Genomic DNA, 72,089 nt, shown 5'->3' on the forward strand with positions numbered 1-72,089 from the left:
AAGGCAACTGTTTTGATGACGTACGGCGGAGGAAAAGGTTGTTTCCCTTCAATTCATCTGCTCATCCGCTGATGACTCGGGATGTACGCCTACGACGCGTTGCGGCACGTTGCCATGGTGATATGTATTATGTATCCTTTGGTCTTATTTAATTATTCATTGATTTTTTTTTTTTTTTATGCGATTATGCAAAGCGCAATTAGTAATAGCCAAAAAATACCATGCAACACAAACATGGTGAATCAGCATTTATCTGTCATGCTGCAAAATGCCAACAGAAATGCAGTCACGGTTTAATCAAGATTAAAAACAATGTTTTCTTCCATAGCGATGATTAAGCCGTTTGAAAAAGCACCATGTGAAGCACATTGAGTTATCTCCTATACGAAATCTGCCATCTAAATAAAGTCGCCCTTGCGTGCGCCTCACAAGTGAGAGACGCACCTGCTGGTTAATGAAACCTCACCGTGGCGCCACTGACGTATATGGGCCAACCTGAATCCAGCCAAATACTCCTCCACGGTCCTCCAGAAATGCGTCTTCTACATTCCGGAAGGACGGGTAGCACTTGCTACCTTTTGACCCTCTGCCCCCTTCATTTGTGATCGAAGAGTCTGTTGCCATGGTGGCGCTGCGGAGGCCAGATGGCGCTCACTCATACAGCGCGTGGATCACGAGGCGACGTAGGAAATGAATGTTCGGCGGGCTGAAATAGACTTTGGCAAGCGGCCTGCATGTTTAATCCGCAGTGTTTAGAAATGACGCCAGAGGAATAGCCTTTTTAGATATCTACGGAGTTCCTCTGACTTTGCCATTGTTCCTTTTGACGAGACCTGTCAAACAATTTCACTTTTCCACAACCGCAACCGGCCACAGTCAACCCTGATGACACAGTAGGTTGCATAAAAGTTCGTACGTCATGAGGTGCCTTGTAAATGCACTGCAACCATGTAATGGAAATTTTCCACAACATGCGATGAGATAATGTTGGCGTTACCTTCTATTATCCTTGTATGCCAGGGGCGGGCAAACATTTGCGTTCAGTGGCGGCGTTTCAGTTTTAAAATGGGAAAAAAATTCTTTCTAGGGAGGCACGGCCACATTCATACAGAGCAGTCGCCCGCGCGATTGTGTCTGAAGGCCTACTGGTCTTATGAAATCTGCCTGGCAACACGGGCTAGCTGAATTCTGATTGGATAAAAACTCGAACCTAAAAAAATCCATACGAGGATATAATATCACGTAAATATGATCATGATTTCTTGATGATGTTAGGCCAGCAGAGAAGGCCTTGACGGCCTTGACCGCCCGCCACTGGCTCCACTGCAGTACGGATGACCGTATCAAGTGTTGAGAACATCGGATACACAGCAGCGGGGCGTCAAAGCCAAGTGTGCAGCACTGAGCCAACAGGCCTGCGTGCTGCCTTCAGGTACACGCTGATAGAAGAGAAGCTTTTTTTTAGCATCCGGGCCGGCCGGGACAGCGGACATTTCAGCGCACCCCTGGAGTGAGTGAAGCGTAGCGTGACTTTGCGGTGCGACTTTTCGACAAACCACCCAGAATTCTAACAGGGGGAGGAGGAAGGTGGGAGGTAGCGATGGGGAGGTTAGTCTTGAGGCATTGATGGAAAGAACTGCAAGGACAAAAATCAATACTTGCAGCGAGCGGACTGTCTGGAGGAGTTTGGCCGGGTATCTCGCCCCTGTTGTTTTCTACTCGGGGTGCCCTTTATCTGCAACCTATTGGCTGGGCTTATTCCGCCTCTCTTTATCATACAGATTGAAAACAGGGCCGCTCTTGGACGGGAGCGAATCACATGCGATTTGCGTCTGGGCCTCCCACCCTCGCTTCTCTGAGCGTATTTACTGTAGTTGAACTTTCGGCATGCTCCCTCATTAGCACCGGCGTATGCAAGCTTCTATGCGAGCGTGCCTGGAGGTTATCAGTCACGCTGCTGATGAATGGTGGCCGACTTCACCAAGCTCACCTCCGTTCCATTTCTCTCAGGATTACTTGCTGCCTCTGGCTACTTTTGCTGCCGAGTATTGATGCGGGCACCTCGGGAGCGGTGTCGCTGGCGCCCTTTAACCCCACCACCCAATTTGCCTTTCGGTGCGCGTTGGGAGAATGGCGCGGCGGCCCCATGCTACATGGAGGATAACCTTTGCCAGTGCAAAGAGATGAGACGGTTAATCAAACGAGAGAGGAGAGAATCAGCTAAATCCAGGACGAAGCTGCTGCTGCTGCTGCTCTCTTTAGCCAGTCAAAGCGACTCAGCTCTGAAAAATGTGTTTAATTAATACAGTGAGACTTGAGAGCCTGGCCACATTCGACCTCCCTACTTAGCAATTTACTAAGCTCGCTCCAAACCTGAGCTATCTGCCGAACAAAAATAATTTGAGACCATTTGGAGATGAATATCTAATATGTTTGTTGTATAAAGAGCTGGTCAGTCCGTCGCGGGGGCCCATTTTTGGGGCAGAGGGACGTGGGGTGACAAACGGGGTTCAAGGGCTAACAATTTTTATGAATAAGGCCAAGGGTCAAGGCCGAAACCGGTACCTAGATTACGGCCAAAATGAAAATGAAAACGCACTGTCTGTGCGATGCTTGAGCTACGTGCTGATTGCTAACGGCAGAAATTCAAGATCAAAAAACCTCCACCTGTCATATGATTCCAAGATGGCAGCATCCAGCGAAGAGTTCAGCGGCTTCATATTAGAGGATGTTAATACGTTTTTTTTTTTTTTTCAATAGGAAGTGGTTTTCTTAACATATCTAACCTACAAAATTCCAGTGAATATTTTTTGGGTAAACTCAGAACCCACATGAATGCCAACTTAACCGTTTAGCTAACTAACAGCTAGCTGTTTCGCTAACTAGTGAAGCAAAATAACAAAATAACATCCTATCAAACAAGCAAACTCCTTCTGATAAAAAACCTTCTGGCCTCGACCCTCCAGCCTTATTCATAAAGACTTTTACCCTTTTCCCTCCTCCCGCCAAAAAAATATTTGTGCATGACGCCGCCTGCAGGAGAGACGCTAACGGCAGAGGTTTATTTACAGATCATTGGCTGGCTCATTTCCTATTCAAAATATGCAAATATACATTCCAAACATGGGCATCCGGGGGGCGGGACTGTTCCACCCCCCCAGGACGGACTGCCCAGCTCTGACAACTAATAAACTCCTAAACTTACTCGATAATCAACAAGGGTTTTGAATGTATCCACCCCCTCATTGAATATGTCATAGAAGGCTCAATAAAACAAAACGTGGTAAGTTTACATTATATTGTGAGAACGATATTACTGTAAACTTTCCACATCACTGCATGATATTGAGTTGTGTTGTAATTTTGTTGAGTGTGGCGGCAATACGCTTCCATACGTTGCCTCCAAACGACGATTGAAAGAACTTGAATCCCGTTTGTGAAACTGTCAGGTTCGCCAATTTGACATATAGTGTTCGTGAGCTAAAAGGAGAGACAAACAGCTCTTGTGGAGACAGAAAGGTTAAACAAAGTTTATTTGACAACTTTATCTCCCCTCCCGTTCCTCGATGCTTTTCACACATTCCCTTTTATAACATCGGGGAATCAGATTACACTCAAGGGTGGTACAGTTCGTCTTCTCAAAAGCTGGTTCAGTCCGGTTTATCATTGGGGTGTCGCCATGGATCGCAGCTGACTTTGACGTCAACATCCTTTATCAGGACCCAGTTGCTTGCTTCAGACTTCGATGCCAACTTATCAGGGCTCTTCTGGATGTTGTTTACTTCTGAAGAAGTGCCACCGCCCCGCCAATTGCAGACAACTCCCTGTATCACCCCGTCACACTGCAAACACTCAGCATAGTTCACTATATTAAACTGCAACATGTTATATGCACTACATATTAAAATAAGCTGCATCACGGCAAATGTATAATAACCTCTTAATATTATTCTAACAGAAACGTTCCGTGATTCATGGCGGACACCCGCTCCCTTCCGGCCGTCGGGCAGGCAGGCTCGTCGAGGCGGCGGTGCCCCCTCCCTCCAGCTGGTGTCTCCACCACGCGCCAGATGGCCTCGCTCGTCTGAACAACATTTGCCCTCCCTGGTCTCAAAGCGACAGATTCCGTGCCAAAGCGTTTACTCTATGTCCGCAGATGGCAGCGGTAGACTGGCGGTGGAACGTCGGCTCCACCTTTTTCGCTGCAACAAGGTCAGTATTTATTTCCCACTTGTCGCCACCTCTTTAAGAGCAACTTACGTATCCAGCACAACCGATCAAATCGTTTTTAAACCAGCTTTTTCTGCTATGATTTTTCATGTCTTGCATCAGCAAGGTGTTTGCAGTGTTCGTTGGAGAGAAAAGGTGCACCGAAATGCAGAAACGAAACCCTAAATTGGCAAAGCACGAAAAAAAAACAAAACAAGAACCTATTCCAAATGTGCCTCAAATTTAGTGCAGTAAAACCTTTTAGCCAACTTGTGGAAGAGAGCAAGCTCCGTGACTCAACAGATGAGGAATCAAATTACTCTGACCATTGGTAGACCTAAGGTAAGTCCTTGCTTCTGTTTTTCACATTTTTATTCTTCTCAGCCATGAAGGATTGTCCCTCATATTAGGTATGACAAAAATGTCAAAGTTTTTCTTTTCTCTTATATAGCTAGCTAACTAAAAGTTGATTCTTGACCCCATTAGCAAAGTAGCTGGCACAGCTAGCACGTACCCTTGAACAAATACTCAAACATTTGCATTGATTTGCCTTCTGTACTTAGAATAATATGGAAACTAAATTAGTATTTAAATGAAATGGGAATTTATGTGGTTAATTTTCATTTTTGTTATTCATCTGTCAGTAGGCTAGATTTTGATTTGAGGCGTCGGGCCAAAACCTTGTAAGTCGCATTTTTGGTGAATTTAATATTCTTTCAAAAATCTACATGTGTGGGTGTTATTATTATTATTTTTATAATATTTATTATTATTATTTTTTTTTTTTTTACAAATTTTTGACCAATCAGAAGTGTTGAGAACGACTTGGTCTCTTTCATGATCCAAAGGTAGAGTTTGAACAAACATTTTTGGGGGCCTCCTGAAAAGTAACCATTTTGGAGATACAAGGTTTTGGCTCGACGCTAGCGATACGTAACAATCAGTAAAATAATATAACATCTTAAAGTGTACTGTTGAAGGTTGAGCTCAATGAATCAAATCATTTGCTGTTCTTATAAAAATCACACAGCCAGAGGGCATATGTTTTTTTTCTTTTTTTAAAAATATTGCTGCCGAGATGTCCTCCAATTGCGCGATGAGCTATCATTCCAAGAGAGCGTAACAGCTATTAGTCGGTGAGAGAGCCAAACATAGGAGAGCTTTACTTGAACGGAAAGGCTCAAAGCAAAGAAAGTCCATGTTCAATACAACATAATGCGCGCGTACCCCCACACAACATATGGTGTTATCATATAGTCACCTCCAAAGAAGAAAAGAAAAAAAACAACACAATTGCAGAGGCACATTAGAATAGCACGAACATTGCATGTTTCACAGGCAACATCGGATATGAATGCGCAACCCCCACAGCCTCCATCTTCCCAAGCGATGACAAGAAGTCTTCCAGACTGCGGTGGAGCTCTGAATATGTCAGGGGATGGTGAGCACAGCCTCCGAAGAAAGTCAACTGTATAGCACGCCTCATAAAAGACAGTAGTAAAATGTCTCGGCCTCTTTGCAAAAATGGAGGATATATAATTTAATGAGCCTGATAGGGTCGAGCAGAGTGTGTGTACTTGCTGTTAAACGGCCCCATCGTGCAACGCCGTTGCCATTATCTGCTCAACGCTGGTGCTTTGTTTACACTTGGAGATAAACCCAAACATTGGAATTGGAGCACTGTCTTAAATGTGCATTTTTTTGACCCTCAATCTGTTTATTTTTTATTTTTTTTAATTTCTACAATGTCTTCTAGTTCGCACCCATGTCTGTTTAAGGAAAAAAAAAAACATAAGTTGATGCGCATCAAAGCAAGCAGCCGTTTGGCTGATATTGTACAATTCTTCCTAAAAAAGGTTCAAACTGCTCAATAGCAATCATAGCAATTCTGCTGTCAAACTAAATTGTCTAACTTATAACTTTGCCGTGAATTCTGCTACTTACTGGTAACACATAATGGGAAACGCCATAGATAGGCTAACGAATAGCACAACGTTACGGTGTTGGAACTGTTTAAGCAACATTTTTTTTAAACAACAATGGCGCAACACCAATAAATAATACAGCAGTCCTCATAGGCATATTCTTTATCCTCTGCAAAGAATGAGTAACATAACTGTGGTTTACTGAGGAATCGAGATCCTGTATATCCCTATGTATGTATGACACTGCCCCCAGGTGGCCAAGGCTTGCACAGCAGAAGGAGCGGCACCATTTTCCACTAAACTGAAGAAACAATATGAACAAAAAAATTAATTGTGTGCTTTGTAAAGCGAGAGAGGCTTTTTTTTTTTTAATTCTGGATTTTGTGGGCTGGTGACATGTCTGAATTATGCAATAAAAATTGTATTTAGTGTTTTTGCATGAGTACAGCAGTGGTACACGCATTGAAATGAACTGAAATGAGACTGCTCCACAGTCGTCAGTCGAAAAAGATGTTCTGTGAGGGAGATTGAGCGGTGGCCCTAATTTAAATTATATTGAACAGTTAAGTTGATTTAAATCAAGACGGGGATAAATAGACTCATGTACTTTAAAAAAAAAAAAAAAGAATAAGATGACAATTTCTTGCAGATTATTTGAAGTTACTTCTCCCCTGATGGGAAACTAACTGCTTTGCACATGAGAATGTGGAATAAGTCAAGCTGAAGTTGCGATGTTAACAACCTCTCTTCCTGCTTTGGCGTGACTGGCCTGGCGTGCGGCGATAGTGTCGAGGCGATTTAGGATTTTGTTTGTCCACAAAGATCCTCCGAGAAAGCCATTATGGAGCGTCAGGACTGTTTTGCTATCAGTGCCCAGGAGTCGATGGCGCAAACTGAGGCGCCAAAGTTTTTCCCTTTTTAATTTGCCCTCTCGCACCTGATAAGGCACACTAGGGTAAAGGCTATTTGGACTATGCAAACATCCAAGGATGCAGTAACAGCTGCAAAAATTGCAAGATTGAGAAAGAAAATGGTTTGCTTTGCCCCATGAGGCTGTCAATTTGTCAACCAGTCGTGTGCCATGCCAAGATTAGGTATCGATTATAGATTTAAATTCTGTCGATATAATTGTAGATGCCTACGTTATTTTTTGTATTATTTTTTTGTTTGAGAATGTCCTATTAAAAATATATTTTTTCCATTTGTTAAAAATATGACATTCTGTGTTTTAGTTTTTTTAAATACATCTTTTCTGGAAAAAAAAAAAGGTTTTGGGGAACAAGTCATCCTAGCTTTATTATTAGTGAGCGTGAACGCTTTACAAGCGCTATGCACTAAACTTATTTTAATTCAAAGTCTGTGGGTTGTTAAAACTGTAAACTCTATCCTGTTTTATCAAAATGTTTTAAATGATCTTTGTTGAATAAACATGCATAAAATACGCAATTGCCACTCGGGCTGGGTTTAAAAACTCGATAAATCGATTTGAATAGATTTTCCTGATATCGATTCATAAAAACATATATTGATACATTTAATAACGTCTGCACCTGGAGCGCCGCCATCACAATCGTTCTCATCGTTCAGGAAAGTGCACCGAGTGCGCGGGCAACAGCACAAAGGATCTCCCAAGTACTCTCACTTAACATAAAAGCTGGAAGCAGTTCATGTTTTTTTTTTGACGATGCGACGTGACAGTGCTGTGTTCACTTCAGGGCCAACACCATCTTGTTTGGTTTTCATTTTAAATTTCAATTCATTTCAGGTCTTTTTTTTTTTCTTTTGTACCCGTTCGGCTATTATGATGTCCTGCTGTGCATATAACAGGTGCTTGCTTCACTCACAGCCGAAAAATAATTGCGTCAAAAGATAGATTATCGAAACAAGGACTTCAAACTTGAGTTGGAGCTTCTTTCTTCTTAAAGGGGAAGTCAACCCCAAACTTTTCTCAACAAGAATATGTTCTATGCGGCCCCACTAGTCGAAACACGGCATTCTGGTTAATATTGCGTTTGAGGAATTTGGGTTAAGCTGTAAAATCCAACTGTTTTTGTCCATCTCAGCGGGCAGCCATTTTGTCGCTTCTGTCACCTGGAAATGACATCACAGTTGCTCCTGGCTCAGATAGTCTTGCATTATCAAGCTTTATTCTATGTGGCACAATCTTAAGAGGTGGATTGCGAGTAAAGCTTTATGATTCGGAGATGATGTCCCAACGTATGTCGTTCTCATGTGACATCATTTAAAACAAGTTTGCTTCTAAAGGTTTATGACCTGGAGATTATGGCCCATCCAGAGAGATGTGTCCTATAACGGAGTTATCATGTCACTTAGAAAAAAAAATTATTTCAACACAGTAGTGCATTGAGAGATGATTTATTTTGAGACGCGTTTGGACAATTTGCTTTGACTTGAGAGCAAAAATCTGACATACAAGCGCTGTATCATGGCAACGATTGCTGCCCAACACGGCTCACTTCACAACAAGCAATAATTTAGCAGTTTTTCAAAAAAAAAAAAAAAAAAAAGGCTTTGAGATGTTTATTGCCACTCGCAGTTGAAATTGGCTGTCAAACTAAACATAAAACAAAACTTGCACGGATGTACCACTTGCAAGATGTAACTGCTCCCAGGCATATCGTCTTTATCATCCGTGGAAAAAAAAGAAAAACGCACCAATATTATGACGGTTTAGAGACACTTTCAGAAATTGTGAAACTCATTAGTTGTCTTTTAGTGGATTGGTTTGGTTTAACTATGTTTTGAGAAGTTCAAGGGAAATATAGAGTACATTTTTTCTTATTTTCCTTATTTATGGGAGCTCTTTGGGCTTTTATTTGGGTGGCTGTAACATATAAATTTCCATTAATTTCAATGGAGAAAGATGATTTGAGAAAAGAGTGGTCACCGGACAAATTAAACTCGTATCTCAAGGCACCACTGCATTTTAAACCATTTGTAAGCCAATTGTTTTCGAGGGTTATGATGTCACATGATTTTAAAAAAGGGCAGCGAAGCCTTTGGAATCATATTTTGTGCTCCGGTATTGTATTGGTTTAAGTTATGTTGAGTTTAGCGCCCTCGAGTGGTAAAATGTGTAATGTGCATCAAGTGGATTTTTAGATGAAGGCAGATTATACTAAATCCATGTTTAAAACGAGTCGTTTCTGACGTTAGCATTTGTTAGCATCGTATGCTAGCTGACTTTAGTTTGCTAATTAGGCTAATTGTGTTAGCTTACATATGTTGTATTATCTAGCCTAATTCAGAATACATGTTTTATAAGGTGATATTCTAAACAACTTAAATACAGAATTTTTCATCTGTATTTTATTTCCTACATTTTGACATAGATGTATATGCTAGTATAGCCAGAAAACAATGTTAGATATTTGATACGATGCATTAATATACTGTATTTTGTTTCTTGCAGTTTTACAAAAAATATCAAAAGATGAATAAATGCACTCTGAAGGCCATACAAACGTCTCGTCTGTTGGCGGTCTGTTTAACTGGATAGAGCAGTCGTACAGTCATCAAGTGAGGACAGAACAGGTATATTTACAGTTTCAACATTTTTGGGGGTCATCAATGACTTGTGGTTTTGTGCTAGTGGCGGCAGGGTTAGGCCGGCAAATTCCTTTGTAGAAATAAAGGCCTCGTCTTATTTTTCAACTGACTAATTGGACGCCCACAGTCGCTACTTGAAGAATTTCTGCTTACCATAGGACATTAAAAAAAAAAAAAAAGCCACCGTGAACATCAAGTCGCATGTCCAAGTTGCGCGCTAATGCTTATGCTAGTCCCCATGCAGTAACGCCTCGCGCGGCTCATGCTGGCTAACGTCCCTGATGACAATGAGCAGCAAAGCAGACAGGTGGCCAGCGACCTGCAAAAGCAGCAATCACCCCCCACCGCCCCTCCGCCGCCACTTCCGCAGTTGCTGCATGATGACGGCGACAACATGGACCGCCGTCGTATTAATTAAATTCGGTAGCGGTAATGTGGAAAATCCAGCAGCTGTCTGGGCTTTATATAGCACGGCCCGAGGCTGTGGGAACCTGCAGTGATTCAAATGGCACAAAGGTCTGAAATACGGCCCTCTTCTGTGGGCATATGGAAGTCCCAAGCTCCCCTCCGCCTTGCTGCTTCAAGGCATCCCCTTTTTGATCGATTTTAATTCGCCTCCGAGTTGCTCTTCGGAATCTGCTGCTGCTCCTGATATTGTCTTATCTTGGAAGAAAGCTGAGCCTTCATTTCAAACAACACCTAAAATAATTTGGGATGTTTTGTTATATTTGGTGTTGATTAGGTTTTGACTGTCTTTTTTTTTTTGGTTTGTTTAATTTGACATTTTTTTGGAAATGCTTTGTTTTAGTTACATTGTTATTTATTTTAGTATTAGCTTTAGTTTTTTAATGTATTAAATATTTCTCAAATGTAAAAAAAAAAGTAACTATTTAATCTAAAAGCGTCAACTATGCGAACGGACCTTTTCTTTTCGTTAGAATTATTGTTTTAGTTTTGCAAATGTAAGATGCAATTTGAGTTTTTGTTTCAAATAATCTGATTGGACCAACAACCTGATGCAAAAAACCCCCACCACATCCAGTGTAAATAATAACGTCTCTGTGTCCTCATGTAGCTTTGCCGTGCCCTCGCGCTCTCAATCTGGAGTCTGCGGAGGTTGTCGGGAGTGCTGCGAAAAGAACATGAACACAACATGACGTCCTTCTAATGAGAACAAACACGAGAGCGCCATCGAAAACTCTGCCTTCAGCTCTTGCCTTGTCATTAACCGTGTCTTGAAACCCCGACACAGGCTTCAAGCCCTGAATAGAAAGTCATCCATGATACCGTTCAAAATCCTCCAACGCTTCCAACCTTGAAACTGCTTTGGAAAATTAATTTGACATCCTAATATTGACTTGACATCAACATAACCTTGGCTTCAAACCCTGATTTGAAACTGTGGTGGGTCGTGCATTTCACACCTAGGCCTTCAGTGAAGTCCTACTTTGTCCGACTTGAATAAATCCCCTTCATAATAGCATCAATTATGACACCACGGCTGGAAAAATAATTTGCAGAAAGACACTTACACAGTACTGAGTGAGTGTTGGACAACCTAGCTTCACTTGAAAATGGCGTCGCAAGCGTATCTGCAATTAAATTCCCTCCTTCGGCCATTGTGGTTTAAAAAAAGCAAGAATATTGTTTAGATTTTCAAAGGGTTGCTAGTTACGACTTCAGGGTGTGTTGATTCCGTCTAGCGCTGCCATCACGATGATAATATGGCAAAAATAAGGTCTACTGAGATGCGCTGATTATGGTTATTCAATGTCAAAAATTTTGACTGTGATTCTTAAAAAAAAAAAAAAAAAATCCCAATTTCTTTTTAGCTTTTATCAAAGATGCTTCTGCATGTGATCTTTATGAAAATCCACTGAATGGTCAAACTTGCAGCAAAGAAATTCAAGCAGCTTTTATGCAAGATTGCATTGATGCTGTTTTTCATTCTTCCGTTCACCAAATACGCGGCGGCCTCGTCGCCGTCCCCTCGGCGACGAGCTGCGGGTCAAAGAAATGCCTGTGATAAAATGTCATGATGAGGAGGGAAAAATGTCACTCTTGTTAGCGCTGAAACGTGACTTGAAGTTCAAGTCGGATTTGTGCTGCACTCACACGTGCACGCACGCGGACGCACGAATACACGCTAACAAACGGACGGAAATCCTTCTTCGGCAAACATGCAGTGTACATAAACTCGTGTCACGTTCTTCTAATTGGACTTTTTAATTGATACCACACAATTTAAATGGTTTTGAATTGTGCCTCTGTGTGCAATGGGAGATTAATTTCACTTTTTTTTTTTTTTTTTTACAGTGAGTGCTAATAGTCCAGCATGCAAATGTCAAAGCGAACCATCACTTTGGTGGGAATCAATTACATTTAAAATGGGGCCGATTTATAATTACACATCAGCATGCTTCATCTATCGTGATTTTTATTTTTTTTTGTCTTGAGTGCTTCTCATGCAATTTTTTGACAAAGTTGCAAATATAGACCACCATTTTAGAATATACTACAAGCATGAATGGTCACAGGAAACATTTGATCATACAATAGACTTAAAAAAAAAAATTCATTTGATTCCATTTTGTACTGTACAGATGTCAAATTATGCCGTGAAAATGTATTCCAAGGATTAAAATTGGCAGCGTGCAAATGGCCCTCTGGTCCATTTCCGGTCGGCCAGCGTTTGGTTTGATATGATTTCCAATCCATATTAATGTTTTAATTTTTTTTTCTTTGCATAATTTTAAGTTGAACAGCAAAAAAAAAAAAAAAAAGGAAAAGAAAAATGATTACAGAAGAAATGTTTCAACGTATTGGTAGAATGTAGGCCAAATGCTGAAAAAAAAAATGCGCAAGTCAATGGCCCGTGAAATTATCGGAAAAAAATCTGCATTTGTAGAATGTTGCACGCAAGTATGTTCAAACGTATTTGTGAGTGTGTTCAAATTATGTCCAAGTAGAATCGTATTTCACAATATTTAAAAGTGCTGTCGTTTCTTATAATCAGAAATAATTATTTTGTTGACGTCTAGCTATCTTCAAGTTGTATTCTCCCCATAAATGTTTTTGTTTGACTTCTGGCGTGGTCACTTTTAGTCATGAACTGTATTTTACTGTGTGCCGAGAATTACCGCATTTCGGCATCCCAAGTTTGTCTCACGGGAGCCGATGGAAACCGTTTGACGAAATGGTCATCAGCAATGGAATGGTGTTGATTTGAATGGAAATTGGAGCCAGGAAAATGTCACAACTTCCATCCACGGGTCAGGCTCGCTCGCCGTGGCAAAGCTGTGCAAGCTGTTTGCATATGCCGAGGTTCATTATTTGGGAGTCGGCGCATCCGCTGCCCAAATCTTTTTGGCTGGCAAAGACGCGTCTGTCACTTATGCGCTTACAAGTTTGGCTTTTCATTGAGTGGCGCGCGCACGCTAACTCACATTTGTTTTAAGATGCCGGTTCTCGGGGAAAACAAGTCATTTGCATTCCCTCGGTGCTTTTTCATTTTTAATTTGAATTGGTAAATAAGTGCGAGAGGAAATATAATGAAGTTTGTCTGTATTAAAAAGAAAAAAAAATGCAATAAACAAGTTCTCAAATGGTTGAAATAAAGCGGAAAATATACCCGGCTGAAAGTGGATTGTGGCTTTTATTGTTTTACTGGGTACACATAGAGTTGAGTGAGTGAGCCATTCTGGATAAATCATTGATTGCACACCCACTAATGACGTCATAATTCACCGGAAATGGTTGGCAGGCGGGTGTTGAAAGCGCTGTGTGTCGTTTCATGTTCGAGGAATGGCTAGGTGTTACTTTGATGGTCTTGTCATGAACGAGTTCTGATATACCGTATTTTCTGGACAATAAAGCCGCTACTTTTTTCCTCGATTTTGAACCGTGCGGCTAATACAACGGTGCGGTGTGGATTTTTCTTTCACCACTAGGGGTGCTCTATCATTCAGAAAATACACTAAATAAATCTCTATTTTTTTTTTTTTTAATTAATTTATTTTTATTATTTTTTCTCTTGGGTCATTTCTGTTTCAATTAAAATTTACCACATGCATGCTCAAAATCTGGTTCATCGTACTTGGGGGGGGGTTCTCGTTCAAGCTCGTTCGAAACGGTGCATGATAGGCTGCTTGCTTCTTGGCGTCACAAAATTTGAGAAGAACTAAAATAGACCCGCTGCAATATGTGAATAATTACACAGTGAGCCCTCAAGATTCACCGTGAATAGCAAAAGTTTATCCGACACACTCGAAAAGCTTGCCCATTGCCAAACGATGTCACAAGATGGCGCCAAAGCACTTTTTCGAGCAGACCGTCATGATGTTCCTCTTTTCAACTCTACTTTTCAGCTTTTCGCCAAGATGTCAGCGGATGGCGCTCAAGCAATATTTTTGACACGCGGCTTTAGACTGATCATCAAAACGGCGAAGACGTGAGTTTTTGAGCGACGAGATGATCCCCCCAAAAATCTGGAAATGGGCTATTTGCTAATTCCGCTCTGCTTTCATATCACATTCGTGCAAATCGTTAGTCGAGACAGAGCATAAGGCCACAAATACGCACAAATCAGATCGCTAGCTAGCTAGTTAGCCATAAAGATGCATATTTAAGCATCCACAGAATACACGTCAGCGCACAAAATGATTCATTGCCGTCGCTAAGAACGTTGTCGGCTGGCAGTGTTGACCAACGCTGATCTAAAAAGCTGCAAGGCGAAACAAAGCGCCTTCAGCATCTCTCAGCAAGCAATTAGCAAACAATAACAACTCCATGTGGCGTGTAATTAGTAACGGGGATCAACCACGCATTACGCTGTCCTGACCTCAACAAGTACCAAGAAAGTCAATTTGGAGATGGGGTTTGGGGGGGGGTTTGACAATGATTCCCGAAAAAAAGCCCACAGACCTCACGAGGCACCAACCAGCATCAGCGCTAATAGTCTAAAAAAAAAAAAAAAGATAAAATGAGCCCAAATGGCTGCGGTTTTCCCCGGATGGTCATGTTTACATCGAGACGTCTTTGTCTAATGAAGGGCGTTAAAGTGTGCTATTGTTTGCTCGCCCCTTAAATCCACTTTGACTAATCTGAGAAAAACTTCGGCTTTGGTTATTTCCCCTGGCAAAACATTACACACACTCTCAAACACAATTTCAAATTAACCTCTAAGGCACAAGTCCTTGTTAACGACCAAATGTGGTTGTGTGAGCCAACGTAATCGCGTCTGCTGGTATCAAGAGTATACATGCGTCGAAATATAATTGTGAACCAGTTGCTTGTCCTAATCGGAATAAATTCTTTGAATACGTTAAACACTCTAGAATGAACTATATTATTAGCTTTTGGATCATTTCGAACACATTTTGCATGAATTACCCTTGAAGTAAATGATTTCCAGATGAATTACGCTTAAAATAAATCACCATAATAACATCTATAACAAAACTCGCGGTAATTTCCGCTAACAACCCAGGCTCAACTGGGCTTCTCACTTCAACATACTTCCTTGACACCAATTTCTACTTTCTTGTTCGTCAGGACTCTTATGAAGCATTCGAGAAGACATGAAAAAAAAAAAAAAATCACTTGGCACTTTTTATGCAAACTAGAATAGAAGATAATTGAGATGAGAGATGGCCATGTTCAACAAACTTTTTTCCATCCATTATATTAACAGTCAGCAATCAATAAAAGGCTAATTTGTCATTTTTAATGCGATGGTGGAGCTTGGTTCAACGTTCTGAACTCATTTTGAGCTGCTTAATTGATATGCTCATCCGAATTCGGCACTTGAACAATCATCACGCAAGAAAATTGGTTATTTTCTCCCCTTAATTTGGTAATTGTTCACATGACAGGAATACCTTGATTTGTTTTTTTCTTTATTTTTTTTTCTTCCTCCCTTCAACTCTGCGACCAAGCTGCCCAAACCTTTTTTTTCCACACTTATTCATTCAGGTGTCAGTCTATTTTTCAAAGTGATAAAGTAAATATGATGAAACAAATTGTTTGCTTCATAGCAAACGGTATTTTTTAAATGCGACAATATAAATATTGCTAACTTGGATTTTTTTATTTTTATTTTTGTAAATGTTGGCCTATAGGCAACTTTGCGACAAGGCTATCAAAATGTGTAAAGAACATATGGCAGTCTTATCTTGACACACAAGCAGAAACAAAGTGTTAGGTTATTCTACCAAGTGTAGAAGGTCTTACAGGCGGATTAAAGGCAACCTTAAAGCCAAATTAACATGACTTTCTTTGAACAGACGTCTGGCGGCCTGGAAAGGCGCTCAGCACACGTCCATCAGACTGGCTCTTTAATTGAAAATCCGCTCGCAACACCACACACACCTTTTTTTTTCTCTCTTTTCTTCCCCCCACCCCCGCCCCCCCCCCACGCACACACCCACCACCTCAACCATATCAGTCATAATTAAACTGCCTCCCTGACAGGGTGGCCGAGATTAAAAAGTCTGCCGGACAGACCTTCAGCAAAAGGGCAGCTTTTGAGAAGCAAAAGTCAGATCTTTGCGAGTGGCAAATTCATCAGACGGTGTCATTTCAGTGAGGGAGTCGCGCGGAGATGCCGGCACTCTGTGAACTTGGAAAGCTGCAAACAGAATGGGCATTTTTTTATGAATAAGGCCGGTGAGGCAAAGCTGGAGGGTGGAGGCCGGAAGGCTACCCAGATTGCCCCCAGAGGGCAAGGGACTGACTGGCAAAAAAGGGTCAAGTGCCCAGCTCTGGAAACTTGAATACCATACAAGAATGCATGACGTTCTTTTCGGTTGGATTCCTTGAGATATGATAATCTGATATATCTGTTTCGATGCGTTTCTGCACTTTTGATGATCCTCTTAAAAAAAATAAATTAAAAAAAAAAAGCACTTCAGGGCTTATGCAATATAGTGCTTCTGTTCTCCACAAGATTCAAACGGGCTCAGCAATCAACTGTGCTTCTCGGAACTAGTTGTGCTATTTTTTTTTTTGTCTGACAGGAAAATGTGATTCACCTTTTTTGTGGCTAATATAAGCATTTCTAATCAGACACCGCTGTCAATTTTTTTATTTTTTTTTTGCCAAAACAACTCATCACCTAATTGTCGATTTGAGTGGCAAAATGTTAAAGGAAGTCCTTTCCAAAGTTTTCTTGCTGCGTCTTCTTCTTTTTTGAAAAGCCCAACCTTGTCCTTGTTGTTTTGTGGAGCTTTGTTGCTCCGACCTTCGCGCAGGCGTGAACTCCTCACCTGCTGTAAAAGCCTCACGGGAAATCAAAGTGCTCGTACCTGATTGGGGATTGTCGAGTTCATGTAAACAAGCGCGGCGGCTCGCCGCGGGAGGTCAGAGCCATAACTTAGCGGCTTCTTTGCCTGTTTGCCGACATCCTCAATTCGAATAAAAAGCCCGCAAGGTTTTCCACGCCGAGCGGAGACACCATGGGGAGCGAGCGAGAGCGTGACAAAATGCGGCTGTCCGTCACAGCGTGTCTTATTTCAATCAGGCAATTAATGCAGGCATCCTGGCCTTCTGGAAGCACACGAAAATATGGCATGAAGCTTTTCCCGCAGAGACTCTTTAGCACGATCGTCGCAGTCTGGTCTCAGTGGAGAAATAGCCCCAAAAAAATTCCAATTAATTTGCGAGTGAAGTGGCTCATAAGAAATGTTTCATTACTTGGGGGATGGAAGTACAGTCAGAAAAGGATTCCTGTCAAGTAAAAAAATAAACGTCTTGCCCGTAATGCGTCGCGTTCCAACAGTGGCGGGCTGTGCCTTTCACACCTGGGCCTTGAGTCAAGTTCAACTTAATCCTACTTGATGGAATCCCCCTCATATTACCATCATTTATTACACCATGGCTGGCTAAATAATATTCGAAAAGGCCTTCCTGTCATCAACTCGTGATCTGATTGGCTATCGCGACTGTGAAAGCCCCCTTGAGACACAGGACAGATGCCCGCACGATTGTATCCGAAGACCTCCGCCGATTAGTGCATGCTACTGGTATCATGAAATCTGCCTGGCAACACAAAGTGTCTTAATTCTGATTGGATAAAAACTCACCTAAAAATACAACACCAGGATACATTATCACATCAATGTGAAGAATATGATCATGATTTCTTCATTACGTTAGGCCAGCAGAGAAGGCCTTGACCGCCCGCCACTGCCGCGTTCCAACTAAACTTTGCAATTGCGGACATGCCAACCCCCGATTGTGTCACCAGTTTTAGCCAAGACCCCAAAATTCAGGAAGCCGGAAGATTTTAACGCTCTCTAACACTTGAATATGACTTGATCACAGCCTTTGCACGTCTTTACCCATCATCTTTATGAAGTATTTATAAACGCATCTCTGAATGCACTGTAGTGGTTCTTTAATGCCAACAGCTGTTTCTAATATTTTGGTTTTCTCATTCAGCTTTTGTGTCGGTGAACGCCGAACATGAAACAATGCGGTCGTCTAAAACTTAAAACGACGGCGGTTGACGGGAATTACACCACGGCAGCTTTTCCTGAGTGGCCATCGTAGTTATTTTTGTTTGATTTGTTGGTCCGAGATGGTTGTTGTATGAGAGGCGGAATTGTCACTTAGCTAAATTGCTCTCCAAATCGAGTCGAGTCCTCTTGGGCCCACCTGCTTGATTTATTGTTTTTGAGGCAACTTAAACAATTCATTACTCAGAAACAAACCACCCGGTACTTTGACCATTTGGGGAAAAAAGTGTAATTAATTGGTGGGAATGGAAAAAAAAAAGGTCATTTGCCGACATTGCCAATCAAATCTGCTCAAAATTTCTTGCAAGTGGTTTGACATTTCATTGATTTCAAATAAGCCTTCCAGCCGCTTTGTACTACGTCGAGTCTTTTGCTATATTGTGAGTCTTGGGAGTGAGAGCAAGCGCTACAGAATACAAATTTTGGTTATTGTCGGCTGGGATGAGCAGAGGCTCATTTGCAGGAGATGGCTCCGCCCCTTAGAACGTGGCTGCTGTCTGCTAGGCTACTTTTTTTTTTTTTTTTTAAATACAAAAAATGTTCACCATTTCAATCACATTAGAACCACCACCACCAATTCCAGAAGGAAAATGTTCATCCCAGCATTTTATGCCATGACTTTTATCAATATTTTTTCGTAAAAAAAAAAAAAAAAAAAATTATAATTTTTTTTCCCTCCTCAGTGGCTACAACTTGCTAGCAGCTAGCTGTTAGCATTAGCAACAAGTCAACAAGAAAAAAAAAAGTCATGACCAATTTTGTTACACTCGTTTGGGCATGGGCTCGATCCGGATTGGCTCGTATCAGCATCCATCCCATAATGAGTTTGACAGCTGCACCTGGGTTTGGAGTGCGTGTGCGTGCTTCACACTAATTGCGGCTGACTGGTGAAGCCGAGTGACGCTCGAATGCGACCGTGCCCTCGGAGACCCCGAAAAGCCCCTCAGGTGTTTTGCACTGAAGTTCCCCCTTTATTCACACCCTGTCATTCATTCCCTTTCTTCGCATGCCTTCAAAAGCGCTCAAGTCATCTTAGGTGAAAATTAATTGGCTCTCCCCCTTTAAATAATATTTTTAAAAAAAAGTAAGAGCATGCAGTGCGACTGCGGCGGTGGTGTTGCGTGTCCTTATCATCATTTATCAAAGACGCAGCGAGTCATACATATTTATACTGTCAGATGACATTTATGCTTGGTAAATACTCAGCGGACTTCTGACTAAATGGGAAAGGAATGTCCAAGTAAATTAATGTACAAAGCATCATCCTTACTCCTCGCTGCCTGCACTGGTGGCCCCTCACCCCCCTCGGTGCCTAATTAGAAGTGGAGTACTTCTTGAGTTGCAAACTTGAAGAGCAACCCAAGCGTTCGTTACACGGCGGCGGATGCACTACTTTTGTGTTTGTTCGTGTTTACATTGAAGGTCAACCGATTGGTGCTTTGTGACTTGCCTCACGGTAGGGCTGAAATTTTTCAGGAAAAAATTGTATTGCATTTTTTAAAAATTATTTATTGATTTTTTTCTATGTTGTCATGAAAGCTCATATAGCACCTGTGTGACTGCCATGACAAAGCTTTTGGTCGCTAATTGAGAGCTAGCATGCGTGAGGTAGCATGCGTGGGCTAGCAATGCGCGAGCTAGCATGCACGAGTTAGCATGCGCGAGCTAGCTTGCGCGAGCTAGCATGCGCCTCATAGTGCGGCACGCCCAGTGTATGTGTTAAATACCGAAGTAGCGCCCACAGCTAACGCTACGCCCTTTGTTACTGCGCCTCTTTCGGCCGTGAAAATACGGTAGTTGGGAAATTATCCTGACAACCACATTTCAAGTGCTACCTTGACTTCAGCATGCTCCAATTTATGAGTTCAATAAGTCATGAGAGGTGGCATGGTTGATTTTTATTCATTTATTTGCTTTGTGTTACGTGCCAAAATTTTACGAGTGAGCATTGGAAATCCCACCACAGAAGTAGAAAAAAAAATTGGAACATTTAAGGGCCTGTAATGACTTTGCAGGTGCGCAAGGAAAGCTAGCTATTCATGACAAAACTAAATGAGCTTCCATTACCCCAAAATTACCTCATTTAAACTTTCCATGGCAATTCATGAAAAACTGTCTGCAAATTTTTTAGAAACTTTCCACCACTTTGCTGCTTTAATGCTTAAAAAGCTTAGTAATGAAATATTAATGAAGTTCATAAAGTCTCAAATTTGTCCGCACCACAATTACTGATATCACGGATGCCGAATGGTGCATATCAGAAAACCCGGACACAGCCTGTTTGAAAAGCCCCGCAGGCCTGAGGACGACACAGCAGCTTCCCACCGGGACTGCGTGTCAAACGTGCAATGCAATACCTCCGACATGCCAACCGTGATGTCGGCGCGCTGCAGCAGAACTGGAAGTCGTGTTCTATTGAGCGGCCGCGTCTCCGTGTGGTTATTTAAAGCAATCTTAATCATTAAATGCACTTGGAATATTCAACTTTTATTTTCAACACAATTTAGCAAATTTTTCTTAAACTTTATTGAGCCAATTAGAAAAATCTCGGGATGATCTTTTTTCAGATTATTAATTTTTAATAACACGTTATTGGCTTAGCTGACGGACATCACATGACCAAAACTGCGAAAACCGGCGAGCCGTGTGCAGGACATGCAGAGAATGGAATTTAGTCCTTCTGTTCCCGCTTTGATAGGCCAACGTTTACCGTAATCACTTTGATCTTTGTGTTGTAAAAGTCAGCGAGTGCTACAAAATCATTGCGGGAACTTGCAAGCAAACTAAATGAGTTGCCTTTTCGGGCGTTGTGCTGCTTGTTGCTTTTTGACCTTCAAGTTTCACATTTGTGGATTTTCGCTTTTGTGGGGCTTATGTTTGTTTATCCCGACTAAATAAGTCCTCAAAAGTTTCTTTTTTGAGTTATTTCCAACGAAGCTATTTTGGCTTGTGGGTATTTCTCTCCGAGGGGGGGGGGTAAACTCAACATAGCAACGCCTTCATCTCCGGATGCCTTTTTAGGAGTGTCAGAACAAGTTCAGCAAACAAGAATTTGGTCTCTCTCTCTCTCTTTGCTCCCATCTCATTTTTCTCGCGGTCTTTCAAATAAATCAAATAATTAATTAATGACTCTTTTTCCACTTTTATTGTCCCCCCCCCCCCCGAGTTACGTGCTGTCTTGTCTCCTGGATAGAAAATCTGAAAGGACAACAAACGAACGCACATGCTAACATTAGCTCACCCTTCGTTAGCTTTCGATGCTGCCGTTTTGTCGCGACCCCACAATCTCGACTTTGGTTGCCGCGATTTGGATATCTCTTTGTTTTATAAAACTTACAAGTCACACCCCGGGAAAGTTTTTAGTTGCAACTGTCCTTGAGGGCATTAGCAATGAGCTAGCTTGGCTGAGAGCTAACAGTTTAAATATTAGCTCAATGAAATATAGCTAACGTTTGAGTTTGACTACAAAGCAAGGAATGTCATCACAAAAATAATTAAATCATGAAATTGCAAGTGTTACAATCCCGATCTCTTCACCTACTTGAACTCCACACGTAACTCGTAAAATAACGTCCGGTGACTTAAATTCGCCTGCAGTCTTTACCGGTCCCTAGTGTGCCTCTCAAAACCGATGAATGGATCAAGAATCAGCAACTTGGCTGACTTTAATGACTGTCCTACTGCTTTTAACAATTTCTTTACCAGTTGTAAAAAGCGTTTTACCCGTAACGATAATGTTGGATTGCGATGAATCGCCCGAGCAGCCACTTTCGGGCTAATCCCCCCCGAAACCTTCCCAAAAGCAATGCCGCCGGAGCGTCATCGTCATTACTCTTTCATGCGTCGGCCTCATGACTCGACTTGTCGTGGCTGACAGAGAAAAAGTGTCAAAGCGCATGTTTGTATCAATTATTGAAACCAGCGCCCGGCCAGTCATAACGGTCTCATATTTCTTAAAAGTTTGTCCCTGAGCCGGCACATTTTTCCGGATCGTTGCAGTTCTGCAGCGCCGATCGCAAACCTGTAAGGATGATGGAGAGATATTGTTTGTATTTATTTTATTTTCTGCGGCATAAAGGTTTGCTTGCCGCAGCTTATGCGCTTGCGTTATCTTGCAAATGTGTTTTGGGGATTATCAGATCATGTTGGCCTGTATTGTTTTCGCCTTGTGACTCTGCGCGGGTGTTCCATCATGCCCGAATGTTGGAGGTATCTTTTGCTCTGTTAACGGAACCGCCACAAGGCTTGAGCGCACGTGTCGTCACCTTGATAGCGGCGTCACCTAGCCTGATGCTATCAGCGGCAAGTTCATTTGAGATCAAACAGAAAGCAGAGATCCAAAATGGGATACGACGCGATTCTTCTCTCGCGATACAGTGCGGAACAACATGAGGATGGGAATGTTTGGCTGGCTATTCGCATGAAATTTTACCGTCAAGCATTAAGCATTCAGTCAATAAATCTCGGCAGTGTATCAATTATGTTGTCGTTATTTTTCTGTTCGTCTCTGACTTCATTCTTGCACGAAGGGCGTTTGCAAACTTGGACGTTGGACTGATGAGACAAACCCACCTTAGCGCTAGCCAGCTGGTAGCGCAGAATATGGATGGAATCAATCCTTAACCAAAAGTGTGTGTGGGGGGGGGGGGGAACACTGTGGTCTGTCATTGGCCCGAGTATGACGACGGATCGGAAAACAATTCCGTAGGTTGACGTTAGCGCATCAGTGTATATTCGGATATGTTTTCCAAAATGTATATTTTTGGAACGTGGGAGGAGAGCGGATTACCCGGAGAAAACCCACGTAGGCACGGGGAGAACATGGAAACTCCACACAGAAATCAAACCCGGCACCTCTGCACTATGAGGCCCTCGAGTCGCCAGAAATAAATTGTTCCCTTTAAAATGAACTGTCCATAAATTGTATCAATTTTTTTTTTATTGTCAATGTACACCCCTAATATGATGGCTAGTTTGTCACGATGGAGCCCGAAACAAAGGGGACCCAGCTTAATCTCATGGTCCGGTTGTGCCGGTGTTCCGTGTGTGCAATCTGCTCTCTTTCATCTGTTTTAACATGCACCATTGTCAACATTCAAAATCTCGGCCCTCGCCCAAATGACACTTTTTGTCGGCCGTCTGGTTCCTAATGTTGTCCGCGTTCAACTGCACTGGAGCGTGCGTTAATCAAAGCGACATCAGAGCTCGCACCTGAGTCATCTGCCGTGCACGTCCGACCTTCTCGCCCCCGAACCGCCGCTTTGTGGTGCGTGACAAAGGTTGTGTGCGCGGCAGGCGGGAGGAAAGCGAGCGAGCGAGCTGTCAGAAGTTCACAGACAAGTTCAAGAGAGAGAAGAGTGCGACTCTGCGATACTTCCACTCTCCTACAAAGACGTCTTGCGTGGAAGGAGTCCTCCCACCTGATGAGCGCGCCTCTGATCCCGTACAAGAGGCCACCGCCAGGCATCCGGCTGACTGGCAGCCATGTCAGTCGTGCGTGTTTTCCGAGAAGATAGTACAATGTTTACGGCATGGGAAACTTGCAGTAGCGGATCAAAAGGCTGATTTTTTATTTTTTTATTTTATTTTTTTCTTTCCTCCTGCTGAGTGCAAACTTTAGGACCGTGAAGCAGAAAGCAGCTTGACAAGGTTGCGTCTGGTTTGAAATCACAATTTGGCTGTGCTCGCTGAGGTCGCACTTGTCAAGTTATCACTCTCAGGGTTTATTTATTTATTTTCGTATAGTTATTTTTTTAGTGAAGCGTGACATCTTGGTGGGTAAAATGCACACGAGTACAGTGACAGAGGGAGATCAAGGCAGTCGCTGGGGGGCGCGGGTGTGACCCTGGGGAACATGCTTTTTTTTTTTTTTTTTAAACTCCATTAACGTGTAATTGCACATCCACTCCAGTAGGTGGCAGTGGCGCTCTCCTTCCCCGTTGTACATAGCAAGTATTTACGCTGTCGGTTTGTTTTGCAACGAAAATGCTATTATTTATAGTTGCGGTGGAGAGTGGGTGATGGTGGGGTGGGCGCGAATTGTTTTCTTCTTGCTAGGGGGGCAGAACATAACAGAAAATAATTAAGCTCGTGTGTCCGGTCAGTCTAGTCATTTTGGGGCAAAAAAAAAAATTTGATTGGTACGTCAAGTCTAATTTATTTCTATAGCCCTCAATCGCAAGAACGTCTCAAAGGGCTCCACATGCCCACAGTCGACATACCTGATCTTAAGAGCACGGAAAAAAACTCCAAACCACAACTGGCGGGAAAAGTGAGAAACCCTGAGAAGGGACCACAGATGGGGGAATCTCGCCTTCCTGGATAATCAGGCTGCAATGGATGCCGAGTGGGCTACATTTGGCATATTACGATGCTCTATAATGTCAGTTGAAATCATGCGAGCGGCAATAAAATGGAGCACTGCAGTCGTTTAGTGCCATAAGCGCCATAGCGGGTCACCAGAACCGAATTTCCGACATATTCCGACAAATACATTTCCAGGTTTCCTTAGAATCGTCTATCGGTATTGCAACATTCTAATCATCGTGCTGTTCACATTTCTCACAAGAGACCGAGAAGAGGACTGCGAATAATTGCTCAACGGACTAATGGGAAGCTTCAAATCGGATGTTCGCACGGCGAAGTGGCTATTGAGCTGAGAGTACCACAGAAGCCGAGAAAACTGAAAGAGTCGCAGAAAGGAATAGAAATGGACGTCCTTGGAAATGAATCACTCAGAAACTGAAGAGCAAAAACTGAAACGTTGAACGATTGTACGTATGCTTTCAAGAGTTTTGAGAAGGTCAAGTGAAGCTCATCTGGAATGGTTTCGGTGTGGTTTTAGGTTTTTCCTGAAATGTTCACGTTTTGGTGTGGCTCAAATTTAGGATTGGAACATATGCGTTGCTTCTTGACATCTCTTGTTTGAATCCTAACTCTCGATCCAGCTGTCGGATCACCGCGCTGTCCCCGGATGTTGATTTTTGAAGTTCGGCGATTAAAACTGCTGGGTCATGTGTGAATTTTACTCGACAAAAAAATCTGAGACCAGATTTTGGGCGTTGCGCTTTAGTAAAATCAAGGTTAGTGACTGTTGTTGCTTATTTCCGTTATTTTTGGGTCAGATGAACGGTGCCATTTTAAAATCACAGAGTCATCATTGCAAGTCAAGACATTCTCGCCTGTTTGTCCGTCCGTGCCGCAGCTCAACCTGCACCGACCGATCCAGCAAAATGACAGTGACAAAGTGCTCCAAAAATGATCCATGCCACTGTTTCTGCTATTTTTTCTTTTTATTTATTTATTTTTTTGTTGCCGTCGTAGTCTACTCTCTGGATGATGGATGCGGGATCAGCCCATGTCATGAATCTTGCTCTCACTCCATGTTGACGGCGAGGAGCGCGCTGGAATTTCAAATGCGCGTTAACAAATACCACACAATCCGAGAAATAACACACGATGCCCTCTTTGGGTCCGGGGAAGGCAAAGGTCAAATGCCGTCTGACGGATCTGCTGCATTCTAATGAGAAAACGAGCAGAGACGAAATTTCTTTTTGCGTGGCTCACTTTTTGACTGACAGGGTCAGAGCTCGAGCACCGATTAGAGATTGTAGGTGCGTTACTACGACGATTCTCGAGGGGTGTCCATTAATTAGCAGGGGTGACCGTCTCAGCGTGTATTCATCGTTGACTGAAATTTTCGGTACCACTCATTACTCTCTTGAGTGGCGCTCACATCTCAAGTGCCGTGTCACTCAGATTTCTAAATGTTGCATGGCAGCCATTCATCATCACGGATCCGAATAGAGACCACCAGGTGGGCCGTGTCTTATCTGTCGGCTCGGCTTCCTTCCCAGCGTGAACGTGGAGATTCGAATTTCATTATCCGCCGTTGTGCAACATTCTCAGCGACTACGGCGCTCTTGTGGGGGAGTGGGGGGGGGCAAATACCTGACGAACAAGTGCGTGATTTTTGGGAGAAGTTCGGAGCCAAAACTCCAAGTCAACGAGTGCACTTCAACTCTGCTATTCTTGGTTTGTGCTTCAACTCGGGACTAAAGGATAATGGATATCCTAAACGGTGTTGACACAATCCCTCCGTTTGTTGTCGTGCTGTGAGTAATGCGGCTGCGGTTGCTTCATCAAACCGCCGCGCCGTCAAATTGTTCTTCAAGTGTGATGATGAACGCCGGGCGTCAGGCGGTAAAGGATAATGTAAATGGCAGTCAATTTAAAACTGAACAAAGGTTGGACTGCTCGGAGCCACTTTTGTGATCCTGGCATGGAAGTCCATTGTTTCAGAGGGGTCTCGTTCACACCTCCTGTGGTGCAGCTGTGATCTAATCTTCCTGCATTCCTCTCCTGAATGTCTGGTCATTAGCATGGTCTAAACTTCAGTTACACTTAAAGGATTTCATACTTTTGACTATTAAAGGAATATAAGAGTTTGAGCTTAACATAGTTCATTAGATGTTGGTGCATCCAATGTATGAAAATGTGATATTGTAAAATGCTGAGAGTGTGACTGGTGGCGCGAGGCTGGTTGCGGGGGTTTGTGCATGAATGGAATGTTTTGGAAGCAGATGGTGATGAGCGAGACGAGATGACTCCGGGACCAGTGGACGAAGGAGAGGCCATCGGGGGATAGCACAAGCAGGAGGAGTCGCCACGGGATTCGGCGGGAGGAGAAAGACCAATGAGAGCGAGCTAAAGTTAACTGCAATACACATAGCCAATAGAATCATGCCAGGATGCCTTTGTCTGTGCCATTTGCATGTTGTATAGTATGAATCAGTGCTGGGCAACTCGGGGGTAGAACACATTCGCTGGTGGCAAGAGAGGTGTAGACTTGTATTGAGAGGGATCCGAGATCTAGGTGCCATGTAGGAAATCTGTATTGGGAATAAATCCACTTCGTGTGTGAAAATGCCGGCTTCCTGATACCTTTCTATTGCAGAACGAGCGCGCATATTGTTGGATGAGTGAGTGTTGGGGAAGGTCGCAAATTGGAGTCAGATTACTAATTTGAGTTTACATTGGGTTAAAGTTAAATTCTAACATTGATATAAAGATAAATTCCAACAGCGGCCTCGTCGAAACTTTGCTGACTGCTCGTCATTTCGGAGCCAATTAAACAAAGGCGAGGCGCTGCGGCTGCGGATGTTTGAGAACATCGGGTTTGTTCAAGTCGAACTCGTCCCAAATGTTATCTGCACAAAGCACGCTTGTGGACATTGGCAGGGCTCGCGCAAATATTGGGTGCAGCGTGTGTGGTTGCTGGCTCGACCAGTGAAGGAAACGACTCATAAAGGTGGAAATTTGAAACGGGAAAGTGAAGCCACGTGAGCCTGTCCGGATTTGTCATGTAAATTGGTGTTTTGCACATCACGCCGCACGGTCAGAGAGATCCAGGATCAACTTCGGTTTCTTCCGGTACTTCGGCTTGCTCGCCCTTGTCAAATACACGCTTTGTATGTTTGGTGTAGACTCTTATAAATATCTTATAAACAATAAAGGGATTTCTATTCTATTCTATTAACTGCTGAAAGATAATTCTGTTGTCAAGTCCACCTTTAGCGAGTCCAAGTCAAGCTGGAGTCACAAAGGTCAAGCTCGAGACTGAGTCCCAAAGGTCGAAGACCAGGCCAAGCCCGGGATTCCCAAAAGTCCAAGCCAAGGTTGAGCCCGAGTCCCAAAGGTCAAACTGGAGTTACAAATGTCAAGCTTGAGTCTCTAAAATTTCTTGATCCGTTCTTGGCATGGGCGCTAGCTTCCAAAGGCATATAAAGCAACGTCTGGACACAATTTGGCATGGCTGCACTCTTTGCTATGACTTAAATCCATTGTCACTTTTTGCATTTTTGTAAATGGTTGTCTTTGGGCCAAATGGTTTGTTCTGTGGTTGTTCAACTTGTCCTTATCGTTTCTCATCTCAAATTTCTCTTATGGTTCACTATCTGACTATCATGCCCATCTCAGATTGACATAATTTTTACATATTGTGAGGCTTCTGTGGAATTAAGATGCGGAAAAATAAATCGAGACCACAACTTGTGGATTCCAGTTACGAGGGTTTCGACTTTCATGAAAAATCATCAAAGTTTTGCCATTATTGCAGGCAACTACTCGGTTGTCTCCAAAAAGTAAAGCTATTATATTTCAGGCTTTCTTATGTCATCCTGTTCCCTTGCGGGGCCCACCTTGAGAAGAGTAATCAGCGTTTGGATTTTTGTAATTTATACCTGGCCTGATAAACACTGACTAGCTTGTTGGTGCCAGCGGCCATAAAATGGGCAGTCTATTTAATCACAATGCTGCCATCTAAGTCTTCCCTTAGCCTTAGCGCCGTCTGCGCTGAGCTATGGCCGCTTCCGTTTAGGGTCATCCCGCAAGGCCCCTCATAAATTGCGCCGCCGTTACCTGTCTTCTGGCGCTTGCTTGATAACACTCATTATGGTGCCACGACTTGGAAGGCAAAACTTCACTTCGGGCTCCCCCCCCCCCCTCCCACAGGGTCGCAGATGCTCGCTCCCCCCTTCCGTGCTTGCAGCTCACCTATGCTTTTAAAAGCCATAAAATGATGCCCCCACCCCCCCGCTAACAAAGTCGCCCCCGCAAGTAAGCCAGGAGACAAGAATCACAAGCGATGATTATTTGATATTGTAAAATGAGTTACGCCTTCCACTCTCCTGGTGGAATCGTTCCTAAGCGCTGGTGGGCTGACAGGGTAGGGGGTGTGGGGTTGGTATACGATGTGTGCCGCTTTATGAAGCTCCTCAATCACAAGGCAGGAAGTGTGTTTGTAGCGGGGCTCAACCCGGGGGCGCCAAGTGGAAGTTTGAGGTCGCTATCGACGCATTAATGAAATCATAAGATAAGAGAAGCATGAGTGGAAATTATCTCCATTTAAGATAAATAAATAAATAAAATCAGTTAGTCGTGGTTAGATTATTCCAGTGATTCTCAAATAGGGGGGTGGGGGGCGGGTGATGCTGAGGGGGGCGCATGTGACCCTGGGGAACATGCTTTTTTTTTTCCCAGCCAGCAATACTACAATTAAGTGTAATTGCACATCCACTCCAGTAGTTAGCAGTGGCGCTCTCACTGCCCATTGGATAAAAAAAAAATTGTTTTATTCATTTTTGTTTTGTTGGTTAAAGTGTTTTATATATTGTGCTCCTGGGTTAATGCTGCTGAAGTCAATTGGAATTATTTAGTACTTATTGATTTTTTTTTTTTTCAGGCAAATTGTTGCACTTAAAATCTTTTGCAGTTTAAAAAACAATGTTGCTAAGGTTATTCTTCTAAGTTGAAATATATCTTTTGTTTGGTTTCCTTGAACAAATGCTATTATTTATAGTTGCGGCGGAGAGTCGATGGTGGGGTGGGGGCGCAAATTGTTTTCTTCTTGCTGGGGGCGGGGCATAATAGAAAATAATCTAGAAGCACTCGATTATGCCAGCACGGTGCTAACTCGAAGTTACGATGCAAATGTTTGGCATCTAAAAGCTATCAACTGTTTCAGTCGGCCCGAAATAACTCGAGCTGCCGCCGTTTGTGTTCTTTCGAAACTGGATGGTTAACTTCTGTTTAAACTTGTCCGATACTATATCCGAATATTCCTTAAAGCATGGCCTGAACAGTCAAGCAAAGCGGTGCGGTCTCTCTCAAATCAGTTATTGCGATTGTAAATCCAGTCACCCAAATTGAAGCCTGACCGGCAAACCGTTTTAGTCTCATCAAAAGATGGAGAAACTGGGAAAAGTCTTGTCTTTGAATTGTGCTTGTGGCTGAAGCACCTTGGGTTTTTTTTTTTGTCTGTGTGTGTGAGCGCGGCGTAAACACTCCTCTTCAAACACTTAGGCCAGAATAGCGAGATGTTCAACAGAGGGGATAAGCCATTTCATCAGCCAAATAGAGCGCGAGAGCCCGAGGAGGCCATTCACACTCGTGCCGGGTGCTTGTTAAAACCCCGCGCGCTTCACTTCAAATGGCTTTTGGAACAGCTTGTGGAATGCGAGCGGGCCAACAGGGTAACGGCGAAATACACTGCGGGATGTTGCCCTCCAGCGTCCCACTCCAAGCTATCAAAAGAAACTTCATTGATTAATGTTCGTGCAGTTGTTGCCACTGAAGACGAGGCAACACTGAAATAGAAAACAGAGAGGCTCCGGACGCTCCCAATACTCACCAGTTAAAGAAAAAAACGAAACACATCAACACTATTCTTGAACACTGATTGTGAATATAGCATTCCAAAAATATCACCCCTGGAAAGAAATGCCTTGCTACAACGCTCACTTTTGTTTCCATGATGGGTAAGATTTAGAATGTAGAAGCTTTTTAGTGAAGGTCGTCTTGGCTAGATTCATTTTGGAGTCAGCCAGTCCTCCCTCAAGCGTCTCCAGTTGGTCCAAAATGTTGCAGCTCACTTTGTAACTGGAGCTCGGAAGAGGGAGCACATCACCCCAATCTTGACTTGGCTTCACTGGCTCCCAGTGCACTTTAGAATTTGCTTTAAGATACTTTGGTTTGTTTTCAAATCCTTAAATGGTCTCAGCATACCTCTCTGAGCTCCTCCACCCCGACGCACTCACGTAGAATTGCCCCCGGATGTGCTTGGTGCAACCCAATGTGGAATGGAGTGGAACCAACCTTCCAGCTTTGACTTCCACAAACTGCTTGGCTTGGAACCAAAATCTGGAACCATGTGGAACCAAGAGCCAGATCATGAAGCTCCAATATTTGACTTGCAATTGACTGAAATTGGCGCACCCCTTCCCTGGGGGTGCGCTTACAATGTGTGTGTCGGGTCGACCTCCAGAGCCACATACTCTGGGACCGAGTCCGGAGGTGCTTGCAGTCGGAGATCTAAGCGTTTGAGATTTGCTTGCGCTTGGGGTCGGGCTTCTGGGATCCCATCCAAGTTTTTCTCCAATTTTGGTAAAAATGGTACTAAAAAAAAAAAAAAAAGCGGGCGAGGTTCAGGGTAAGGTTAAGGTTTATGCACAGTGCGGTAGAGGCCCATCTGCTCCTCGGAATGAACATTTTTGTTTTCATATTTCACAAGAATTTTCTACTTTGTCTTTTTCAGTGACAGCGCTCTTAGTCGTGCAATTTGGTTGTCACATTTGCCGCCCAGACGCACTGCTCCGGTTTTGTTGCACCACTTCCTCGTCGACGCTGTCAAACGACGTGTTGACAGACGTCGTACTCGCTCAACATTCAACTCGGCGCCATTATATGCGCCGCTTTGCTGTGCCCTTGTTGGATTTATTTATCCAGGGAGAAAAAGTCAACATTTGTTCGATGTGAAGCGCTCAGTGGTGGTAAACACACATTCAATTTGCGAGACGGCATATCGAGAATCCAAACTGGTCTCTCAATCTGGATGAGGAATGAGTAAGACAGACTCGGTAAGCAATTAACTTGTGAATTGGAATTTGATAAAGTATGTTTGCGTTTCTGTTCGACCTGGCATCAGTAGGGGGCGCCGCACCCAATTCAAATATACTGATGTATGCCATCAAATCCAGTTCCCCATGTAGAGCACATTTCAAACAATTTGGCGGCCCAGCAATTTTTTTTCAATAAATTACTGACAAATTTAAGCACAAATAATGGCGTTATTGCGCTCCGAAGCAACAAGAAGAATATTAAACCTGTTCCACATTTTTTTTCTCAGCTACGGGAATGTGAACCACGACATGATCAATAACCATGCTCTATTTATATAGAATTGTCCTTTTTGGATTAATGTACGCACATTTTTAGTTATCAGCTGCCCTGAAGCTGCTTTTTTAATCGGCGCCTTATGTACCATTTGAACCATGTTGCGAACCAATCCAGCAGCACTTACCAAGGCGTGGAAACAGTCGGTCAGATGAATTAAATTCTCTGTACACTACGATCCTAGGATATGTGGAAATGGCACCGAAGTCTGTTGTGGTGTTCGTCCGTGTTTATTTTTTTTTTGCCTCTACCTTGTTCAGCCTTGTCTGCTTCGCTCCACTTTCGCTCGTCCACAAATATCGCTCCATATCATTCCAAAATGGCATGATTTCCACAACACAAATAGCTTTTTATTAACTCTGATAGAAAGAATCTGAAAACAAGATGAGGTTTTTTATTGTCTGCAGCTTGCTGAATTCCCCAAGTAGAAATAAAAATGTACATTAAAATTAAAGACTTCCACCGAGGAGGAGCTTTTCGTCATTGTTTGTTTCTAATAAATCTCATCCTTGCTGGATTCTATTCCAGTTTGGAGCAACGCCGTTGACTTTTCTACGCGCGTCATAAACCCTTTAAATTTCCTCTTTTTATGGCCATCATTCAAATGTTTTTTTTTTTTTTTCCTATGGATCTTATTTAGTGACGGTATAAAATCGTTTGCCATGTTCACGCCAAATTCAATCGTTTCCGGCGGCGTGATTGAATTGAAGTCAATGGAGTTCACGCCGCGTTTGATGCAAAAGATTGCGGAGCGCAGCACAGAAAATTTGCAGAATTTAAAAAAAAAAAGAAATTGCCGAAAATAATCAGCGTAGAAAATTTTGATTTTTCGCGGCAGCCAATCAGCTCCCGGACGTACTACGCCACACTCGGTGTCATGCACACTTGGTGGGTTGTTTGAAAACAGAAGAATGGCGGTGAAAATTGGCTTTGCCATCTGTGGACATCTGGAGCTTTACAACTCGGTCAGCGACCACTACAGGGACAAAAAGAAATAAAAAAAAAAAAGAAAAGTGACCAGACTTGGAGACAAGTGAGTGAGGAACTTGGCGTATATGCGATGTTTCTTTATTTAATTTAATTAATTTTTTTTAACACAGGTGTTTAACTCATTTACTGCCATTGACGGAAAAAGACGTCAAAAGTCTTTTTTTTTTTTTTACTCGACTGCTAGTGAATGAGTTAACTTTACCAAGACGGCAATATTGTTCCCATTAGCTTCAGAACATTGTCGGCCACTTGAATGCGATGTCAAAACCCGTTTTTCTCTTTGTTCGCTAAGGGAAACGCTGTCGTCGCCACAAAACGAGATTTTGTGATTCGTATTTGGACTGGTTCCTATAAGCGTAAAATCGAATGGGTTGAAATTGTTGGAATAAAAATCCTTTGAGCTTTAAAAAAAAAAATAAAAATCTCCGTCTGTACTGACTATTGTCAAATGCAGCCATCCATTTTCTTTCACGCTTATCCTTATTGGGGTCTCTTGTGAGTGTGAGTTTTCAGTGAAGCTAACGTGCACGTTTTTCATACGTGGGAGGAAAATGGAAGCGTAGGGACGATATGCAAATGCCGACAGACATGTTTTGACCATTTGCATTGACGACTGTACCTTATATGTTGTCGTCATGGCGATAAGAATTGTATTTTTGTGAGTTTTGGCACCAAGGAGAAAACACATTTGAAAAAATTTGGTGAAGCTGCCGATGGGTGCAGGATAATAAAAGCGTTCAAGCGCATGTTGATCAAGGTTGACGCTCAGGCCATCTGGGGAACGAAATAAAAATAAAATCCCGCAAAGATGACGGATGGTCTCGCAGGCAAGTCCGGCGGGATTGGTTCTGTGTCGAGTAGCCACAAGCTGAACCACGAACAAACTCCGTTTGTTCACCTCATTAACGACGGATTCAGAAAACGGCTCAAATGTTGATGCGAAGCGCTCTTTGACGAGCGTTTGAACTTTGCGTCACCCTTCACGCTGCGGTGAAAATCTCGTCTTTAATCTGCCGATAAAATCCAACCACCATTAGCGACGGCAAGCGGAAAGGGAGTCGCCCTAATCGCCAATGTGTTGAGTCAAACCGAATAATGTAATGCCATAATAATTCATCAGATTTTTAAAAAAAAAATTTTGCGGTGGCTTTTTTAGCGGTCTTCCTGTCGAATGAGCCTGCAACTGCGGCCTTCATCAAAAGCGTCTTTGTTGTTTCGCAAAAAAGTCCAGACCACCGAGTGCAGATGTCAACAAAGAGACGCTTGTCGATGTACGTCTGAATGGACACTGAGGTCTTGTGTGGCGACTTCCATGAACGGCTGCTACTGACTGACTGACTTCCGCTGAGTTGTTCGGCTAAAGTAGCGCTTAGCGATCTGTCGCGGCGTGCGAGGGTTCTGGAACTAGTTTTGACCAGTGGCGAAACATCACGACTAGTTTTGCTGTGATTCAGTGGCATGCAAGGCAGGGTTGTGGTACTCGAGTCCGGCCTCGACACATTCTTTTGTCGTGTCGGACTCGACCGCTGGACTCAAATAAGATATTCTCATCGATTCGGCCGAGTCAGACTATGTTTTTCCTTCAAAAGAAACTTAAAATAAAGTTTTCGAATGATTAGAAGAGGAGGGGCGACTCCGGTCCTCGAGGGTCGGCATCCTGGATGTTTTGTCTCTGTGCTCTAAAACACCTGAGTCAAAAGATCAGCTCGTCAGCAAGCTGGATAATCATCCTGATCATTTGAATCAGTTTTGTCAGAGCAGGGAGACATAGAAAACATCCAGGATCGCGGCCCTCGAGGACCAGTTGCCCACCTCCAGGTTAACTTGACCTCTGGGAGAATCGGTGACGCCGCCGCGAAGCGTTCATGTTGATGGGTTAGTTTTGCCGTTTGTTTTGTAGCCGCCTCTCGCTGCTCCCCAGTGCCCGATCTCGTCCTCGTCTCTCCCCTCGAGGACGACCACCGCGAATAAAGAAACATTGATTTTGAAATTACTTTTGTTCTTTATCTGCACACACGGTTAATAAAGCAAAGTTCCATGCCAATTAAGAAGAGTGTTGAGCTTAATGACTTCTCTAATTTTGTGGTTGAGAAAATTTTATTTTTCCATCTTAAGGTTTTTACTTTTGATCTCATCTGGACTTGACTTGGACTTAGACCGCAGTGACTCGAACTTGGACACAATTAAGGCTGACCAACATTTACATATTCCATGAAATTGTATTTATCAATTCGCAACAGTCTATTTTGATTCTGCTGATCAGCGTCATGTCATTTTTTTTTTTTTGGGTCGAAATAAGAATTCAGCTTCTGTGTTGCCATGTCAACATAATCAGAGCGCATTTGCCAGCACCAACAAAATATCGGACATATTACGGTCCTTGCATTACGTATAAAAAAAATAAATCATAATAATAATATTATAATATTCAAACTAGGCAATCTTTTCATCAAGTCGTTGGGAAGTGATAAGTTCCTCCATCTTTGGACCCTCCAGCCTCGCACGAGAGAGTGACAGCTTCATTAATTGGCCCGTTTCACGGAACGTAATTCTGCTAGTGAATGCAAATGAAGCTTCATGACATGCGCGTCTGCTTTGGGTGAGTGTCAGGGTTGTGCATTTCGTCACGTGTCAAACTCACGCCTATGTACAGTATTGCAAAAGAAAAAAACATTTTTTTATTTTAATTTAAATTGTCCTTTAACCCTTGAAATGCCTGTGAAATGCCATTAATCCGGTCCAACACCACTAAAATATATCTATTTTTTTTTTTTAATAAGGAACAAAAATAGATGTCAGTTCGAGCAGCATTGCTAATTGTTCGTGATTGTCACCTTCAACTTTATCAAGCTGGAGGGGCATTGCACCCCCCCACCCCACCTGTACTAATGCATTGAGCCTGTGCAGTCCCATGGCGAGTGTGGGCGTCCTGATTAGCATACACATGGCAGCGGCTGCCCTGTCACTCACGGATTGAGAGGCAGTAGTCACATGATGAACGGCACGCCATTCCGCCCAATGAACAAATGAATTCCGGTGTGGGTTAGACGGGCTTTGCGATGGCAATGTTTCACCATAAATCATGTTAACCTTCTCGTTTTGGAGTTCATCCATTTTTAAGGTGCTCTCGGTGCCTTCTTGCAGGCGAACGCATCGAGCCGGCCGTCTGCCCATGGCTGACGGCTGAGCTTCCATTAAGCCTGACGCTGCAGAGTATTGTGTCACTTGCGGTGCGTACGATCTGTCAAGGCGCTCGGCTGTCATGACAGAGCTGCACAGTGCATGCAAATGACGCCAAAGATAATCACGGGAAGGGTTGAGGGGCGGGGCGGGGGGGGGTGGATGAGGATGGTGCCTCTGTAAAACACAAGACATGAGAGATGGGCGAGCACCGGTATCGTATTGGAGCGATACTGGCCTTTAAAAAAATAAAAAAAATAAATCAGGTATCAAGTACTCATGGAGCCTGCCGATACCAGTCACCAATACTTAAAAGAGTCTTCCTAGGCAGTATTTGGCGCTATACTGCTACAGTCTAACACATTGGCGATGGTATCGACACTCGGTAAAATTGAAAAAAATGCTATTAAACATCTCTAATGAAAACCACGAAGGGAAAGAAACAAGCGAGCATATATATTGAACTAAAAAAAAAAAAAAAAAAAGGGACGTTTTCGGGTGTTCCAATACGAAAGCGGACATTTCTGATTTGAATGAATTTCGTAAATTGTAGTTTTATGACATCCTCAATTTTGGATTCTTATTGCGATTTCACACAGTTAGGCATCGGGAATACGGAACATTTAAAGGGATTATATTTTCCGTAAAGTTTGCTCCCATAGGTAAATAATACTTCAAAGTACATTTTCAATATGTGTATTATTTTTTTTTTCATTTTAACTTTATTTAATTTAGTCAATGTGTATATCTTAAAAAATTATTGTTTTTTTTGTATTTTAGGATAAACTGCTTCGAGTTAGATTCATTTTTTTATTATTAGTTTTTATATGAGTTTTAGGTTTTATTTATTTTAAATATGTGGAGCATTTGTCAAGAGCAGAATAAAAATACTTAAATAAATAAATCAAATAATTATTGTGTAATAAAGTAAACTACACTCCTCAAACAACTGATTGACCCTTATAATCTTTATTTACATACTTCTTTGAAGAAATGTAACATCTAAAAATGTTGTGGCAGTCTCGTAGACATCGTTTTTTTTCTCTGGGAAAAGCAGAAGTATTATTGAAATAGGACTATCAACCTCACATTGAATGTATCGCTTTGCCAAATATTGTGAACTGAAATAATCCATCATAAAAAAATGGACTGTTTTAACCAACAGCATCTCATTTTTGTCACTTTACATGCGTTATAGATTGATGGCTGACGTTTTGACGGCGCTGTAAAAAACTCAAATAAACTGGCCTCCCCCCACATTTTTGCCGCTTAATCTACGAAAAAGCTAATGCATGAGCAATCAATTGCATCGTATATTTACTTGGACGCCTCTCTGCTGAGAGTGCAAGTGGCGCAAACGTCATCAGCGCTCTACCAATACTCTTTCATCTTGATTTCTTATTGCTAGTGTCAAATCAAAAGCTTCTGTAGGGAGGTACATTTTTAGAATAGAATAGAATAGAAATCCCTTTATTGTCATTGTACTCAAGTGTGCAACGAGATTAGAGGGCTCCCCTCTCCAGTGCAATACAACAATAATACAGACAAATATATAAATTAGATAAATAAAGAAGACAGTGCAATGGAATTCAGTACTGAATAGGGCATATAGGAACACATCACAATGCTGTTTTGCGAGGTTAGGGTGGTCTCGTGTGTGTGTGAGAGTTCAGTATGGAGATGGCTCTCGGAAAGAAACTGTTTCTCAGTCTATTGGTCCTTGATTTGATGCATCTGTAGCGCCTGCCAGAGGGCAACCGGTCGAACAGGTGTGAGTTTGGGTGGGTATTGTCTTTGACGATGTTGAGAGCCCCTCTGAGGCACCGGGCGGTGTAGATGTCCGACAGCGAGGGGAGAGGGCAGCCAATAATCCTTTGCGCTGTTTTGACTGTCCTCTGGAGCCTCACTCTGTCCGCCTCAGTGCAGCCGCTGTACCAGGTGGAGACACAGTACGTCAGCAGGCTCTCGATGGACGAGTGGTAGAAGGCCAGCAGCAGCTTCCTGTCCAGGTTGAATTTCCTGAGGACTCTCAGGAAGTGCAGACGTTGGCGGACCTTCTTTACCACTGCTGTGGTGTTGTGACTCCAAGAAAGGTCATCGGAGATCTGTACTCCCAGGAACTTGAACGTGTGGACCCTCTCCACACACACGCCTTCGATGCAGAGGGGGGGCGGCAGCGTCTTGTTCCTCCTGAAGTCGACGACAATCTCCTTTGTTTTAGCAGAGTTAAGGTGCAGTCTGTTGTCCTTGCACCAAGTTGTCAGTCTCTTTACCTCCTCTCTGTAGGCTGTCTCGTCACCTTCCGAGATCAGACCGACCACTGTCGTGTCGTCAGCAAACTTGACGATGGTGTTGTTGCCGTGGGCCGGGCTGCAGTCGTAGGTGTAGAGGGCGTACAGGAGAGGGCTCAGCACGCATCCTTGGGGGGAACCGGTGCTCAGCATGAGGGTGGAGGACGTGTAGGGGCCGAGCAACACAGTCTGGGGTCTGTTGGTCAGAAAGTCCTTAATCCAGATGCGTGTGAGGGCAGGGAGGCCGAGAGTGTCCAGTTTGGCGACGAGGATGTCTGGGATGATCGTGTTGAATGCCGAGCTGTAGTCCACAAAGAGCATCCTTGCATAGCTCTGCTGTCGTTCCAGGTGGCCCAGCACAACATGCAGAGCAGTGTCGATGGCGTCCTCAGTGGATCTGTTAGCCCGGTATGCAAACTGGTAGGGGTCCAGAGTGGGAGGAAGGCAGTCCCTGATGTGCTGGAGAACAAGCCTCTCGAAGCACTTCATAATGACTGGTGTGAGAGCAACAGGACGGTAGTCATTCAGGTGGACGGCTGGTGACTTTTTGGGGACAGGAATAATGGTGGAAGTTTTCAAGCAGGAGGGGATGACTGCCTGAGCCAGGGAGCGGTTGAAGATCCTGCAAAAAACATGTGACAGTTGGTGGGCACATGCTCTGAGGACCTTGCCTGGTATTCCGTCGGGTCCAGTAGCTTTCCTGGGGTTGACCGCCAGGAGCGCGCGCCTCACATCGTGTTCCTCTACGATGAGTGGGGGGGAGTTGGAGCTTGAAGTGCGGGGGTGTGACGGTTGGGGCGAGTCAAAGCGAGCGAAGAAGCAGTTAAGCTCCTCTGCCAGCGATGCACTCGGGTCTACAGAGGTCGTGCTGCTGCCACGGAAGTTGGTGATGCTCCGTAGACCCTGCCACACCTCCCGTGGCCTGTTACTGGCAAGGTGGGCCTCCAGCCTCCCCTTGTAGGTTGCCTTGGCTAGCTTGATGCCTTTGCTCAGGTCAGCACGAGCCACCCTGTACTGGGCTTTGTCGCCTGACCTGAAGGCAGCGTCACGGGCCTTGAGGAGAGAGCGAACCCTGCTGGACATCCAGGGCTTCGCATTTGGAAAGGTCCGTATAGTCTTATGTTGGGACACAGTTTCCATGCAGAACTTGATGTAGTCCAGTACACAGTGCGTGTAGACATCAAGGTCCTGATGATCAAAGAGGTCCCAGTTTGTGTCATGAAAGCAGTCCTGTAATTCACTCATGGCGTCGTCACGCCAGGTTTTCACAGTCTTTGTGGTAGGCCTGAATCTGCGCCTGATGTATCATTCATCATTCATTTAATCTTCAATTTATTCGACTCATTATAGTCCCTCAAGGGGGAAATTCAACTGGCACGCCGATCTATATTTCCCGGCACTGCGCACGTGCAGGCATGGAAGGGTGAAAATGTGCGGCACCGCTTGAGCTGGGCCGTCGGGACGGACAATGCCTTGCTCAAGAGCAAGCAAACTAGAATCCGTCCGACAGCGAGTTTCTCTTGTTACGTTTTTGGGACTTGAAACCGACGTCTCCGATTTACTGATCCTGCATTTACTGTATTTATATCAATTAAATAAAAATGATTTTCTCATTACTATGTAATATTTTTGTCTTAAAATCTCATTTATTAGTATTATTTTTGAGATAGGGAAAAAAACATCGATCATTCCAAAATTTGAGTCTGAGCCCAATGTTAAAAGTTTTCAACTCTTCCAATTTTTTTTTTATTCATGACATAAATAATAAATCAAGTGTTGAAAAACCTTTTGTAGCATGTAGCATTTTTTTAAGAACAAAAATAGTACAATAAAATATTTGACATCATAAAAATTTGCGGTATTGACTTAATTTAACATACTATAAATAATTCTGGTGTTCCCACCATTGCCAGAGTCTCGGCTGTGATATTAATAATTCTTCGTAGAGCATAAAGAATATATGCCGCAGAGTACTGTTATATTAGCTGTCCACCATTTCCGTTCAAATATCCACTGCTATATAAATAAAGTTGTCTAAAGAATGCTTAACACGGTAACACTGATGCTACGTTAGCCCGTTTATGGTGTTTTGCATTGTCCGTTAGCATGTTAGCTCTCATCGCGCTCTTTGTTCCATTTTTAGTTTGCGCTTAAACTTCAACTGCGGTGGCATTAAAGAGTAATAAATGATACATTATATGATAATTATGTAAAAAAATATATAAAAATTGTGACGTTTCCCCAAAACAAGTGCAAGATATAAATGCCAACATTATTTCAATATTTTACAAATTCCAGAGATACTTTTGATTTCACAAGGATTTCTCCCAATGAGCCACATCGGCGGAATTAGTCCGAAGGTCCAAAATAAATGAAAAGTAAACTTAATAATGTCGAGCGGATGCGGCATGAATTTTAATCCGATTCTCATTTCATGAAATATAAATGAAGCGTATCTGAAGCAAAAAATTGAAGCCCAACGAGACGATAGCGACGATAAGAGGCGCTGTTTAGTCTCCATTAATCTGCAAACTTCTTTTCTGCTGAATGTTTAATGAACGGTCATAAACGGCACATGCGTTTTAAAATTTACCATGAATAATACATGACTGCAATCCCCAATGAGTCCCACCTTTTTTTTTTTTTTTTTTTTAAAGTATCGCGCAATCCATTTTTGTAACAACAAACGAAGTGTGAAATGCATTGAGGTGGGTTCTGGGAAAAAGTCGTCAGGACGGGAACACGACATCCCCCGGTGGCCCCTGTGGATGCTTTGATTTCAACGCATCGTCTATTTGGTGGAGTAACTAAGGTCCAAGAAGTGTAGGTTGTACTCCCAAGAGGTTGCTCCGCTCAACGGCATGTCGGCTGCTTGCCTGCAGGCTGCTGAGAGCAATCTTCTTTCAGCTAATGATGTTTTTTTGTTTTTTTTTTAATTTTATGTGCTAGTCTGCTACACTTCCATCAAAGAACGGACAAGCTACAATAGTCCCTGAAATAACTTGATGGAAATGGAATGGGAAAAAAAAATCAAGCCGTTCTCTCCACACGCTGGCTTTAAAGTCGGACCGTTTTTCTTTCTATTTTTTCCCCTCCGCTCATCCACTTTTCTCTCCGTGACCTGTGTGCACTCATTGCCGACAACAATGCGCTCTAAAGCGGCCATGCCGCACCAAGGCCTCGTCCACGTGAAGGCTGTCTCGTCATACATTAAAAAAAATATGTCTGCCCTCTTTGCGCTTCCCCCTTTCTCTGCTTGACGGCCAACAGTGCGGTGCCAGGGAACAATTCAAAATGGAAGTAAGCATAGCAACGGGGTAGTTGGCTATTTTTTTTTTTTTTTACTTAAAATATTTAAATATATAATATTTATTATTAGACTGCAAGTCTTTCTTGCTATCGCAGCTGCTTAACAGATTCCTATTATTAGTGATGGACCGATTATCGGCCGGGCCGATTATCTGGGCCGATATTTGGCATTTTGCCGATTATCGGCATCAGCCTTTTTTTTTTTTTTTTAAACTAAATTAAAAGTCGGTTCATTTTTGCTCACAGCAGCGCTCTTCTCTCTTTCTCTCGATCTGTGCTGTGCTCGTGGCCCTGCCTGCAGAAGCAGATTAGCCCACCCACGGATTGGTTACTTGTGCCGCCAATCAGCAGTAAACTGCCTGTTTGCTTTATCACCTCGAGTCACACGCACGACGGGGGAGGTCCCGCGAGCAGCGGAAGGTGTAGCGTCATAATTTGCCGAAATTCAAATACATGTCAGTCAACTACAAAAAAGTTTTCAACTTTGTAAAATCTAAAAAAAAAAAAAAAAAAAAAAAAAAGTAGCCTTAAAATGTTGCTAAGTCAAGTTTTTTTTTATTTTTTTATTTGTAATTTTGAGACCATTTTACCCCTTTGTTCAACAAATATCGGCCTCAAATATTGTATACTAATAATCGATATCGGTCCAGAAAAAAAGCATCGGTCTGTCACGACTTGTTATTCGTGTGATGCTTTTTAAACACAATGAAAATCATCACGTTCGGCTTCCTTAAAACGGGCCACGGGCATTTTTTTTTTTAATCTGTTCTGTATTTCATGTTTATGCGTCATACTTACCTGATTAAAAAAAAACACATGAAATGTTTTATTTTTCCGGCCCATTTACCAAATGCTACATTATGGCGGCGGGGCCATAACCGTTAGCACAGGCCGCCTTGTAATGATTTTAATCAGGCGCTCATTATCTCTGACACCCGGAGCCTACTCAATCACATTAATTGATGAATTAAGTGCCAAGGGCATTGGGGGAGCCAGGTGACGATCCAATCCCCAGAGGGAAAACGCAGCAGGTCCTGAAGCAATAGTCGTTAAATAAACGGCTCGGCTGCGCGGGATCAGCAGAACTGTCATATGTCGCTACTTGGACATGGAATTGAAAGTCAAATAAGTCTCCCTGAGAAATCTGCAAACGTGCTGCAAGGACACATGTTTTCCTGAGCCGCCCGAAGCTGCTTTTTGCTGCCCGCTTGCGTGGCTTTATGCTGCGGCGGAAGGGCAGAAAAGGCTTTTTTTTCCCCACAAGTCGGCGCCACGGTCAAACGCAAACTGTAATGTGGACTAATTTTCACGGCGCTGTGAGGACGGCAATAATGATGGAGAAGCCGCCCGATTTAATGGCGAGATAATTGAGGACCACCCCTGCGTCAGCTGTTCACTTGGAGGTGCAGAAAAAGCATCGTGGCAGGTGGATCTGCTAATCTGCTTTTCCATTTATTTTACTGTCACTCACCGCTATTTTAGTAAGCCTCGGTCGTACACCGTAATAACATCGGTACGAGTATAAACACCGAGCGTGATTTCGCGTGGAATTTCCCTGCACATGGTTTTAACATAGGCGGCGAGTATTAACATCATTGCTTAAATCCGTCCGTCCGTATTCTATGGCGCCGATGGTGGAGTCGAGCCTAGCTGAGTTTGAGCAAAAGTCGGGTGGCCAGCTGATCAGGTGAGGCGACCAATCTGTTCCGCCCCTGCCCAGCTCTGATAGTTACAAGTAGAATTTAGTGCTTATTGCTTGCTAAATAAATTTCATTGTTACTCCTTTCGAGTTCAATCAAGACTCAACTTTGTTCTTTGGTTTTAACTCATTCACTACCAGCTGAGTTAAAAAAATAAATCAATCTTTGACGTCGTTAGCCGTCAATGTCGGTAAATGAGTTAAAAGATGTTGTCTGCATGTCTTTACATGTTAAAACAGCACCCCGACAATGTCGTCACAACGAAGAAAACAGCGATATAAAAACTCAATTAGCACCCAAATGAAGGATGCGTCACATTAAAGAATAAATATTAAAATAATGAATAGTCAAATATTGAGCTCATTGGCCAGAATCTCTTAACATGAATAAAAGTTTACACAATCTTCAAACCTTCTCTTCTAGTTACAGCGCCTCTTGTGGCCATTATGTGCATTTATTGTCTGTGTCCCTGTGGAACAAAAAAAATATAAAAATAAAAGTCCCCCCTCTTCACGACGAAAATTATGACTCACTTTACATTTTTACATGAAATGTCTTTATTTAATGTGCCTTTGAACCACATTAAAACTTTCAACAAGCCCTGTTAAAAAAAAAAGAAATAAAAAAAAAAAAGCGGACTTTTCGGATGCTTTGACACATCCGTCAGTCGGGTTGTTGAGCCCAGTGCGTTTCAGCATGAGTGCCTTCTATTTAGGAGGAGAGGCCACTCAGAGCCTCTGCTCAGCTGACAAGTCAAATGCATCTCTATTTCCCTGTAGTGAAAACCTTGGCGTGACCTTCCCCGCCCCGCTGCTCTTTTAAGAACACATTTAATCAATAGGCTCATCGTGCGGAGTTTGGTTTCAACGCCAGGCGTGAGATGACCGTCCTTTTTCTCAGCTTGAATACACCTCCAATCGCACCCCCGCTACGGTCCAACCCTGAACATGGATGGCTGCCCCCCCCCAAAAAAAACACAAAAATAATCACACAGTGACTTTATTTTGGACAGAAAATAGTTCCTGAGAATGACTTGCGTAAGCCCATTGCAGCAGCTCTGACTCACCTTCTCTTTTATTCCTTTGTTTCTTGCTCCTCTGTGTATTCCCCCCCCCCACCTCTCCCCATCATTTCCTTTTTTTTTTTTTTTTTAGTCCAAGTTGTCTAAAAATACCGTTGCTTTTGTTTCCCTCTTGTTTATGATCCTTCACCTACAACTGCTCCGAGCGATTGCCTGGTGGCGCATAAGAAATACGCACAAAACATGATGTCACGCAAGGCAGTGTTTACCATTTTCAAGTATTTTGCTACAATTAGCAAAACAATTGGCAGATTTGATCTTTTCCTTTCATTGATCATGATTTGGAATATGTGGTTGCTGGCCAGTGGAGCAACGGATGGCTGTGAGAAAACGACAGTTGTTTGTTTACATTCAAACTTTTGCCGCCTGCAGCCAACACAAGTGACGTCCAGAGGTGGGCATTCGTCGGGGAGTTCGCATCGGTAATTCGCCCCCGACCAGTGAGTCCAAGTCAAGCTAACACATGTGAGAATGGATTTACAACTTGTTTTAGAAAATAAATTAATTGCTGAATTGTTTATGTCTTGAATTCATTGAAGAAAAATGTTAATATAATCTCAGTCGGGCTTTGAGGTCTGCAGACTCAATTAGTTTGAGCGCTGCCAGAGATCAAAGCAAACGGGGTGAATCAGCATTTAGCTGTTATGCTGCACGCAAATGGAAAACGCTGCCAACAAAAGTGAAGTCAGCCCCGAGTGTAAATAAATTAAAAAATTTAATAAATTTAAATACATTTAATAAATTGCGATTCAAAACGAGAATTTAAAGCATTTTAAGAACAATTTTTTTTTTCAAATGTTATTTTATTTTTTTCTGGTTTCGTGATTTTAATTAGCTAAATTTTAAATCCTCACTTTGCTTTTGCTTTTTAATTTTTTTTGTAAATGTTTTTAATATATAATAATTTATAAGCAGAGTAATTTCCCGAGAATTAACGTGTATTGACAACATAACGAGCTAAGCTAACAAGGCTAGCTAGCTCTTAGTTGTTTATAATCATTAAAAATTTCCACTGCATGAAAGACGAGTACATCCCTGTCAAAGAGGCCGGAAAATTTAAACGTGGTCAGCCGGTCTTTGGTCGTCCCAAAATATGCAACCCTTTTGTCGAAATGGATCAATTGCGATCGATGTGGAAACCGGGAACCCGCTACAATTTCTAATTTGTGGTTAACACAAATATGGGAGCGCTTCAGCGGCGGATCAATGAGATCGAAAGGAAATGTGTCACCGTGACCTCCAAGCAGTCACGCTTGCGACTCGCCTTTCATTTTTGCACCCGCGCTAAGTATCCATTTACTTGTCAGGGACACGGTTAAGTGAATTAATAATATGCCAAGCTGTGAGTCAAGTCTGAATTTTTATTTTATTCAAAAGCATTAGAAAGGGAAATAATGCAAATCTGTTCCAGGGTTATATTTAATTAACTGTACCGGCACTTCCTTTCAGGAGTCAGACTCCAGTTATGCCTTCGAAGTGCTGTAATTGCACATTTAAAGCAACCATTCTTAAGTGTTTTTTTTTTTTTTTTACGGCACACAGTCAAGTCTTAAAGAGTTGTTTCTTTATTGCAGTACCACCTTTGGCCACAATGTGCGTGGCAGCACTGAGCTCTACTTGAAGAGCATTTCATTTCATTCTGAAGGCGTACTTTGAAATCTGCCTGACAACACAAGTTCGCTGACTTCTGATTGGATTAAAATGTTAAGATATCATTTTCTTAGTTTATTTATTTTTTTCGTTATGTTAGGCCAGCAGAGACCGCCCACCACTGCCGTGACATGTACGCTAGGCTTTTTCCAATACATATGAGCATTTACCGAGTATTTTTTTTCCATTCGATGAAATTATGATTGAGTTTCCTGTTTAAATACAAAATCTGTCATTCACCTTTTGTGTGCGTGTTTTGCAGCGATTGTGCTTCAAGCAAGCACAATTTGTTTCATATTTGGAGGACGGGAGTGAGAATATAAGCGTTCTGGAACCTATCCAAGTTCTACCGTATCAGCGCGCCGCAATCTGCACCTCCCCGGAGAAAAGGTCCCCCTGGCTGACTTGACACGTGGCCCGAGGTTCAGTTGTCTGACCTTTTTTCTCCCCCCCCCCTGTCTTGACATGTGGAGCCACTGCTCTCCTCTCACATTGTCTCCTGATACGTTTGATCATATCTGTGCTGCGCACTACAAGGCTCTGCGCCTCCTCCCTCTTCCATGCGGCGGCTGACAGATCAAAAACCCCTTGAGGGAAGTTCGCTAGTGGAGTGTATCACTGAAATGTGGGGGGTCCGCCTGCTGACTTGCTCACGAGGGCTCAATGCTGTCGTTACGTTTTTTTTCTTCTTGTTTTGGGATGGATAAGGGCTGATGCATAACCCGTCGGAAATCAAAAGGTTACGAGCCTCCTGCTGCGTTACACGGCGTACTGATTTGCAGTGACGTGTCCCACCTTGTGCGTTGCGACTAAGTCTGTAATCCGTGGCGGATTGGCACCTTTGGAATCAGGCAAGCCTGTTGTCAATCCTTCTTGATCTTAAAGTCAGATTTGCACCAGCCAGCAATCTGCTTTTGCACCAACTTAATCTGTTTATGGTGCATTGGTGTGCAAACAAATACGGGATGGCTGCAACTTTTTTAGGTCAGCCAGAAAACCTGTTGGTCATTGAAGCCGTGATGTTGGGTTACTGCAGCGCGTCTCAATTATTTTTTTGTCACGTCCCCTTAGCAAGAAAAAAATAATTTGCGACAGAGCGATGCTTTTTTTTTTTTTTTAATCAGTACCGTGTGACCTACTGCGTGTTGACTGAGATCGCAATTTCGGTCCCAAAACGAGGTTCCCCCGAGGCTACGTAACGTTTAATGTTTGGGGTTAGGGTGGGCATAAGATTACCGTTAAGGCCTCAACACACCAATCCGACGTCGATCGCCAGGTCGTAAAGTCGGAGCTGTTGCTGGGGCGTCCGGGGGGGGCGTGTTCGGTCCATTCAACATGTAGACTCGGGTCAGGTTGTCGGGTTAAATGAGCACTGTGATTGGCTGGAAGTACATCGAACAAGAATCGCAAGTGACAAAAGCGGTCAAACAGTGGAAATTGAAGCTGTTACTCGAGAACTAATTTTTCAAATCTCCTTTACGGACATAACGGCCGGCTGGATAGAAGAGCGGGAAGATGAAGTAATCACTCCCATTCAAGAAAAAAACAACCACCATCACTGTCATGGGCTACGCATTGACTAGCGCCTCCGCTGGCTTGGAGGGGTACTACAGCTCACACATGCGCAGAAAGTAGTTGATGTCTCTTTCGGATTTTGAGGTGAGTTCTTTGGTCATTTTCCGGTGCCGACTTCTAGGCCGAAGCGACAATTGGCCACAACGGCCGACGTCAAATTGGTTCGTCGAGGCCTCTCGATCCTAAAATTGTTTTAAGGACTGTACACTTCTAGAATGTTTTGAGAAAATGGTCTATTTGATGTTTTTTTCTTTTCTTTTATGAAATCGGTCTTGTCTGGTCGGATCGATCCAATTCGTGGCTCTCCTGTTCCTTTTTATGAGCAGATTTTTGTTGTCATTTTTGAAAAACCTGAAATCTCCAATTCAATGCCTTATTTCCTCTCTTTTCACCGCCGCGACCCACATCCAAATCGGGCCACATCGCAATTGTCTCGTTCATCCAGCCTGGAGCGGCACATCCGACGGTCGTTGTTATTGACATGATTTCGTCCTCGCTGCGCGCGTAATGGAACGTAATGTAGTGTCTGTTCTTGAATCGATGACGAGTAATAATATTCCTCCGAGGCTTCGACGCGCCGGTTGCATCTTCTGGCCGATGGCCTCGGTAATCAGGATTTAAAATGTCGGTTTGAGCGCGTCGCACTTGCCCATGCAAATTGACACACTCGCTCGCCTCCAGGATGCATCTTTGAATGGAGCTGACCAGCGAGGGCTCCGCGGCCATCTGTGGCCTCTCCCAGCTGCTCCGTTTGGCTGCGGCAGAGCTCACCAGGAGGAGTACTTAAAAGTCCCTAATCTGTCACTCTTGCCTGGCCAGCGCTCGCCTTGGCGGGCTGGCGTCGAAGCCACGTCGGCGCCGCCAGAGCGACATCATTACTGCTTTGTGAATGCATCACACTGGGGAAAAAGTCAATGGGATCATCCGTAATGATTTGGCGATTTATTGGGATGGCGTGCTAATGATGGTGTGCGAATGCAAAGCAGCCTGCCTCTTTTTTTTTTTCCGTAATCATAATTTGCCTTTATCGCACCCACCCGAGTGTCATGGCAACCTTTGCTGCTCGGCGCGATCATCCCGGGTGGTAATCGCGCATCCTGCTGCGATGCTGGAATTAACGCAAACTATTAAACATGATCACGGCGCTTGGTGTCGTAGCGCCGCCGTGGATTGCGCAATAAAGGGCTGCCATTTTAATCAGCCTATGGAGATGAACGACTAAATATATGTTGACACGGCAAGGGTATTAGGACCATAGAAATTAATTGCACAAATTTGTTATTCAGAACATGGCAGTGTTGTGTGCCAGCCGTGTCCGGCAGAAAAAGGTTATGAGCGGGGAAATGCTAATCTGCGAGCGGCGAGGCACATTCAGTGAAAGAACAAAGCATCTTCATGTGAGGATTTCTCCGTCGGCGTGTCGCCTGCTGCAGGGCGTACGTTCGCTTCCACAGGCAGGTGGACTTTGTTTCACCCGTCTGACAAATTCTGCTCTCGTCCACCCCGCCGCCTGACCGCATTTCAAACGATCAATGAGATCGGCCTGTTGGAGTGAAAGTCCAAACCAACATCCATCATCCTCCGTCAAATAGTAGCAGAAAAGCAGAAGTGAAGGAAGAATTGCAACAAGCTACTTTAAAGGTCTGGCTGTTTTCCGAGCGCACAAAATGAGTGAGTGATGTGAATTGCGGGAATGTCAGAAATACGGAAGGGGTGCAAAAATGAAACATTTGAGCAAGACTCCCAAGTTGTGGCTCCCGCTCTAATAGGTGCCATGCCCCATTGAATCGCCGGCTGCGTTGCCCAACAACAAACGGGAAAAAATATGGTCCGATGAGTTGGCGGTAATTAACGTGACTGTGACATCTGACAGTGCCGTGTGTTGTGGTTGTCATTATCACATTATTACATTGCCTGCAGTGACATGGCATCTGTAAAGCTCACTGTGGAGAAAATGCTGCTCAAGGTCGGGCGCAGAAATTAAATAGGGCACATATTGGATATCCAAAATGTACAGAAAGTGTGTGTGTGTGTGTGTATATATATATATATATATATAAATAAAAGAAAAATATATATAAATATATATATTTAAAAGAAAAAAATATATAAATATATTTAAAAGAAAAAAAAATATATTTAAAATATATAAATCTATTGATTTAAAATATATATATATATTTATATATGTATATATATATTTAAAAAAACATTTCATACTTGGTTAATGGACTTTCAAATGAAGATTTCCAACCTACTTACAATATGAGAAAATGTCGTTTCATGATGCGCTCTGAAAAATGAAGCCTATCCAAAATATTGGAAACACCACCACTCCAGCAGTGCTTTTCCTGTTCTGGCTCGCAACATATCACAGTTGTGCATTTTCTACTCTCGCTACACTGCCATGCAGTTAGAACGCTTTACAGTACGCTCATGAACCCTCATTAAAGTCTTGAAGTCAACTTCGCTAACGATGTCACTACTTTGATATTAATGTAATCGTCGCCCAGACATGCATTTTATGTTTGCTTTCAGTAATAACATGCTTGACGGCTTCGTTGACTGGAGTGATTATGGCGAGAATAGCCAAGCCATCTTAATGAACTGTACATAAAATGAGTTTCTATTAATAGGCATAGCAACCTTAAAACTTTGGCTTGAGAAATGTGCAAATCACATTCAACAATTCACATTTCATATGCATTGAAGTGTATCTCCCATGTACTTCATGTGTGTTGATGGCCAATTATCTTGCAGTGCTCTTGTCCAGAAGCGTTGGTCTCCAGGCGTCGCCCGGCCGTCTTTGTGTGCGCGCACCTGCAGGCCAACCATCGGCGAAATGTGGCGGCAAGCAAAGACGAGTGCAGAAGTGGTGAGTCACACTCATGCTGCGACGATGCTGACACGTCGTGCACGGCCAAGTGCAGAGAGAGTGAGAGAGAGAGAGAGAGAGAGAGAGAGAGAGAGAGAGAGAGAGCAGTCGTTTCGACATTAAAATCGACACGGTCTGTCGTTCCGACACACCCTGCGTCAAATTGCACATGCGTTGTCTGCGTCAGAACAAAAGTGACGTTTTCTAGCGATCGCACGTAAGTGGCGCCCATGGCAAGCACCGTTTCACTGTGCATCTGCTTGGCACTTTCCATTCATAACACCAGCATGTTGTGAAGGATGGAGATGAAGGCACGCTCACGCCTTCATGGACGTCTGAGGATTGACTCGGCTCATGGAGGCTTCTTAACGAGTAATTCCGAGAATTTTCAATAAAAACAACAGACACTGTTAAAAAGCATTTAAAAGCAGGTATTCCCTGTTCAATTCATCCGTTTTTTTGTCCTCACTATTTACAATACTACTTTATTTATATGGCCCATTTCACAACAGCTGGAGCTGTAACAATGCACGTTCCATATAAATATGGGACTGGTTTGGTACAAGCAGATAAAAAATCAGTTAGAAAAGATCTGGAACAAAGGAAGTGACTTAAGTAGATAAATTTTAAAATTGTAATGACTGTAATGAAGGATTTTTTTAAAACCCTGTTGCTAACCAAAGCAGCAGCACCCACGAAGCATGTAAATTATTTCTCAGCGAAGTTTTAAAGTTGACCTTGTATTGCTCGACGGCCAATGAGACATCCAGAGACTCGCTCACGCAGTCTCTCACTTATGAATGTCATTAAAATACGTGATCAAAATAAAGCAAATTAACGTTAACATGTTCACGTGATAATAGCGGAAGGTGCCGATTCCGGAGCGCTCTCCGGGCTTGAGAGGCTGTGTTCCTTTCTCCGCTCACTCGCGTGTCCTCTTAGAATTTCAAGAGCAAGTAAACAGTGTGTCGAGAAACAAAAGACGGACGAGGCAGAAGCCTGGCGTGCGATTTTTGTATCCCCACGTTCATCTCTTCGACGAGGTCTCTCCGAATATGAATAGTTTCATGTTTTACTTTTCTGTTTATACGCCTTCCAGGAGGTGGATTGATGACCAATTGGTCGTGCAACCTGCCCACACGAGAGCGTTTCACCGCAAGGCAACGATCCGTCATCACCGAATGAAATGTGTTTGAAACAACGCAGGCGAGGTGAAGAAAGGCTGCTATCCGCTTTTGAAACCTTGGTGTATTCTGCTTAAAAAGAGGTCGACGTCGTGCCATTACATGTAGGGAGCCCTTGAATGTACTTGTTTGAATTGATGATGGAGAGTGTTGCCATAGCAACAAAAGATACTGTTCGCACCTACCCTTGTCACGGTTTCCTGCTCTGGCTACTTAGCAGGCGAGCTAGCATCCGATAACATGGCGGTATTTCGTGAGGAATCGCGAGGTCTAAATCTGCATGGTGGAGGGTGTCAGGTGACATTTAAAAAAAAAAAAAATTAAAAAAATGGGTGGTTTGCGTCGTTGCGGGTGTGAGCACGACTGAACACTCCGTTCACCACCAATCAAGTGTGCCCTGCGATTGGCCGGCAACCAATTCAGGGTGTACCCCGCCGATTGCCCGAAGACAGCTGAGATAAGCTCCAGCGCCCCTTGTGGTGAAAAGCGGAACTGTTGATGGATAATTGTGTCGTGTTTGGTTTTTTTCTCGAGATGCTGAAAATACCCGAAAGTGCCGTCGTTTTTTTTTTTTTTTTTTTGATGAATCTTCTTGTTGTCACAGAGCGGGTCCGTCGACAGCTGAGTTAAACCTGCCGGCGTCATCACCGGTGTCGCAGCATTCGTCACGCCTATACACACGGCAGGCTGCCAGGCAGAGACTTATCGGTTGATGTCATTCCAAAAATGGGATAAAATTGCCTCCAGATGGCGGTTATGAACTCAAAAGTACCCCTCTGAATTTCAACCCGATACCAACTCATCCACAAAACAAAAGGTAAACTAATAATTACTCATTTGCTCTTATCCCCTTTGAGTAAAATTCACAAACGCGGCCTTCATCTTGCGAATGCGAAGGCACGGCGGGCCGCATCTAATTGACTTCGGCACAAACTGCTGACCGGCAGCGGTGAATGAAGGCAAATGAATTGGACGCATACTTTCAGAGCCCCGAACGCATTAAAGAGTGCGAGCAAAGGCCCGGGCCGACGGCGAAAGGTGTCTGTGGCTCCAGCGCTTTTTCATGCAGACCACTGCAAAGCTGCCTCTCATCTTCGACTTGTGAAGCCTCGCCAGAATATGAGAGTGATGCTAGTTTTTACTTCATAGCGCCGAGGTCTCAAACTCCGGTATGAAAACAGACGGCTACTTCTTTGGCCGCTGCTGCTGCGGCGATGTCGAAGAAGAAGAAGAAGGTCTTCTGTGTCAAAGCGAAGAAATCTTGAGGGGAAACAAATTATTTTGCTTTGCGACTTGTGTTAAATAAAGTCAAGTCAAGTCAAGTCAATTTTATTTGTATAGCCCTTAATCACAGACAGTCTCAAAGGGCTTTACATAGCCACAATCGACATCCCCCGATCTTAACCCCCAGGAGGGCAAGGAAAAACTCACAAAACCTCATTAGGGGAAAAGTGAGAAACCTTGAGAAGGGACCACAGATGGGGGAATCCCCCTTCCAGGATGACCAGGCTGCAATGGATGCCAACTGGGCAACATTTGGCACATACAATGATGCTATGCAATAATAGATGAGATAATATAAGAGTCAATTGCATGAAGTGCTGCAGGAAGATGACTTCAGTGGAGTGGGTCCTCATCCAGGGCCGTAATATCCATGGCAGCATATCCGAAGATGAGCCTTCGATCTTGTACCGGTCAGTTGGTGTAAATTCAGTACAGCCACTTCCAAGTGAATCGCCATCACCTAATTCGGGGAATTGGGAACAGAAAAGAAAGAACAGAAATAGCAAACAGGCCAACAAGTAGTTCAATGAAGTGCTGAAATATAAGGAAATCAGAAAAGGCGCTGCATGAAGACGACTTCGGCAGAGCAGGTCCCTTCCCGGTTCGTCAGTGCCGTAATCTTCAAAGCATGTCCCCATCACCTAATTCCCAAGCAGGGGAAGGAGGGGGCAGAAAAGAGAAGAAGCGGCAGTAAACAGGCCAACAAATAATTAAATTAGATGCTAAAGTATATAAATAAATTGATCAAATGTCGCGCTGCAGGAAGACGATATCACTGGAACAGGTGCATGCCCAGTTGGTCAATGCCTTAAACTTCCTAGTGGGTCACCGTCACCTAATCCCCCAGCCGGGGGAAAAGGGGGCAGAAAAGAAAAGAAAAAAGAAAAAAAAGCGGCAGTAAACAGGCCAACAAATATTTCAGCTAAATGCACAAGAGTATAAATGCGTCTTTAATAGTGTTTTGAACATTTCTACTGAGGTGGCGCCTCTAATATCTGAGGGAAGTGCATTCCAAAGCATTGGTGCCCGAATAGAGAACGCTCTAGAACCTGCGGACTTCTTTTTGGCTCGCGGGATCACTAAAAGACCAGCATTTTGTGAGCGAAGGTTTCGGGACGGAACATATGGTACCACGAGGTCAACGAGATAGGAAGGTGCTAAGCCGTGCAATATTTTAAAAGTAAGTAGCAGAACTTTAAAATCACATCTCAAGTGGACCGGAAGCCAATGCAAATTGGCTAATATCGGGGTAATATGATCAAACTTTCTCGTCTTAGTTAAGAGTCTAGCTGCTGCATTTTGAACTAACTGCAGACTTTTAATACTCGACATGGGGAGACCCGAGAGCAAAGCGTTACAATAGTCGAGGCGAGACGTAACAAACGCATGGATTAAGATTTCCGCGTCACACGTTGATAGAATTGGGCGAATTTTAGCAATGTTACGCAGATGAAAAAACGCAGTTCGAGTAATATTTTTAATGTGCATTTGAAAAGACATAGTTGCGTCAAATATAACACCGAGATTTTTTGTTGAATCCTTTTGGATAATATTACATTTATCGATATTCAGAGTGGTGTCTTTGAGAAGGTACCGATGACGCGCTGGTCCAATGATGAGCATCTCGGTTTTATCTGAGTTAAGACGCAAAAAATTGAAAGACATCCATTGTTTAATTTCAGCAAGGCACGCCTCTAATTTATAGCAGTCGCGGGGATTCGTTATATCCAACGGCATGTATAATTGCGTATCATCAGCGTAACAGTGAAAACTAATGTTATATTTCCGTATAATATCACCAAGCGGTAGCATATAGATGCTAAACAATAGAGGTCCAAGTACCGATCCCTGCGGAACTCCACATATGATCTTACAAAGATCCGAAGTCGTATTGCCATGAATTACACGGTGCGTCCTCTCCGACAGATACGAATTAAACCAAGAAAGCGCTGAACCTGAAATGCCAACACACGTTTCAAGGCGTTTTAATAATATGTTATGATCAACGGTATCAAAAGCGGCACTAAGATCGAGTAAGAGTAATATTGATGAGGTGTCGGCGTCCATAGCTATGAGAAGATCATTAGTAACTTCAGCAAGGGCGGTCTCAGTAGAGTGGTCGGCTCTAAAACCCGATTGGAAAGGTTCAAATTGATTATTAACAGTCATATATTCATTAAGTTGTTGCGCTACGACTTTTTCAAGAATTTTTGCAATAAACGGAAGATTTGAAACCGGCCTATAGTTGTTGAGACTCTCTGGGTCAAGGTTTGGTTGCTTAAGTAACGGTCGGATAACGGCGGTCCTAAAAGCTGCTGGTACTACACCCGTGGTAAGCGATAGATTAATTATATTTCAAACAGACGGTCCTAGGGTCGTAAACAGTTCTTTAATTAGTTTGCCAGGAAGCGGATCGAGCACACAAGTTGTCGGTTTTGCCGCACTAACCAATTTTGTTAGGCTCTCAAGAGATATTTTTTTAAATTGACATAAGGTTATCGGACAGTTATCAGCCCTAATGTCCCTATTAACACCATTTATCGCGGAATTCGACGGAATTTTAAGAACAGTGTCTTTAATCTCATCACGAATACATTCTATCTTCTGAGTAAAAAAATTGCATAAAATCGTGAGCTGAATAGGAAGAGCTATCCGAGGTTGGTCGCTGTTGCGTTAGCATTGCTACGGTATCAAATAAATATTTAGGGTTGTTTTTATGTAAGACAATTAATCTAGAATAATAATTAGTTTTGGCTAGATCAAGCGCTTCTTTGTATATTAGTAAACTATCACACCATGCCTGACGGAAGACCTCAAGTTTGGTCGCACGCCATTTGCACTCAAGCTTCCTACAAGATCGTTTCAGTACGCGCGTTTCCTCTGTAAACCACGGGGTAAGCCTCTTTGGACGAGTTTTAGTTTTTAAAGGCGCGACGGAGTCAAGCGCATTTAACAAAGCGACATTAAAGTTGTTTGTGAGATCATCAACCATACCAATATAATTAGGAAATGAAGCAGCTGTTAAAAGGAGTAGCTCAGAGAGCGCAACGATGGTTGAGGAGCTAATGTTGCGGCTGCTATAATTTTGATTATGGTCAGAGCGATGACAGTGAGCCAAGACTTCAAATTTGATAACGTAATGGTCAGATATAGCACTGGTATATGGTAATACAATTATTTTTGAAGATGCTAAGCCTCGGGTTAATACCAAATCTAGCGTATTGCCATTTATATGCGTTGCTTCATTTATTATTTGCGTGAAACCAAACATATCAATGATTGTCCGAAACGCTACCGTAAGTGGTTCCGACGGGAGATTCATATGAATGTTGAAGTCGCCCATGATAAGTATATTATCCGCATGAGTTACTAAATCAGCTACGAATTCAGAAAATTCATCTAAAAAGCCGGAGTAAGAGCCAGGTGGACGATAAAGAACGGCAAGATAAAACGGCAGCTCGGCTGAGGATCGCATATTGAGAACTTCAAATATTTTAAAGGAATTGCTAAAACGAGGACTAAGTTTTAGGTTAGATTCGGAAATGAGGGCTACACCCCCGCCTTTCTTTTGAGGGCGCGCAACATGCGAGCTCACGAAGTTTGGAGGCGAAGCCTCATTTAGCTGTAAAAACTGATTTGGTTTTAACCAGGTCTCGCAAAGACCAATCATGTTAAGATTATGGTCTCTAATAAGGTCATTAACTAACAAGGCTTTCGATGAAAGCGATCTAATATTTAAAAAACCGAGTTTCAGTAAAATAGGTCTATCTAAGTTATTCCGCGCAACAGGACTCCTGGTCATAATATTAAGGAGATTGCCTTGCCTAGGTCCCGGATTGTACCTCGAGCGACTATAAACGCGGCGAGAAATTCTGACGGTCGGAATCCGATAGTTATTTACCAGCTTTCGAGTGCTATTATTTTGAGAGAACGGCTCGTCGTCAATAAAACCGACCGAGGAGGAATGCTTAAACCCATCATGTATTGCCACCTCAGTAGAAATTATATCAGTATGAGATCTACCAGCGTATGGTGTGTAGCGCTCAAATCTAGAAGAAAAGCTATGTGTGTTGTCTAAGTCTAGCATAGCGCTAGTTAGCTCTAGCCTTACAGACTCCATACCCTTCCTTACAGGCTCACTATTCGCCTGCAGCCCGACCTGCTCTAATATGAATAGTCATGGAAGGCTCAAACAATAATCTATGTTTCTAGAAAGAGTGATGGCGCCTTCCCAGTTAGGGTGAAGGCCGTCCATCCTCAGCAGGTCGGGTCGGCCCCAGAAAGAAGGCCAGTTATCTATAAACTGCAGTCCCTGCTCACTACAAAAACTAGCCAGCCACTTATTTAGCGAGAATAATCTACTAAACCTCTCATCATTGCCTCTCGCAGGCAAGGGGCCAGAGACAATTACTCGATGCCGACTCATCTTTCTGGCGAGATCACAAGTCCTTGCTATGTTTTTCTTTGTGATCTCTGATTGCTTCATCCTAGTGTCATTGGAGCCAACGTGTATCACTATATCTGAATAGCTAGCGTTGTTTGCACAGCGCTGGTGTATAGGTGTCTTGCGCGCTAGCTCCATAAGATTAGCTTCTATGTCGGGTGCTCTGGCCCCAGGAATACACATTACTGTGGCTGGATTTTCAAGCTTAATGTTGCGGGTAATGGAGTCACCTATCACTAAGGTGCGGGAGCCATGAGACCGAGGTGGAATGGAACTGCTATGTGTCTTAACAGGCTCACCGCGATTAGCAAGCCGTTTACGGCCAATGCTAACCAGACTAGCAGGTTGGCTACAACCCGTGCTAACAGTCGTGTCCGCCACGTTTACGCTTACCACATTACTCTGCTCTAGCTGGCGGACACGTCCCTCTAGCAGGGAGAGTCTTTCCATGAGAAAGGTGCAAGTGTTGCATGTGGTGGTGCACGAAACCATAGTTGCGTTTACTCGCCCGGTGGATAAAAGCGGAGGAAAAGATGTCGCGCCGAAAGTGACGTCCTGTCGCGCCGAAAGTGACGTCTGCAGCGCCCTGTACCAAGTCTCGTGGAATGACGAAGCAAAAAGCACAGACAAGAGAGCTTGGCTGTGAATTTTCCAAATAAACAGAATTGACCGTCCGGTTTTCTGTTTTTCTAATTTAGAACGAAAAACGAGATGACTCGTTGCTGTTCAGCGGAGACAGCAACACTGCCACCTAGTGGACGGAGGAGGGGCGGAGCTTTCCACACGTGAGTGATTGAAATGTTTGTGTGAATATCTTGAAAACTGCGTGCCGTTTGTCTCAAAAATAAATGCGCGTGCCCGCTGATCCACAACAAATGAAAAGCAGAATTGAGTGTTTAAAAATAAGTCATCAAAAGGTTCATGTGTGAGTTGCGTGAATTTGTGCGATGATCAGAATAAAGTAGAACAAGAAGCAAGAACCACCAAGATCTTCCCTAGAAGCTTTGTTCCGCGTTACCTACCGCGAGAAATCGGAGGTTGAGGGAAGCTCTGTGCTACTTAAAGCGAAGCAGCTAGCTAGCAATGGCTACGGCTGGCGACCAAAGCACCGAAACACGCTGCGGAGTCTCTCGTAAATCAGGAATCATCGGCTGCAAGGTGGCGAATGACCTACATTCCTGACAAGTCTCATACTCACAAAGAGATGACGAGAAAAGACGGAGTAGCCATGCTAATTGCTAAGCTAACCTAAGCTAACACCGAAATTAAGTGCTCAATTAAACTTGAATAAAAACTATAAAAAAAAAATACTCATTCAGTGTATTGTCATATTTTAATTGTTAAATAAAAATGTCTTAAAGTTTAAAAAAAAAAATGAAAAAAATGATTAAATAAAGAAAAGCTGCACAAAGCCATAAAGTTACGCCTCAAACGAAGTGTCTGACTCACAAATCGGTTCTCCAAAGAAAAAAAAAAATTTTGTACCTTGAGTCTTTTCTAGCGCCGAAGAATAGCTAACGGTAACTAACCAACAGTCCAAATGACGAGATTTTTTTGGGGGGGAGGGATCCCGTTCACTTGAGTATCTTCGTAACGATATGGCCCATAAAAAGTCGTGTCGTCGAACTACCTCCCGCACGCGACACCGCCAAACATCGTCACGCTGCGGTCCCTGGCTGCGTTTTTCGGGCTGGCGTGTTGTTGTGGCAGCCGCTGACCCATGTGACATTGTTTTGCCTGCCAACTGGAGCCACGACCAACACGCCACGGCGGCATCACGCATCACGCACGAGGCCGAACCCGTCATGAAACAAGCTGTCACCTTGATGCCTTTCGAATATGATTACTCTCCGTTCATTCCGGAGAAAGAGACGCTGGGAGTGTATTTTCAAAAAGAGAATCTGCAGACATCCACCTGACACTGACATTTGCTAACCCCCCCATAAAGGCTTATGCATATTTGTATGATTACATGACAGACACATTTCTGCTTTTTTTCCCCCCTCCAAACACTTCAAAAGGAGTCAAAGACTAATATTAAGGGCTCAGACGTTGAAGGTCGTGAGTTTGGTGCTGGACCTTTTTTCACACTTTGTTGTGTAAATTTCGACATTTTTTTTTTTTTGTAAATCGTTCTCTCTTGCGTCCCCATTTTCAGATTACAAATAAGCACTGAGAATTTTTATTAGAATTTTGAAATGCCTTATTATGTGACAAACACCGATTTCAATGTAGTTGTTATGTTCTTTAAAATGCAGGTAAAAAAAGAAGACAATGATTTGTATAGCATTGTTACTTACCGTACTTTCCGGACTATAAAGAACACCCACATATAAGCCGCAGGAACTCTTTTTTTAAAATAAAAATAAAAATTAAATAAAAAAAAGGGACAAGCCGCACCACGCTATAAGCCGCAGTTTTCTATGTTGACAAAAAATGAGTTTTTACTGCATGTACAGGACGATTTTGTACTGTGAATGCACATCAACAGATTGTTAAAAAAGTGCCTTTTAACACAGCAACAACGTAGCTAATTAAAACAGAACAGACCGAAGAGGTAAAAAAAAAAAAAAAAAAATCGAGATTTATATAGCGGAGTTTCTGAACTATAGAGCGCCCCTAGTGGTGAAAGAAAAATCCACAGAAAAGCCACATTTTTGTATTAGCCACATGGTTCAAAATCAAGGAAAAAACTAGCGGCTTATCGTCCGGAAATCCAGTATATAATTTGAACATTTTAAGTACACCGTTTTGCAACGTAAAACGTGAGAAGTGAATCACGTACGACTGAATTGTACTTTGGCCGTCATTCTCTCCTGTACCGCTTTGAATCATTGCATTAAATGTTTAAAACATCGTGTGGCCATAAACACGAAGCATTTATCGGCTAACCAGAATCGTGCTTTCAAATCTGTAACTGTCAACGACGTACGCGAAACATTTCCGACATTGAAATGCATCCGCGTTTCTACACGAGCGAAGCTATCTTAGGTTGAAATTTTAAGTACGTCCCGTTCGGATGATGTATGACGTCCGTCATCAAATATTGGCTGCTCCACGCAGGCTCATGTGAATGCGGATAAAGCGACTCCTGTATCAGCAGTGTCATTCACCGCGGCAACGCCGATAACCGGCATGCACCTGAAAGGATAAACACGCCGTCAGCTCGACAGACAGCGGCAGAATGAGCTTCAACGTAATCGGGTCATTTGCACTTAAAAAGCTCATTGTGACACGCACGTCGAACGGCGTCCCGCAAAAGCGCCGCGACCTCAAAAGGTGAGCTTGTCGCTGGCGAATAAAGCCAACAGTCACGGTGACACCACATCGGCGAACAAACAAAGAAATCAACTCGGCTCAGTCAATGCAACGAACACTGCGCAAACCTTGAGATTCCCGTGTCGTTATCGCCCGTCCATCAGCGGCGGCGTTATCGGCGACGCGTCTGAGCGGCGACGCGCAACCGATTACAACTGACAAAAGGGCGGGAGGTGGGGTCACTCGGGACACCTGTCAGTCACAGGACTGACACAGAGACATTGACTATATACGTAAACCGAGCAAATAGTTTTGGAACGATTCAAGACGATGAGCACGTTATAAAATTTAGGCCGTACCACATGACCGGTTGGAGACATTACGTGCGCGATGGCCTCCGACGCAATTTATAGCAGAATTCTCCGTTCGTAAAACATAACTGATTATCAACCAAATGTGTGTGCGCAAGTGTAGACGTGATAATCTTTCTCAGAAAGATTTGGAACGAAACTCACAATATTTGGAACGGTACAATACAATACAACTTTATTTACATAACACATTTCACGGCAGCTGGTGCTGTGACAAAGCACTTTACATATGGTGTCGTATAAATTAGCGGGAAATTAGAGCACAAACTAAAACACATGAAGAAATATATTATTAGATAACAGCAGAGCGGCGACAGTCTCATGTTGAGTCGAAAGCGAAGGAATAAAAATGTCAAATTAGTCACGTGGTTAGCTGTTCCATATTTGCCTCGTAGAGCCGCAACATTCTGCCACTTATTAAACAAAAAAAAAAATAATCTGAATGATTGTCACCAAAATGTATTATTACAACATTGTTATTACATTGTTACTACAAAACTCACACTATTTTCAGAAGCATTAATATTCTTACGTATATTAACACGGCAACACTTCTGACATGACTATCGCATAATTTCGGTTTTGGGATAATTTCGAGTCATTGCCACTTGTAATCACAATTCCATAGGTTTTCTTTTTAACCTGAATTCGTTGACGAGTACAAGCTGCAAGTGCACCGATTAAAAACCATCCAACTCGTAAATCCTCCCTATTTCTTTGCAGAGTTCCATTCATGCAAAATGAATATTTTCAAGTCAAATGAGTGACATGCAAGTCGCGCTTTTTTTTAGCAACCTTCAAAGAGGCCAAATAGTTGGCAAACGAACCCAAGCTTTAGGATATGTTTGTAAAAATCCCGCTGCATATAGATTGTATGGATTGAGGCAAGAGGGGGAGACTATTTGGAATGCGGACTTTAATTCAACAGCTTTGAGGCAAGCGCATGTGAAAAATGTGTGTAATGGAAACAAAAGCTTGACAGTGGAATGCGGCCGCGGTGCTAAAGTGCGAACATAAACATGCAAGTCGATTTGCGCCACGGGTCATCATGTTAATGAGTAAACCGCACTCGGTGAGCGTTGCAGCTGCTGCTACTGGCAAATTCCATCTGCGACAATAATATATACGCGACTCGTGTTGCACTTCTGGCTATGAACTACATTATTCCAAATCAAATATGTGCTGTGTTATTTGCATAGTGGCCCGCTGTGGCACGTGGGGGTTTCGTGTCTTTGAAACAAGGCCTGCGTTTCCCGAAATGGGCTTCATTTTTTTCGTGACTGGCAGCACCTTAATTTTGCTCGGGCAGTTGGGTGGCGTGTACGGCTTTGCGTGAGCTCCGACCGACTCCTACTCTGTGCGGCGCACGAGAGCTGGAGAGGGAAGAGGCTGAGGATGCAACATTAGACGTTGGCCGTAATGTTTCTGGATGATGGCGCACAGCTGCAAGCGGCAAGCGTGCAAGGTTATCGCGACCAGAACGAGAGCGTCAGAAAAACACGAAGGCGCCATTTGCACCGCTGCTCGTCAAGCCCATTTCCAATTTCCAGAATAATATCTCATTCACTGTGCTTACATTTAGTGAACTCCTAAAAAAAAAAAAAAAAAAAAGCTAATTAGTTTCAAAGAAGGGAATGTGAACAACTGCGCTTCGAGTTTTAAACCGTATTTTATGGACTAGAAGGCGCACCCGCATATAAGAATTTCTTTGAAAAAAATTAATAAATTAATTAATTAATTAATTAATATATATATATATATATATATATATAATTTAAAAAAATTATATATATATATATATATATATATATATATATTATTTGGAAATACATTAGTATATTTGAACACAAATGGTGGAGCAGCACATGTACGCAGATTGTAATTTTTTTTGTATACTCACATTAGCGGCTGACTCCAATCACACTCAGTCACACTTTGCTCGTCATTACATCGGTCAGATTTTGTTCAATTCTTCATTTGTCTTTTGAGGTCGTCCCTTTTTCAGAATTTGTTTTCATCTTTTTGACATCATATGAGTGAGGCTTAGATGGATGGATATGCACAACGCTTGTAATATGTTAAAAGTGAAGAAAAGTTGCAATTTCGTCGATAGTTTATTTGCCTCAATATGGGGGCAGCGGGCCGACTCAGGGCCCTCAGGCCTCGAGTTTGACACCTGTGCACTACACCTTTGACTAAATCCAATGGAGCTCGTTCGGTTTGCCCTTTTCTGCTTGGGCTTTTTCTCTTCAAGAAAAGGTAACCTTCGAATCAGTCAGGTTCAGAAAGATTTTCTTTTTTTCCTTTTTCCCACTGGTGTCAAACTCTAGGCCCGGAGGCCAGATCCGGCCCGCCACATCATTTTATGTGGCCCACAAAGGCAAATCATGCACGACGTTTTATGCTAAAATAGCAAAATTGTCTTTCATTTGACAAAACATTCAAATATTGTTAACATTTTGTTTTCTCTGCCTTAAGATTTCGGTGCGCTCAAAGTGTTTGAACAGCACGGCTTCACCGGATTTTCTTTCTTTTTTTTTTAAAGGCGCTTGAGGGGTTTGGTGAGTGATGAAAAATGGATTAAAAATGTACCGCACGCACACAATGTTGAACGTTATTTTGTGTAAATTTCATTTGAGTTTGAAATGACGTATATACAGTATGTCACCAAGCGACGTGCTCTCCGTTGGAGGTAATCCATCTCAGGCAGCCAGGCCTCGCAGCTTTGTCTTTCCCTCCCGGCTCAGCGGCCCCTCGCCTCATTCTGTCCGCATCACATGCCAAAATGAAAGATTTAGCCAAGGATTGGTTTCCCTTTCAACCGCTGCATCATTTTGATGAGTGTCACGGGCCGCTGTGTTTAATTGGGAGCGAGCTCCGCACAAATATAAGCCTCGCAAATAGGGGACGGCTTGACAGGCAAACAAGCACTCCCATGAGCGAAGAGCACCCAAAATAAATAACTCACAAAATATGTTGACGCTTGCGTCTTTGTGTGTTTTCCGATGACAGTCCATTAATAGGTAGGGGGTGCGGCTTCGTGATGGACTGACACGTGCTTTTTCTCCTTAATGGTGTTATTAGCGACTGGAATGTGTTGGGAGGCGATGAAGACACTCTGTATTGTTTACATGCTTAGAGGTGGGCGCGGGGGGGTGCAGAATCAATAGCGCATTTCATATGATACGAGTCCGTCGCTTGCATTGAAATGTCAGAATTTAAATGCGTCTGAGGTTGTAGACTTCTTGATCTAAAGAAAACAAAAACAAACTGTAAAAATTACCACTGGAAAGCTATTTTTCGAACAGACGTGGGCTATTCAAGTTCCCTTGGGGCTAACGAGTACACGCTGGCACCATGTTTTTTTTTTTTTTTTTTTTTATCAGAACAGTTCTCTTAAATCAAAAGGTCTCTATTGTCTAATCTCCCTCCATCACACTTTTCCTCCTCTTTGCGGAACTGCTCACCCCCTCCCCTCACTGACAAATAAAGTGACTGGCCTCCGATTATTTTTCAAGATGCGATTCGTTTACTCAACTCTGCAAACAACGAATCATATTGTGGCCTGTCTAGAAGTCCCCTTCAAAAAGAATTAACAATGGTTCCCTTATTTTGACACTTGTTTGAAACATTTTGTACAGCGAATGAAGTTGTGACGAGACGGACCGTTTTACATTACTTTCTATGGGGGGAAAAAATGGATAACTGCGGCATCGATGCGGTCCGTCACAGTTCTATGAACCCGTTCATACATCAACATCTTCTAAAATTCATTTTGAAGGTCGAAACAGAGGTTTGGCTCAAGTCACATTGCGGCAATTTTGAATCGATTACAATGGAGACAGCTGAGCACCGATGTGATTTATTGCACTCAATCAGGAGCCAGAAGCAAAACAAAATCTGTAACCAAAAATCACAAGCCCTCCATGGCCCGTCTTCAGCTTTGATTGAAGTTCTGTCACCAAAACAAAGAAAAAAAAATGCTCGCAAAATATGAGCAAAACCAGCAAGTGGACTGGCTAATTAACTCTTCCGTCGCATTTCTGACGAGCGCAAATGTTTTGATCTCACACTTGCGCTGCCCTTGCCCATGTTAATTGCCCGTAAATGTTTCTGGAGATTACGAATTGCAACGGTAATTACCGCTGACCATCAGACTCGCTCTCCTGCAACCTGCTGCAATCTCCTGCAATCATGCACAATCTTGGTAAAAACGAAAAGTTCATAGGGAATGTGTGAAGGAGGTTGCAGCCAAAGTAGCGTTGTCTCACATAAAATGGACTCAAAAATAGGAAATAGCTCATATAGTCAAAACACAATAAACGCTTCGCATCGCGACCGAGTAAGTCGGCAGGTGCATCATCCATTTGAGGTCGACAACATCAATTGCCAATCAGAAAAAAAAAAAAAAAAAAAAACTATTTGTACTATTGCTAACCAAAACAGCAGCACCAGGAGCCCACATGGGAATATCGCTAATGAGTGGAAACTCCTTCACTACCACTTGTCAATTACATTTTTTTTCAACGGGAACGGGAGCGTCTGATGCTGTAAATGTCAAACGTGTAAACAACTTTAGTGACGCACAGCCACCAGTAGATGGCATCAACACCCACACTTTAGACATGACACGGGCACAGTTTGTGAGTCTACTTCAAGAAATACTGAGGGAGGGCGGGAGAGAGAGAGAGGGGGGGGGGAGCATTAAAGTCATTGTGATCTTCTACCACTCTTGAGGCCGACACAAAGCTGTGACTGCAAAGGAGTTGTCCCTAATATTTCGACCTCCTAAGGTAACAAAAATAATTTGAATATGAGACTTGAGATGCAATAAAGTGATCTGCTCTTCATGTCATAAACATTTATGAAGGAGCGACATTAAAACCAGCCAATATTAAATTCCACTCATATATGGCCTGTTTTTTAATAAATGTTCCCACACTGGAATGTCACGGCGGCTCAATTTTCTGCTCAATAAATCCAAAAGAAGATTAAACATGAGTTCCTAGATGTGCTGTGCTGCTTTCGAATCACACACTCGCACACGCACACAACTGGCTTGTTGAGACTTTTAAATGATCACGCAAGAGACGATTAAAAGGAAACCGAATCTCCCCCTTCCTCGATAACGATAATTACATTTTGGTCGATGATACTCACTCTTCTTCTAAAATGCGACTTTGTAAGCTCTTTTTTTCTGCGTCCTTGCCCGTTGTGTTCTGACGAGGGCCGTTTTGGAAAACATGCATTTTTTTGCTTATCAGCGTGTGTTTGTTCTTCTTATTTGAATGTTTATCCCCTCTTCCCCCGTCACAGGTGTGCTCTTGAGAGATAACCTCCTTTCACATTCAAGAAGCTATCACCAAAAAAAAAAAAAAAAGCCCAGCAACACATGAAAAGCAAGGACAAAAAAGACCACCGTCACGCTCGCATATTCCAGAATAATCGGCATTTTTTGTGCGTCTGTGTGAAAAAAAAAATATATATATATATATATATTTTTATTTTTTTTTCAATATGATTTAAATTTTTTAAAAATAATTCCTGTGGCTATTTTGACCTCTTAAATGCTTGGTGAATCCGCACAAATCTAAAATTTAAATTTGTCATTAATTTCAAGGCGAAAACTAAAGCATGACTGTAGGCAAGACGCTCCACACGCGCTGTGCCTGACACGTAACAGATTATAAGAGATACATCCTAATAATCCCCGCTCGCCATACTCGCCACCGGTGGCACGTGTGCTTTATTTTTAAAAATCTATAAATTGCATTTCCAGCTGCTTTTGTTTTATGTGCGTGTTGAATTGAAGCCAGCCGGCCAGCGAGCAAAGACGGCTGATGATTTTATAAAACATGCAACGCATTACCGTGTTGATGAGAATGTTTAACGTTGCTCATTCCTAAACGCTCTCCTGGGATTGCACAGGATTAAAAGCCGAATGGTGATTGGATAAAATAATTACACATTTGAATATGAATGTTATCTTCTCACGACGTTCATTTGTCACATGAAGAAGATCTGCCGCTCTAATTTGCAATCGTGAAACATTTAGAAAGCGTTTTGGGTTTTCATTTCGCATTTCTCGCAATTAGGGATCAAATAAAATTTCCAAGGCTAGTTAATAGTGTTAAGTTTTGGTTTCTGTCCAATTCAGGTTTGAAATAACAATTGGGTCAAGATTGGGGTTTGAAAATAAATTTTCCAAAAAACATGACTCGCTCAGGGTGTCAAGTTACAATTTCAATCCTACGTTGGCCTCAAACAAGGGTTTGGTTTGAAATTTAGGAATTCGGGCGATGATTTTGATTTGACGTTAGGGTATGAAACTACAGTTTTAAGACAGGGTTTGTTTTGAAAGTGATGTTTGAAATGCGGGTTGTAAACCCGGGTTAAGTTTTCCAACTGAATTCTCAAGTCAGGGTTGAGGTTTCGACGCAAATTGGTTCAAGTTTGGTTTTCAAATTACAATCACGTTCATCTTTGTTCTTTGCACCGACAATTCATCAAACGCTCCCTCTCGTCCTTTTAATCAGGTTGCAAATTTCAAATGGAGACATCATCTGCAGCATTGAGCAATTGTGCTCTCTGGCCCATCTTTCCCCTTCCCTCCTGTTCAAAGTGCGATCCCACCGAGCGCTTGATGCGCTGCCACAGGCGAGTCAGCTGTTGGCCTCTTTTTTTTTTTTTAATGGCCTACTTTAGAGCCAGAATGGAGGTCTGCGGATCCTGGGGATTAGCACACCTACATCTGTGCGTGGCCTTAAACGCTTGTTCCAAGACGGAAGGAAGTGCCAGTGTACGACGTCCCTCGATTGGAGTCGCGTCACGGACGCGCATGGCCGACCTTGTCTTGCTTCGTTTGACTGAGCAGATCGACGGTTCTCGTTAAATTTGTCCATGTTTCTTAGTGTTGCTGTTGAAAGCGTAGAGATGATCTTTTATGCTCCGCAAATAACGCCGACATGAGCGATTTTTAGCCATTAGGTTGACGTAAAGCCTTAATAGTGTTTTGGGAAATACATCACAGCAAAGGAATTTGTCACAAAATGGATTCTTTCTTACGTTGACGTAAACGCTGTGTTTTTGAACCACAGCAAAGCAAAGCACCGCGCTAATCATTAACAAGCTAACTTATTTTTCAAGTGGAATGCTATCTTAAAATTGAACTTGAAAGATAGACAAGATAGCCAAATATTAAGGAAGTGAAGCAACACTCTTTGAACTAATAAAAAACTCTCTAACATTTGCAAACTCAACAAGCTAACGTGCTATTTGTAGTTAACTACTGATTTTTAGCAATAGGGAACTAAGCAAATTAGTTTAATTCAATCTACATTGATATACAGTATCTTGTTTGATATTTTTGATTTGCTTTTATTTTTACTTTTTTTTTTTTTTTTACATCTTTCATTTTTATTTGTATTATTTTTACATTTTTACATTTCCCCAATGAGAAGCATTTGGTGAGCGAGCAGCATTGTCAACAAGAGCCAACCTGGCTAGCTAGCTTTTCCTGTTGATAAAGAAACTTAAAAAATAACACTAAATGAGGTGACATATTTCAAATTATGCCCCAATTGTAACCAGAGTAAGACAATTATAGATCCAAATATGGCCTAGTCATGTTGTGACAGTGTTTGAATGTAGTTTTAGCCCCTTATCAATACTAATGTTAGCATACCCAACAAGCTAATGTCATATTTTCTAGTTAATTGCTGAAGTTTTAAATATGTCAGTAAACAAATTGTTTTAATTAATTTTCTTCATCAGCAGTCATCTCACTTTTGTATCTTTTATTTATTTTCATTTTTACAAAATCAGCATTTCTCGCTCCTGAACCAGATTCCTTTGGCGCTATCACTAGCCAACCTGGCTAGCTAGCGTTTTAAATTGATGAGATTCAAAAACGCGTTGTTTATGCACAGAAATACGCAACAAATGAACCAGAATACGCCAATGATAGATTCATATATCGCTTCATTCTGTGTTTTGTATGCTTTCAATTTTCTCCAAATTATTTCAGTATTTCATTTGCAAGCTTAACTCTCTGACTTCCGTTTCCAAGTTGAACATTCCGTCAGAAACTGGTGGTAAAGCCACTGTCAAACCAAATTATTTCCCAGCAGAGAGACATGTAAGGAACTTTTACTATTACCACAAAAAACAAACAAAAACATGGTTATAATTGCAATTAACGCATGAACGTGTCACAAGTCGCATGCCACAGTCACCACGTGCCGGCGATGAATATTTAACGAGCAGATTTAAAAATAGTGCTGAGTCGCTGTAATGTCGCCAGTGAACGTGTGTGGTTACATGTTGCGCACCTTCTGTGCACCCGCCTCATCACAACGCCGTTAGAGGTCCCACCGGGAGGCATCTAAACACACACCCACGTACACTAATGTCATTAATGTCACGCCACAGTCGACATCTTTCCTCGGGATGGACTGAAATGCATAACGCGCGTCACACAGCATCCAAATCCAAGTTCGTGTTCACCAAAAGATTTGAAGTCATCAAGTAACGGGACAAAATCAGGAAGTGGAGACTTTTAACGGAGACTGACCCAAACTTTAGCATGTGATCATCGCAGGTGGCAAACGTTGCAAACGTAACAGCCAATCAAAAATGACGTTGTCGCATATGATCTTTAAAAACAGAAAATGACATCTCCAAATATGAAGTGAGACTGTTTCCGCTTTGTGGTTTTTATAATATTGTGCGAACAGACTGCTATTCGCAGTGGTGGCAAAATGAAGCTTCATGAACCAGTTGTCGGAATTTATTATTTTTTTTCTCACATAATGTTGTTGTTTTAAATAAATGGGTTAAAAACTGGCAAGTTAATATTGACTAGAGAGTGCCATCTTTAAGAATAATAAATAAATAATAAAAAAAAAATACAACTGGTTCATGAAGCAAATCTGAACTTCATTTCCCCCTTCACTCGTTATTTTTGATTAAATAAACAATGTGGTCCCTCAAATGTTTTCAGTCTCCAGCAAACTAACGCTTTTAAACCGGAGTGTGACCCAGCAAATGAGAAGAACAAATTTACCGTGTGACTTTGCCAAACAACCTTCATTTGAATGCACATTGTGTCCAAGATTAGCTCACAACACAGCAGCGCTTAATTTTTTCCGACACGTGCCGCGCGAATCAAGGCGTTTTCCCCTCCGTCGTTATTATTCATTTGTCTGCTCCATCAAGGTGCGACGGCGGGCGTTCGGCACCAGATGCTCTTTAATATGCTCCTGTTTACACAGCACAAGTAGCTTTAGGCAGCCCTGAGCTTCCACTTATTGGATCGTACCAGAACAACAAACCCATTACAAGTGCGCTACCAGCAACATTGTTGCAAGCCCGTGGGAGAAAGTTGCATTCGGATTGTTTGAAAACCGTCAAAATAGAAAAACTTAAAGCTCCCGTTGATTCTTTTGTGGTTGGGTGTGCTCATTACTCAACGGTTCACGTGGCGCACGCCGCCGGTGTCGTCTCCTCGATAAAAAAAAGAACCAACGAGGCCAGCTGGAGCTTCATCCAGCTGGATTCTTGTCTTGACAAAATGATCAAGGGGCGGGAAAAAGGAACGACGCGTTCTCGGAATCGGATCACAGGAACGGAGCATCTGCTTTCACAAAGCCAAAGGATATTGTCATAATAATTAGCCAACGATTGTTATCGCTTCCCCCTTTTGCTAATACACGGAAGCGCCATCTTTCCAAGGAATAGCGCGGATAAAAAAAATATGATTCCATTATTTGGATTTATTACGCAATCATTTGCGTAAAAATTCCATTATTTCATATTGGAAAAATGTTTCGTGAAATTCCAATTTTTTTATTTTTTTTTGCACTATGCACCGGACCATTTGGTAGCTGAAACGTAAACCGAACTTTTCCGGCAACAAAAAGTCGAACCAAATTGGAATCAAGTCCGTTGTGTTCACACCCACAACGGCGCTTTTTCAACTATGCCAAGCTGCCTGCGTCTGCAAAAGTAGTCATATAAAAAGAAAGCTCTTAAATAAAGCACTTTATAATATTGCTCTTAAAAACCAATGAGTGATCACGCAATTAAACAGACGGTAGAGAAGAAAACGGTTGGAGTATAATTCATTGTGATTGTGCAGCTCCTTAACCACCTGCGGCTGTTAAATAGTCACGCCGACGCAGAGTTTCTCAAGCTGCAGTAATAGACGATAAGTCACTCATTGTAGAGGATAAAGAACATACTTGTTATGTTGTCTGTATTATAGCATTAGCATATCTAAAGCCTTTAGCATTTTCTGTTAGCATTAAGCTAAGCTGACTCAAGACGAGGCTAAGCGCTGGTTTGACTAGGCAATGAGCAATTCCGATTGTTTTAAAGACAAATCTCCGATTTTTTTGCTCGCAAGATGGCTGACTTGAAAAAACTTGCAAGCGGGGTCACGCATATCTCAAGGCGCCACAATCGACTTTAACGCGTTTCAAATCATGGAAGTCACCACCCGCCGCTTTAATGCCTTCGCACATTTGTCATCTGCGGTAACTTAACCCGATGAAACAGAAAAAAAAAAAAAAAGTGAAACGTTGAGTCAAGTCAATCACTGACCAGTCGTCGTGTCAGCAGGTCAAGACAAATTGTCATTTCCTCCTCTCCCATTTCCTTCACAATTCCGTCTCGTAAATTGGGCCAGCGGTGGTGCTAAGCTGCGTCTGATTGTGATTGATTGAGCTTTTTGTCTCACTGGGCCCAAAAAATCTTTACTTTTTTTTTTTTTTTTGCTATCATTACATCCCAGCGCTCTGATTAAATACACTTGGAGCCACATCAATCAATCACCCGCTGAGCGGAATCACAGACATCCTCATGTCTCATCTCTTTGTCAGGCTTGGTGATTTGGTTCACTGAATTAAACGTGCGGCGCTTTGCAGTGGCTCATTACATTTTGATAT

At 42.8% G+C, this 72,089-nt stretch overlaps 1 long non-coding RNA gene across 2 annotated transcripts; it reads left to right on the forward strand.

Moving 5' to 3' along the window:
- The first annotated feature begins 3,963 nt into the window (after window positions 1-3,963).
- Window positions 3,964-52,507, forward strand: LOC148334435 (uncharacterized). 2 transcript variants are annotated; one of them, XR_015844141.1, is made up of 4 exons: window positions 3,964-4,212; window positions 4,333-4,551; window positions 50,488-50,602; window positions 52,391-52,507. It is a non-coding gene; the product is annotated as an uncharacterized LOC148334435 (long non-coding RNA). The 2 variants fall into 2 exon arrangements; XR_015844140.1 differs by lacking the exons at window positions 50,488-50,602; window positions 52,391-52,507 and adding an exon at window positions 5,548-5,954.
- The last annotated feature ends 19,582 nt before the right edge of the window (window positions 52,508-72,089 follow it).

Source organism: Idiotropiscis lumnitzeri, chromosome 6 (assembly GCF_059441095.1).
Source record: "Idiotropiscis lumnitzeri isolate Australia: NSW breed Sydney's pygmy pipehorse chromosome 6, RoL_Ilum_1.0, whole genome shotgun sequence".
Taxonomy (NCBI): domain Eukaryota; kingdom Metazoa; phylum Chordata; class Actinopteri; order Syngnathiformes; family Syngnathidae; genus Idiotropiscis; species Idiotropiscis lumnitzeri.